The sequence below is a fragment of the Apaloderma vittatum genome, unplaced genomic scaffold (genome assembly GCF_000703405.1).
Source record: "Apaloderma vittatum isolate BGI_N311 unplaced genomic scaffold, ASM70340v1 scaffold8774, whole genome shotgun sequence".
In the NCBI taxonomy this organism is placed as follows: Eukaryota; Metazoa; Chordata; class Aves; order Trogoniformes; family Trogonidae; genus Apaloderma; species Apaloderma vittatum.
In genome coordinates this window covers 1-58,563 of record NW_009712131.1, presented here as the reverse complement: position 1 = coordinate 58,563, position 58,563 = coordinate 1, and the positions used below count along the sequence as shown (strand labels likewise).

Below are 58,563 nucleotides of genomic sequence, written 5' to 3'. Positions count from 1 at the left end.
CCTTGGTCCTTGCGGAAGGAGAGGTCCCAGGCGAGGGGCAGGAGCAGCTCCTTTCCTGCAGGTGTCACGCACACTGGTGTAAGATGTGGACGGTTACACAGGCCCTGTCTGTCCGTGCCACTCCCTAAACTGCAGCTAGCCAGGAGATGGCCCTCTAGCTTCTCAGTATCCCTGTGTCAATTCCTGGGGGAGAAAAGGGATGATTTGCTGAAGCTTTTAACCATTTCAGACATTTGGCTGAATTTCCCAAATGTTTTGCCGTGAAAAGAGTTCACAAAGGCTGCACAGCAAGTTTTCAGTGTAGATAGACAAGGCAAATCTTATACTCCAGCCATGGATGGGGTAAAGCCACAACTTCTGCGGCAAGGAAAGCTGGGGATACTGCATCAAACTCGTACCCGCTGTGGCCTGTTCTCAGGCTCAGTCCATCTAACTGTGTAGCTAAACAGTGACCTGCCAGCCAGAAACATTCTGCATTTTGCTCTAAGTGACTGAAGGGGAGAGAGAAACTTCCCTCTTCCACAGCCCAGAAGTCCTACATGTCCCGACTACAACGCAATTTATCATCTCTGTCAGGCATGTTACTTTGTGTCTTCAGTTATTTGAGGGGGGGAAAAAAACCCAACTACTGTTTTGGCTTTCCTGAGTTATTGTTTAATGCATCTATATGTAAACTGTTCCATTTCAGAATATGAATAACAAAATAATCCTCTGGAAGATCACAGTTAGCCTGTTAGCATTATTTGGAGCACATTGTTCAAATTAGTCTCTTTTGTATGACACAGGTTACCAATAATTATGCTAAGCTTTACTTGATACCAAATTCAGAAGAGGCAACTTTATAAAAGGCAATAAAACTGTACATGCACTTCATGAAAACATTCTAAGAGTTCAAGACTCAGAAGAGGCATCTTACTAAAGTTCTGGGACTCAGCCGTTTTCATTTGCAGCAATAATGTATGTAATATTCTCAGATACAGAACATTTTGTAGTTTCTTAGCACACCATACATCTTTAGAAAGGAGGAAAACTTTTCATTAAGCCAGATGTGCCTATATGTTATTACAGCTACAATATTTATGACTTTTTAAGAGCAATCAATGTCCAGCCATGTGAGACTTCAGCATGAAAGAGTGGGTCATACTGACACTTTGCTCCAAATCCCTCTAATAAATATTGCTATATTAGTAACTGATATAAATAATTTCATGGAATGAATGAAGATTGCTTTATTCAGTTCACATGGTGTTTTTGTTCAATCAATTTTCAGCATAATATACGCTTGTTCTAATTGTATCAGAATCTTATTTCTAGGTGCAAAACTAATTTACATTTGCACTTTCTTTACATCAAGTAAAATGATGAAAAGTGATGAAAGATCTAATTTTAAAACAGTATTTGTAAATCAAAGGAAGTGTCAAGACTTCAGTAAAAATCAAACATTATCACACTGTACAAGTAATTAAAAAGCACTGAGTAGAAAATGATTAGAAAAACCTTAGCACTTCAGAGCTTCCAAGCACTCTGTAAGCACCTCCTAACATTCACAGATCCCCCGAAGTATTGGGAGCTGCCCCTGCTTCAGAGAGGTAAGAGAGAAAGGAAAAGAACAAGGTGATTTAATCATGGCCATGGAGGTGAGTCCTCAGGTTAGCGTTAGATTTCAGAAGCTCCCAACTCCCTTTCCAGGCTCAAACCACAGTCATCTTTTGGGGAGTGGGAGTAGGAGGAGGCAAAAGGGAACAGGGTAGATTTCCCATGCTTTCTGTTTTGAGGATCCCAATTTTCATAATGACTGTCCTGATTGAAAGAGTTTGGTTCCAGCTTTTGCCTTCTAGCTTCTCTTCACGCTTGCAGTCAGCCCTTCCTTCTGTTTTCCAGCTGCAGTCTTTGAAGAAGGGCTCCATGTAAAATGCAAAGCTGAAAATAAAAGCTTACTGAATGGAAACTTTTCCCAGGTCTTACAACCGCTTTTAAGCGTGTAAAATTGTTACATCAGCAAAGTGCTATTCACAGCTTGGATCTTTCCACTCTTTTCCCCTCTTTACAAGTAATTAGAAAAAGGGTCAGATAGAAAGTCTCATACAGTTGGGCAGCCTGTAATAGGGAGTGAGGCGGGGTGTGTGATGTCAAGGGAGATTACAGTTTAGGAGGTTAAAACAAAAGCTGGCAAGAAAACCAGAAATTTAAAATGGTTTATATTTAACATTTGTAATAATTATTTCATAGTCTAAAATGAACGCAGTTTTTAAAAAATGGCCTACCCACCTGATAGGATTCATTTTAATACTAGGGAGAAAATTGTTCAAGTTCTTGCATCCAGGATAATTCTAGTAAGTCACTGTGGCCTACACAAATAAAAAGGGGTATTATAATGCTATTCTATACAAATCCTACATTCCAAAGGTATCAGGAAAGTTCATGCTTTCAAAGTCTTCGCACTTCTATCATTAAATATCTGTTTGTACAGTGCATACAAAAACCCCATTCAGATTACTGTTCCTGGGAAAACTGAGTATATCATACTACTAAAAACTTGCATCAAGCAAGTTATTCAATGTACTATATATATAAAAAGGGCAGTTTTAAAAGTAGCGTCCATATGCCACGGCAGTGCGTCAAGTTCCTCTAACTCCAGTTACAAATGTTCGTTTGAGACCTTATAGAGTTCTTTAAGCTTGTCAAACTTTGGCCCCCACTCTTGGAGGTAATCATAACTTAGATCTTCATCAGCACTAGTGGAGTCTAAGGAACTAAGGCTCCCTGCTAGAGAGCATTGCCCTTCTAAGCAGTAAAAATGAATAGTGTCAGCTGGAAGACTCTGTAGATCGTTGTCTGCATCCCAGATGATTTGAGAAACATACTCCTTGAAGTCTGGGACACTGGTAACAGCTGATGTTGATTGGTTTTGATGTGCACGTTTTGGGAGTGAGTCTCTTTTTGGGCCAGTGGGTGTCCTGGAGTGTGGAGCAGGGGCCCGCAAGCATAAGTGGGGAATGGTATGGAGAGGTTTCTTCAGTTCATCTATATTGTAAGCATTCTGGAAAAGATAAGAACGCAAATATCAGAGAGAAACAACACAAAAGAAAACAGGTTCCAAAATAAGTTTTAAAACTCAACGCAACACAAAACTGGATTGAGTGTGTTTTCTACAAACTGAAGAAAAGACGGGGCCTAGTTCAGATCATAGTAAATCCCTTTGCTAATGATAGTCTTCAGCTAAAGCAAGAAAGCAGTGTCCAGAGCAGCCCCCTCAAAGGTGGCCATAGATGGCCAGTACCACGAAAGGCATAGATTGGGTTGAAATAGAAGCCACTTAAGAATATTTCAGGTTAAAAATAACAGTAAAAACCCAGCCAACTGGATAAGGTCAATAAGTTAAATAAAAAGTCCAGGAAAGGAGGTGAGGAGAGGCTGGATTTGCAAACACCGGATTGAAGCTGCATCATACCTGGTCACGTTCTCCACCTCCTTCTTCATTATAATTGAAGACATTTTCTCTAACATCCTCCCAGCTTTCACGCTCTTCAGGAATGTGGTAAATTCCTCCTTTCCGAAACCCTGAACTTCCCCACTGACTCCACACTGTGTAGGAGACCAAGAGTGCTGGAAGAAATAAAGACACATATTTTTTATATAGCATATGACAAAGTATGATGCATGGTAAGTAGCTATATGACTCCTTATCAAAAAATATTAAATTAACTCTTAATTTGACAACCGAATTCCCAGGTAAGAAATGCGTAATTGTTAATAGATAAACAACTTATATTCAGGAATGTAACGAATAATTATGTATATATTACATCATAAACTTCATTAAAAGGGTATTTTACTTACCTAAAGGAATCCATTTAAATAGAAGGCATTTTGGCCAATCTCTGGCCTTTCACCAATCCTGAGTAAATAAGATACCCAATGTAAGTAAAACACTGTTTTAATGAAGGTTACAAGTGTAATATAATCATGGAGTCTTTACTACTGAGATGTGTATGCAGTTTATCAATAAGGAAACAGTTTTATGGTGCTACTAACTCTTCACCCAAAGTGTGCCTGAAACTGGACACACTATAAACATCTCTTTCTGTCCCACACTTTTAATGAGGCTTGCCTGTTAAAAACATAAACTTTCTAGAGGACAATCTCTTCCTTTCTAATATATGAAGAGCAGGTACTGGCTGTAGGTCCTACCAATTACAAATGTACTCAGGGCAGGTGGGAGTTGTGGAGAGATGTGGCTTCACACAGATTTGCACACATAGATGGAAAGCTCTTACTTAAGAAGGACTGAAAATAAATGATTCTGAAAGACAGAAGTCCCACATTTGCTTGAACTGGCTTCAAAGCAAGTACACTGTAACTATGTTCTGCTGCCTGTCTCTTAGCATCCTTAAATGAACTCACAACTGGTGATCTCCAGAAGTGAAACACTGATCACAACATCCAAGGGTAAAACAGACTTGGTTCAATGGAGCAAGACACAAGAGTAAAAAGAAAGAAAACAGGTACATGCTTTCCTACCTAGGAAAACAAGGAGGCACATGCTGATTGCCAGAATAGAGCCAGAGCTGAGTCCAACGGGTCTTCCAGCCTTCACCTGGCTAATTTCACACCACCTGCCCTTGTAACCTTCGGGGCACTGGCAGATGGTCTTGTCTTGAGATTGAGTCACACAGGTACCCCCATTCCTACAGGTCCAGTGTCCACAAGGTGATGAGGTACAGTGTCTGAGCCCCGTAAGGTTGTCAGTCACTTCTACTTTCCCAGATGGACACCTGAACAACAAAAGCAGAAGATTATCTTTTAGGGCAAGCAAAGCACCTGGGGTTATATATTGTTTTGTGGAAAGTTTGTTACTGTTTCTTTAAAGCCAAAATTAAAGTCTTTTCAAGCAAACCACAAATTCACATTGAAAGTACAACATATATGTAAAGTCTAACATAGTGAGCTAGTAGGCTTGTGAAAACAAGAACACATGTTCTGCTTTTTCCCTATCCAGAAGATATGCAGAAGAACTTTATGCCTCTCTTAAAAAAAGGGTTCTTTTTTTTTTACAGGAAATATATGTAAATATATATTTTATATGCAATATATATTTTATACATATATATGCTATACAAGAATATATATATTTACACAGAGAAGCAGAGACCAAAGCTTTTATCAAAGGGCATTTCACTTCCTCGCTGGCCTGTGATCTTCTCACCAGGGAAAAAATGGTGGAGTAAATAGGTTCCATATCAGACTTGCAGGAAAAGGCAAGTTTGGGCCACAATGGGAGATGAGGTGGAGAGAATTTTTCCTTTGCATGCTCTTCTCTGGCCAGCAGCAGCAGGGAGTTTCACTGTTACAAGCAAGTTGCTTGAACTTCAACGGATGAACTCAATGATCTTAAAGTGCTTAAAGTGTTAGAGAACAGCCCCGCAGAGAGGGACTTGGCAGTGCTGGTGGATGAGAAGCTGGACATGAGCCACCAATGCACGCTTGCAGCCTAGAAGGCAAATTGCATCCTGGGCTGCATCAAAAGAAGCGTGGCCAGCAGATCAAGAGAGGCGATTCTGCCCCTCTGCTCTGGTGAGACCTCACCTGGAGTGCTGCATCCAGCTGTGGAGCCCTCAACACAAGAAAGACATGGACTTGTTGCAATGGGTCCAGAGGAGGGCCACAAAAACGATCAAACGGCTGGAGCACCTCTCCTACAAGGACAAGCTAAGAGAGTTGGGTCTGTTCAGCTTGGAGAAGAGAAGGCTCCAGAGAGACTTATAGCAGCCTTCCAGTACCTGAAGGGGAGCCTACAGGGAAGCTGGAGAGGGACTTTTCACAAGGATGTGTAGCAACAGGATGAGGAGCAACAGTTTTAAACTAGAGCTGGGTAGATTTAGATTAGATATTAGAAAAAATTTCTTTACAATGAGGGTAGTGAAACACTAGAACAGGTTGCCCAGAGAGGTGGTGGAGGCTCCATCCCTGGAGGCATTTAGGTCAGGCCTGATGAGGCTTTGAACAACCTGTTCTAGTTAAAGATGTCCCTGCTCACTGCAGGGAGGTTGGACTAGATGGCCTTTAAAGGTCCCTTTCAGCCCAACACATTCTATGATTCTATTCTATTCTAAAGGTCTTTTCCAACCTAAATGATTATATGATTCTAACTAAGGTGGTAAGAAAGAGCTTCCCAACCACTTCTGAATGGAAACTGTTACTGAGAGGGTGACAGAGCACTGGCACAGGCTGCCCGGGGAGGTTGGGGAGTCTCCTTCTCTGGAGACGTTCAAAACGCACCTGGACGCGTTCCTGTGTGACCTACTGTAGGTGATCCTGCTCTGGCAGAGGGGTTGGACTAGATGATCTTTTGAAGTCCCTTCCAACCCCTGATATTCTGTGATTCTGTGTGATTCTGCTAAAAGCTTACATACCGGCATTCATATTTTCTCCACAGATCTACACAAAGGAAAGGGCTGTAACAGGGCTGACTGCTGCAGGCACTGGAGTGGCATCCCATCGTGACGCCTTGCCGTCTCAGGATTAAGCCAAACTCTGTGCTTTTGCCTTCCATGAGGAGCAGCTGACCATTCAGCTGGACATCACGCATACAACCTGCATCAAAGTAGGGGAGTATACAGAGAAGTACGATGAGTTAGCAACTTCCCCACCTCAAGCCTTGCCCCCAGCACATATGCAGGAGACCTTAGAGCATTGTGGAAAACTTAAAACATTAAAATAAAAAGATCCTTATGCTGTTTATCAGTTTTATTTTAGAAGAAGAGGTACGTGATATGTCCCTGATAATGTCCCTATGTGGTCTGGCTGATCTACACATTGACAATACTTCTCCAGGACAGCTTGGATGTACCAATGCAATGATTTAGCAGAACTGTGCTACATATCAAAACAGCTCCACTAGATTAATCTAGGTTTAAAATAGAAGCAATAGAATAGAAAAAGCTGTCTTCTTGTTGAGCCACCATCTCAAAGTCCCAGCACTCCGCCCCAGGAAATGGAGAAACCATGAATTGCCTTGCAAATTCTTCTCCTTCCAGCAAGTGTTGTGTCTGTTCCTTAAACCCTTCTGAGGCAAAATGGAGTGAAGATCCCAGCATGAGCTCTCTGCTTGGGACCTTTGCAAAATAAAAATATTAAGTGCTATTTTTTAATATCTACAGGAAATCTCACATCTTCACTAGAATCAGATACAATGGCAAATAGAGAGTTGAACAGTGGCTCTGTATTACTTAGTAGAGGGATTTCCTGGGCATGGTGGTCTCCATGGGAATTCTTATATGAGTTTTAGACTCTCTGATACACTCATAGATGCCACTTTCAGGCTTTAATACCCTCCTTGTAGGAACCTGTCATATCACTTACCTTGAAAATCACTCTCTGAATGATTGGGAAAACGGTTTCCTAGCACGACGCTTGCCCAATCCATTTCAAACCATTGATCTGTGCCCAAGACAGAGGTCACTTCTTGATCACCTCCACCACTGTTAACACGCAGGGTAAATTCATTGTTGTAGCGCTCCATGGTCAGAAGAACCCACTGGCCATTGTTGATACGTAATGTCCTCAACCTCAGGGAGTGACTTTTGTCTCCCAAGCTGAAGTTAACGCTAAAGAAACCTTCAGCCACCTAGAGGAAGATGATAAAGACCTTTAATAACAGAAATGCACTTCTAAATGTTATTGCCTCAAGAAACGGACCTGAGTTTTAAAAATGAAAATGGAACTCTTGTTTTAAAGTGCTCTATTCCCAGATAAAAATTACTACAAGAAAACTGCAGGTCCAGGAATTATCAGTTCTTTTCTTTACATGTCACTTCTCTTACTCACATGGACCTTTTTCTCAGTCTCCTCCCTACTGATATCTGCCTCTAAGTCTTCCCAGCTGACTCTCCTGTTACAATTGGAATAATCTGCCTCTGGCTAGCTAATATAATCCAGACAACTTTTTTCAACAGCAACCAAAATGTAGAGACAATTTTTGTAGCCAGAGACAGATAGAAGAAAAGGGAAAGGGCAAACAGGACAAAACAATCTTCTCCATTCACATATATCACCTGTACATTTTGCAGGTAGTGAAACAGAATATATGCTACGAAAGTAGAAATGCTGAGAAGGACAATACAAATGCTGAGAAGGACAATATACGTGAAAAGTTCTTTCTCTTTATTATATTACACAATGGATGTCCTTAATCAGAAACTATCTTTTTTCTCTTACTAGGGCACTCCGTGACAAATTAAGAGCACTGAAAAAGAATGGCTTTTGGATAGCTCACCTCCAGTCGGATGTATCCATTCCCATCTGCAGAAGCCAAGCTGAGAAGGGTGCTGTGGGAGATACGGGTGCGCACCATCAGCTGGATCCGAGTGCTGTGAGTGCTGAGGATGCTTCTCGGCTCGTAATGGATCCAACTGTCCCTTCCAAAAGCCCATTCTGGAAGAACTAAGCACAACATACACAAACCCAAAAATCTCAGTAATTACTGCTCCCTCAGATCATTACCAGTTGAGAATTAACCAGTTCTGAATGTCAGAGTTTTACCTCTCAAGAAACTTTGGCAACATAATGAAACATCATGAAAAGCACCTCCCTACACTGCCAAGGGAATTAAGAGAAACAGAACAAATCAAGGATACAGAATTTAGGCAGGAGAAGATCAAGTAGATACTGTCTCTAATATTCTGCCTGTCAGAAGCTATATGCTATACCAAAATCACTCCTACAATTAACTCAACAGCTTTTGGTTTTTTATTTAAGATCTGAAACATAGCTTCCAGTAATATAGCCGGTATTGATCTAAAGAAAAAAAATTTAAAAAAAAAAAAAAAAAAGAGAGAGTCTAATGTTTCTTTCAGTACTTTAGTCCTTCCAGACCAACACCTTCTACGATTCTATGATCTGCTGGAGCCAGCCTGATACTACGTCCCCACATGTACCCACTGCTGTGGTCTAGGGGCATTGCACAACCTTCAGTTCATTCCAGTGACAGACATAATGCAATTATCCCCATTTTATAGATCACACAATCATAGAATCATAGAATGGCCTAGGTTGGAAGGGACCTTAGAGTTCATCTAATCCAACCTCCCTGTCTTGGGCAGGGATGTCTCTCGACTAGGTTGCTCAAGGCCTCATCCAGCCTGGTCTTGAACACTTCCAGGGAGGGAGTATCCACAACTTCTCTGGCCAATCTATTCCAGAGTCTCATCACCCTTGTACTGAAAAACTTCTTCCTAAGATCGAGTCTACACCTATCCTCCTTCAGTTTAAAACCATTTCCCCTTGAGCTATTGCTGGACACTCTTGTAAAAAGACCCTCTCCAGCCTTCCTGTACATTCCCTTCAGGTATTGGAAGGCAGTTAGAAGGTCCCCCCAGGGGCTTCTCTTCTCCAGGCTGAACAACTCTAGCTGCCTCAGCCTATCCTCATAGCAGAGGTGCTCCAGGCCCTGGATCATCTCTGTTGCCCTCCTCTGGACCCGTTGCAATACATCTATGTCCCTCTTATGGTGGGGACACCAGAATTGGACACAGTATTCCAGGTGGGGTCTCACAAGAGCAGAGTAAAGGAGGAGAATCACCTCTCTCAATCTGCTGGCCACACTCCTCTCAATGCTTCCCAGGATACAGTTGGCCTTCTGGGCTGCATGAGTGCACTGCCAGCTCACGTTGAGCTTCTCATCAATCAACATAGACAGAGAGAACACATCAGGCTGGCAACCTCATCCCTCTTATTACTACTGCAAGGTGACAAACAGATCACTAAACTACATTTTGTGATCAGTGTGATCAGAGGAAGAAGATACAATGCAGAATGTGTCATCTTTCACCCCTGAGAAATAAGATGCTGTGATAAAAAGGACAAAACAGCCCATCTGACCACTTGCCTTCCTTGCAAAGTAAAGCAGGTCTCAACCAGACCCTCATCTGTGATGTTACCTTTATTCAACAAGAGTTAGCAGGATCTTTACATGGCTGCAAGACTAAACCATTCGCAGAGTACAGCATGGTCTTGTTACGCTGCTCGTTTCAAAGTCATGGCAAATTTAGAGCAGTATGTTTGGTGCGGTTGTCACAGATCCTCACCATGACTTTCTCCCTAGAGCTTGCAGTACCTTTTTCACATGCTGGTCCAGCATATCCTGGGGAACAGTCACAGCGAAAGAAATCCCAACCACCAACACACTTGCCGTGGGCACCGCAGGAGGACATCCCACTGCTCTGACACATTTCATCTGTAAGGACACAGCCAGGAGCGCTGTTCAAGGACTCTGCAGGGTGCTCTAAATCATAGACCTGGAAAAGGGCAAAGAGAAGCTTCACATTGGGTGCTATGGTTAACAGCAGTAAACTCAAGGCTAGTCTTAGTAGCCTTACCTTGCTATCGACAATGACATTGCGTATGCAGCCGACAAACCCTCTGAAGTGCTTTTGTGAATCATGATAAGACAAAGTTTTCTTAACTCCACCCAGCTGCAGGGGCTGATGGCTGCTGAAGAGCCTACCCAAGCTGAAGGGAAGGGAGGGAAAGAAAGAATTAGTGACATGCAAAATGCAGCAGCTTGGCTGATATTTTACCCTCTTTTTCCTTAGCTCTTTTGAGTAATTATGTTTTCAGTTCTTGTTTTTGTGGGATTTTTTTTGTTTATTGTTGTTGTTGTTTGGGGGTTTTTTGTTTGGTTGATTTGTTTTTTGGTTTTTTACCTTTGAGATCCCACAGTCTCTCCAGAGGCTTCACAGGCAGATGGATCCTTTTGGGAGATCTTCTTAATGACACTGTCATTGTCTCTAATTGAGGCATTTACGCAGTGGTCAAGGATCAGCTTCACTTTCTAGAAAAAGGCATTATTTAAAAAAAATGCACCCAGAGACATGCATACATTTTAATTACACATTTTCTTTCACTTAGTAGAAGGAGGAATAGTAACTAGCAATTACAGTACAGGAAGCTTCATTAAAATAATAAAACACTTCCACATACTAATCTGTAAGGTTATTGCACATGATGTATAGCTAAGGAGCCACACAAAGAAAGATCTGACTCTACCATGACCACACCAAGTCACTGAAATGGTAAAGTGAAGATGGGATTTTCTTGGAGTTCTCTGACAAATCAAACCCAGAGAGATAATCTAGCAGAATAGGTTGTCTGCCAGGCTCCCCATCTCAGATCCTGACATAACTCACAGCTTGTCTTATGCGGGAGAGGAAGGAGAAGCCTAGCAGATGCCTTCACCACTGTTATATCAGCAAGATCTTCCCCTTACACAATAGCATATCTATCTCCTTTGTTCTGCATGTCTCAATTTACTCAGTGGGGCAGGGTTTCCCACTCAGAGAAACTAAGAATATTTAACTTCATCAGTCCAGGAAGCATTCAGCCTCTGTATTATCACAGCTCTGTAGTCTAAGTGATAGATAGGATCATTAAGCAAAGAAAATAGCAGGACCAGTTTCAAAACTGGATCAGACTTCTCCCATGTTCTGCTTCACTGCTTTAAGATTAAGGGGAACACCTGAGCTGACAAACTTCAATCCCTGCTATTGCAGAGATAGTGAAAGACTGATTGATAAAAGAGCTCTACAGAAGGGAGGAAGGATTTGGAAAGAGTAACTAGGTACATGAATTAGTGCTGCCAGAGGATTGTCCAAATTCACACTTGCCTTTCCATCATTTATAATTTTAATATTGTGCCAGCGGCGATCTGCAACATTAACTTTTTGTGACAGCTGCAGGAAAAGCTCACCAGAGCTGTGCCTCATGGTCAGCGATGGGATACCACCAGAGAGCTCTGCAAAGGAAAGACTCTTATTGGACACACGCTAACCATGCTCTCACACAAACTCAGTGAAAATAATCATTGCAGTTAGATTTTAGTTGGAAAAGTTGTTTAGACAGCTTTAAAATAATTCAACTTCTAACACAGTAACACAGGAAACAAACTGGGTGTACTTGCAAATTGTTCTGCATTCTCCTTATTCTCCAAAACTAACTTTATGAACCCTTTTTGAAAGAAAAAACCCTACCAACTGAAAGTAGAATCTCATCATCACGCACACGCACAGAACAAACACCCTTCAAGGTGCTAACCTAAAGCAAGGAAATCTTCTTGTTCTCCGGGCTGCCCTCGCGCCACTGGTCCATGGTACAACAGAAGGCCATCGGTGACTTCAGTGATAAACTCTAAGGAGATGCGGCTCTCAAAGCAAGGCTTAAGAGGAGGGAACCAGGCATAACCGTGGCCTCTGAAGCTGTGTTTTGTCTGCTGGCAGTCTGGTCCGTGGAAATTTGCAGAGCATTTGCATCTATTTAAAAAAAGAAAAGTGAAGCTCCACCATCCAAGCAGAAGTCACAAAGGGCTCTTCCCCCAGTAAGAGTCTCCACTTGAAATACAGGAGCCCATGTTTCCTAGGGCATAGCATGGGTTAAGCACTAGCAAAACTTGTTCCCTATCAAACACAATCTAGCTTTAGTTTTTAACAATAATACCTCCGTGTAAAAATACTCTCTGAATAAATGAGAAAACTGTTGTAATATACAAAGCACATGAAAACCTCTATTATCTTCAGCAAAAAAAAGAAACCTGCTTTTCACTAGGTTTAGTTATCAGTTTGTTTAAAGATTTTACAATGTTGACAGGGAAAGCAAAGGAATCATAAAATCATAGAATAACAGGTTGGAAGGGACCTCAGGGATCATCTGGTCCAACCTTTCCTGGCAAAAGCACGGTACAGACAAGATGGCCCAACACCTTTTTCAGTTGAATCTTAAAATTATCCAATGCTGGGGACTCCACCACTTTCCTGGGGAGATTATTCCAATGGCTGAATGTTCTCATTGTGAAAAATTTTCCTCTTGTGTCCAATCAGAATCTCCCCAGGAGGGGTGTGGGAAGGTAATACCGCTCTGAAAAAGTGAGAAGAGGTGTGACGTTGTAGATCTTGACATCTTCATTCTTATTGCAAACTACTGGCTGGTTTACTTCCTTTACACTATCAAAAATTAATGCTTGGGGTTCTTTCCTTAATACTCTGGGGATTCTGCAGAAAAGACTAATCACAACATGACAATAACAAAACTGGTAAGGGAGAAACCAGTGGAGCAACAGAAATGGCCAGGAGGATAGACCAGCAGGGCTTCTGTTTCTTAGTTTCTGCTTCCCATAGACTGCTAGTACCTACTGAGAGCAGAACAACAGGGATAGGATGCAGAAAAAGATCACTCACAAAACTACTGAAAATGGAGCCAAAGTGAAGGAACCTCAGAGCTGAGCAAACAATAGGTGGCAGATTCTACCACGGGTTTCTGGACATTAAAACTTCCCCATTTCATTACATCTGAACAGCAACATCATACTTGGATCTTTACCATGACCAGGGCTTCTGCAGCTTCAGTCTGAGACCTGTCACTCCTATCAAGGATGCTTAGAAGACGCTGGACAGTTGTTTCTACTTTCCTATGCTGGGATGACCATTTTTAAGCAAACATGCCTAAGGCTTGCCTTCGGAAAGGGGACCAGGCTTATTCTGAGATAGTATAGATCCATCTCTTTTTTTCATCTTTATAGTATTTTATCTATAAAATGTCATTTTGGGTGAACAAAATGAGGCAAGTAATGTGAGGAAGAAGTTACTAAGTGACATAAGTGATGCAATTAAAATGTTTAACAGTATTAAGGTAGGCTGCACAAAACAAGCACATTTTGCAGGGCAGCATTAACGCAACTGGTGCAGCCTGCAACTTCCCAAGGTTTTCCCAGAGACTATGACAAACCTACCTAAAGTACTCATCTGAAAATAGGTTTGTTTGCAAGAACTACAGGTGAAGTTTAACAAAACTCAGATCTGTTGCAGCGAGAAGACATGCAATGATGCCTCCTCAAGCTTCCAGTCATCCACCTTAGACTGAACTCGAGCATTTTGCATACACACCAGACTACACTTTACCAACCTGTAGCCCAAATCAGTATCCATGCATGTGCCACCATTGAGACAAGGGTTGGTCTGGTATGAAGAGCAAGAGAGATGAGGACTCTCCCGAGCTGTGCAGCCACACAGGGCACGACTCAGGACTGTCACAGACACCAGTGAAAAGCTTCCAGCTCTGGTTATTGTTGGCACATGACTCTGTTCGTGCTTGCTGATGCATCCACTGCTATGAGTGCAGTTTGCAGTCATGCATTCGTCAATGCCAATCTGGGTGATATTTATATCCAAGATGTTTTCCAGCTGTGGAGAACAAGCACTTGCATTTATCTGACTTTTCCACAGAAAGGAATCTCACAAATGACATCAATAAAAAAAATGAAAAGCCCAAGTTTTACTTATTTTTAAAACTGCTTGCTGTGCCACTTCCTTCCAACATCTACCTCACCCCATTCAGCCAAAGGCAGTTCAGCCTGGCAGCTGTTAAGGTCAAAGCCTTGGTATATGTCAAAGATAGCATGAGTAAGCACTTGGAGGACAAAAATATAATCGCATTCATCATAAGCTGAGTAGATAAATTTTAATCACTGATGGTTCTGATGGATTATTTACATAGCATCTGAGCTATATTTTTAATTCATAGAATGGTTAAGGTTGGAAGAGACCTTGAAGATCATCTGGTTCCAGCCCCCCTGCTGTGGGCAGGGACACCTCTCTCCCACTAGACCAGGTTGCTCAAAGCCCCATCCAACCTGGCCTTGAACACTTCTAGGGTTGGGGCATCTACAACCTCCTTGGGCAACCTGTTTCAGTGCTTCACCACTCTCATGGTGAGGAATTTCTTTCTTATATCTAATCTAAATCTACTCTCTTGCAGTTTCAGGCCATTGCCCCTTGCCCTGTCACTACAGGCCCTTGTAAAAAGCCCTTCTCCAGCTTTCCTGTAGGCCCCTTTCATGTATTGGAAGGTTGCTATTAGGTCACCCTGGAGCCTTCCCTAAGCTGCATAACTCCAGCTCCCTCAGCCTGTCCTCATAGCAGACATTCTCCAGCCCTCCAATCATCTTTGTGGCCCTCCTCTGGACCCACTCCAGCAGATCCATGTCCTTTTGGTACTGTGGGCTCCAGAACTGGACCCAGTACTCCAGGTGAGGCCTCACCAGAGCAGAGGAAGAGAATCGACCTGCTGATCACACTCCTTTTGATGCAGCCCAGGACACGGTTCACATGTTGACATGGGTTGCCAGCTCATATTGAGCTACTTATCAACTAACATTCAGACTTCTCAAAAATACTAGGAAGAGTGGAGAAACACTGGGCAATGAACTTTTCTGGCAAGAGTGAGTTCGTACTGCGGCAGTGATTCTAAATATAACTTATTTTAATCTCTGTGTACCAACAGACACATTGAGTCATTTAACTTATATCAATACTTATTTTTGCAAGAGGGGCAGGAACTTTACAAAATTGTCAATGCACATTTCCAACCTGGTTTTCCACTGGAGACTGGTTATTTTACTGCTTTGCACTCTTAACTGAGAAAATTGGAAATTTTGACTGGTTTGTGAGTTTCAGCTACGGAACACTTCTGTGTAGAGGACTAAAAATTGAAACATTAAGACACCATGTAGAAAGGCAACAGCCAAACACATCCTTTATACAGAGTTTTAGAGTCTTTTCCAATAGGAAAAAACGTGTTCACATTCCTAAAAGCTTATTGTATTTGGGTGACTTCATAAGTATTTATAGGCTGTCTTTTGAAACATTCATATTTCAAATTTTTAATATAAGTGCTAGAAGACTGTTTGACTTTACTGATTAAAACTATTCAAAACTCAAACCAGGACCTTCTCACGCATTACTCCCTCAGTCATTCTAAGTATGCACATTCACTAGGCAACGGATATTGTCTTAATAGACACAATGAGAAGATTCTGTGGTTTCATACGTAGTATGGATACTTACCCATGCTCTAGAGGCTGCTACATTGCCATTAAGTTTTTCGGCTTTGTAATAAGGTGGGCCATAAACTGCAAACCAAACATCAACCCCTTGGGTTTGACTTGGGCTATTTAATACACTGAATATATGAACGTTTTCCAGTTGGACTGATATAATTTCTGAAAGCAGCTTCTTCATCTGGTAGTATTTACTCTGTTTTTCAGGGGATTGGGATACGAACTCCTCTGGAGTGGTATCTGTAATAGAAGGTAAAAACCTGACAAACACATATCTTGTAACTGCTGTAGCCATAAAAGAGAGGGGCACCAAAGAATAACTATTAAGGTTGCAGAAAAGGGACTCAATTGCAAGGTCAGAAGGATTTTCATTTTTAGGCTCTGAAATTTTCCATGCTGGCTTCTGCTCAAGGTGTGTGTTCTGAACCTTTTTGACTTTTATTAATTTCTTTTTTTATTATTACTTTAATAATTTTTAAGAAGATTTTACTTTTCCACAAAGATTGAAACAATTTGCCGAATTTCAGACAGACACTTGCTCAAGTGAAGTTCTTTTTCTGTTATACAACTTGCTGTTTTGTTAAAAAGTTGGTGTAGAAAGCATTCATCTTTGTCTTCTGCATCAGACAAGCATTTCCTGCTGTCTTTTCTCTCCATAGCTGTTCCTTCACATGCAGCGTCAGAGGACTACGCAAAGACGCATTTTCAAAACCTTACCTAGAAAACTACTGATTCTCCTGGCATGTGTAAGTAGCACAACATACTTCATCACATTGCTTACCTTTTATTCGCAGAGAACCAGCATTACGGAGGGCATCATCTTTCATTTCCTTCACTGTAACCTTTACAGTTGAGATAACATCGGGCCACACTCCGTCAATGACTCTAACTCTTATGTTGTATGTTCCTGGCGGGGTTCCTTCTTTAATAGTCAGCAAACCTGAGTTATCATTAAGGATAAAGTACCTGTAATAAGAGTTAAGCCAAGGAACAAGCTATGAGAAGTTTAAAAGCTAAGCAGTAATTATCATCATTGATGGCTTTTCTGATCCACTTTATTTTGGGAAAGCTATCAAAAAAGCAGATGTGTTCCCCCATGAAGGGACAACGCAGAACTGAACTTTTTTACATTGCCTTCTGTTGGCTCCTAATGACTCTTCACCAGTATATTAAGAAGGCTTCTTTTTGCTTCTATGCCATATGAACTGGGTAGGAAGCCTCAGGCTACTATAGCCATAACGTATAATCAGTGCAAACTCCTAATATAGATACATTCATTGAGAGTGACACCTCTGTCAAAACTTCTGAATGGCACATGTACATCTCAACTCCAGTCACAACCCAGACAATTTGCTGTGAATACATCCAAAACAAAGAAGGTCTTCAAACCAGTGGTGACACGGAAACACCAGCTCTCCAGGAGCTTGAATGAAGGAGGATGGAAGTTAGTGGATATTTTTTCTGTAGCGGCTCACTGATACAGATTATGGGTACAACTGGGAACAGGAATTTAGAACGGTGTTCTAGCCCATCAGGCAATAGGAAGTGGACTGGTTTGGCATGCAGCATTATTTACTGCAATTTCACACCTGGAATGGATTTTGAAGAGTTACACCCAAGCGTCCAATCAGCAAAATACTTTTGCACACTTGTTTTGAGCAAAAGGCAGTTCAAATGCTTTTTATGGTTTTTGGGGGAGGGAAGTTTACCATACGTTTCTCTCAACTCTCATTTTTCTTTCCAAATACCTTGATGTTTTCCCTTCAAATTGGTAGATTTTGTGATCCCAATCATCATCATCAGGGGCTTGGACTTGGCCAAGTACAGTAGTAGGGAGAATACCTAAAACAACATAACATATAAGTGGCGATGTCGGACCTCTCACACAAACGCACACAGGTGAACCATTCAAGCCTTACTGGTTTATCTTAAGCCTAAAACCTCTATGAAAATAGTTGTGATAGCTCCTGAGAGAAGATGTGCATCAGTTTGCAAATACCACTTGATGTCCTGCTTAAGGGGTGTTTGCTGTACGGCTACATAAATTTAATTTAACAGGTGGGTGGAAAGAAAAGCAACATGAAGGAAAAAAGAAAAGCCAACTCTGAGAAAAGTTCTAAGAGGTATTCAGAATGATCCAACCAACTTAGAGTGGTTTAGACAGGAATTGGGGTTTGGCAGGATAAACCACCGAAATGCTGACTGGGTTATAAAGGGTAAAAAAACAAAAGCAATTTGGAGAAAATTACAGCAAGATAGAGAGGATGTCCAAAATAACCAGGCTTATTTTGAGTAGATGGTGAGATGTCAGGGCGCGATGGAAAGCAGCAGGCATTCTGCTGGTTTTGCATTCTCTCAGCAAGGCTCACAAACTAGTATTTTTTTGTTTCACAAAAGCTATTTCTGAAGGAAAGGTCCACAGATATTTGAGTTCTTAGATCTACTGAGTAAAGAATCAAGAATACCCAAAGAGGGGAAAAATGTGGGACTTCACCTTGTGAAAGGGAACAGCACAAACCCTGACAACTGAGAGGCTGCACACAAGAAGGAGAGGAAGCTGTACCTCTCCTGCAACTGTGGCAACATTCACTGGATTCATTTTCCAGGAGACAGTATATATCATGTCCTGGTGTTTGACTCCCACATTATATGACTGTAACACACAACATGACAGTAGCCTTCTGATTCACTCTCTCCTTAGTATTTTAAATAACCAAAGATCTGAAGACTTGAAATTAAGCGCACAGATTAGCACAACCTTTAAAGAGGCAATTAAAAGGAATTCAGGCTTAATGGAAAGATCAGTAGTTGGGCTACAAGCAGAGTTTCTCAGCAAATAGCAACCAGACTTGGTTTCAACTTTGCAGTAAGCTGAACTTGGAGAGTGAGCATACAACAGACAGAACAGCATTTCAGTCAAATAAATGCCAACAGCATCTACAAAGAAGTAGTTTCTAGTGTGCCCACAGTAGACAATCTAATTACTGTACTGCCAGACCACAGGACACGTGGGCAAGTTTTCGATACATTTCACTCAACTCAGAGCAGAGTGGAAGAGGAGGGAATGACCTGACCCTACACAGATGCAAGCACCCCAAAATCTCTTTACCTGTGTGGTTTATTTTGCTGTTGAGTTTATTATGTGGGGACATTTGCCCCTGCCCACAGCAGGGTGGTTGGAACTAGATGATCTTTGAGGTCCCTTCCAACCTTAACTGTTCTATGATTCTATGACATGGGACGCAAAGAAATACTAGCTAATTGCCAAAGCGAGAAGTGAAAGGTGGCTTCTCTTGTACTGCCTGCAGCCAACAATCACAGAAAATTCCTCCCTAACAGTATTTGTCAGCTGAAGTCTTATACTTATGTCTCGGGCAGTTTACCCAGGAGTTCAGTTTAAGTGTATTCACTAAAACTGAATTCAGCCTGTGGGAGGAAAAAGATTTAAGGAGGGAGAAGAAGGTTCTCAGCATTAACACTCATAACTTCTCAGCAATATTATGAATTTTTTTAATGTTTCTCCCCCTGAAATGTTAATGCTGCTGAAAAAGTGCACCTGAAAACAAGAGGCTATTACTCAAGTTTGACAGAAGTATGCATAGAATAGAAAGCTGCTATGCTTCTCCTTCAAGGTTAGCTCAGTTTCCTCCACAAACCATGTGGCCCACACATCTATTGCTCTTTGATGGGGCTTAAACAAACTTTGGCAGCACCTCTACACTAAGGTTTTAGCTTATGTGGAATAGGACAAGTCCTTCTGAGAATCTCACAGCTGCTCTTTTGACCTTACTGTCACACTTGGAAGCAAGCATCAGGGAGTGATTTACCATCATAGCTGTAAAAGAGACATTCCATGTAGCCAGCAGAATGCGGGTGGTCATTTTGGTCCCCAATATTCACGGTCAGCGTGTTGGTGGAGCTCATTGGTGGGATCCCACTGTCTGTGATCAGGATGGGCAGGTAGAACACCTTGTGTACTTCCCTGTCAAAGGTACGCAGCGCAGTGAGCAGGGCACTTCCATTGTGGAAGTCCTGCAAGTTGAAGTTAGTCAGACTGTTGAAATCACCGAGAAGGTGAAAGGAGAAAGGTGCTCCATTAGCAGCAGTGTCTCGGTCCTTAGCGTACAGCAAAGTAGAGGTCTCATTCATTTGGACAACCTGTGGAGAAGCTGTGTTCTCCCAGACCACTGGGTTGTAATGAGCCTCAAACTCTGGCCCGTTGTCATTTACATCCTGCAGAGTCACTAAAACAGTGGCACTGCCAGTCAGAGGGGGCTGCCCCAGATCAGTGGCAATGACAATGAGCTGGTACTGTGCCACTGTCTCATGATCCAACAGTCCTGCAACCGTCACCCACCCATCACTAGCCACAGAGAACTGGCCAGCTGGGTCAGACTTGTTTAGCAGGTGGTAAGAAAACCTTCCATTCAGGCCAGAATCCAAGTCAACAGCAGAAACCTGAACGACCTTGGTGCCAACAGTTGCATCTTCACCCAATGCAGTCACTTCATAGAACTGGGGGTAGAAGACAGGAGCATGGTCGTTGGAGTCCTCCACATAGATCACACAGTGAGCAATGCTGAAGAAATCCATGTCCTCTGCTTTCACAGTCAAGTTGAACACCCTCTCGTGAGGCTTCTCAAAGTCAATCTGCTTTCGTAGCCGGATAAACCCACAGTTCCTGATTTCATCTGTCTCTATGGAGAACTTGTGGTCATTGTCCCCATCGAGGATGCTGAATGTCACCATGGCATTTTCTCCCTTATCTCTGTCCACAGCTGACACCACTGCAACCTCAGTGTTAATACTCGCATTCTCAGAGACAAATGCAGTGTAGATCCTTTGCAGGAAGACTGGAGCATGATCATTTACATCAGTCACCAAAATAGTGGCGGTACCTGTCCCAGTGAGCCCTCCTCCATCTCTGGCTTCAATCACTATTAGGTACTTGTCCTCCTTCTCCCGATCCAGGGACCCAAGCACTGTATAGATGGTGCCACTAACTGAGTCAATTGAGAACAAGTTTAAATTAATTTCATTTTGGACATTCTGAATGATGCTGTATGTTAGCACAGCATTCGTACCCGCCTTTGGATCATCAAGGTCCACTGCTGTCATGTCCATGACAGGAGTATCTGCCGGAGAATCCTCAGGGATGTGGCCCATAAAACAGCCATCCAACACACAGAGGAAAAGGGGCGCGTTGTCATTCACATCCCTCACTTCTATGATCACATCTGCAAAGCCAGTCAGTCCCTCTCCACTCTCATCTGTTGCAAGAACAAGAAAGCGCCACATTGATCGCTTCTCACGGTCTAACCTTTTATTTGCGGTGATCTCGCCCGTGTTCTCATTGATGCTGAATTCACTACTGGCCCCCTGTCCATGCAGGGAATAGTTAATGGCATTTTGATCGGCTGCTTGGTCAGGGTCTGTTGCAGAAACCTGGAACAAGCCACAGCAGGTAAGTGTTTATGTAAAGGAAAAGGGGAAATCACTGCTCTTTTATTGAAGGCAGTTGGTATTGGGCAGGCTAAATAAACAGCATGCATTTTAACAGTAAACATCAATCGGTTTGAGTCATTCAGGTCAAGTACTTTTTCAATAAACATCATACATAGCCTAGAGAAACAAAAAGATCACATTCAGACAGACTGATATATTCTACTTCCCAGTATATTTTGGAAAGAGGAAATTACTGCAGGAAGAGCCAAGTGGAAGTCATAACAGATCTGCTGAGCAAATGTTTCTTGTGAAACTCTTTACAGCTGCAATACAAAGGCAAACAAGGATTGTTTCTCTCTGAGTGAAAAGAAACTGCAAAAACAGGGTGGCCACACATCCAAATGATTATCAGCACAGGCCAGAGGGAACTCCCAGCTCCTGATTTGCATCCAGAGATTGTTTGGGAGAGTGCTGGTTGGGCCAGCCAAGCAGTCCTTGTGCCATGGACCGCTCTAACAACAAAGCAATAAAGATGATTGAGTTCCAGAGTCGAAGAACAATCCCTGGTAATGTTTATTTGGTAGTATAAATGTTGCCAAAGAGTTTGTGATTTAAATGCATGAGGTACACATGCCAACCACGCTATGCTTATACAGTTACTCAAAATATGCTAACTCTGCTTCATAAAGGAAAGCCATCACAGTTTTCAGCATGTAGAATCATAGACTCATTCAGGTTGGAAGAGACCCTTAACATCATTGAGTCCGACCATTATTTTTGCTAGTCAAGGGAGCAGCTCTACCACACAAATTCAACCAGGCTTTCTTTATTCTCTTCTTTACAGAAATTTGCTACCTAACTCCTAATACCAGGGCCTCACCCACCATAAATAAACTGTCTTTTGGAATTTGTGTAAATGGAGGAGATTGGGCTGAACAAAAGTTCAGGTTTTGTCCTGCTTTGTGCAAACTGCTTTACCTTTAGGACGAGTACAGGCAGATCTGTGAGCTCCTCCAAGACACTGCCCTGGTATTCATTCTGAGTGAAGACTGGTGCTTCGTCATTCTTATTGACAACATTGATGATGAGAACAGTGTGATTCTCCCATTTTCCATCAGAAGCTACAAGCCGAAGCTCATAACGTTGCTCTTGTTCATAATCCAGAGGCTGAGCAATGAAGACAGTTCCAACCTCAGGTTCCACATCAAAAATTCCTTTTGCATTTCCTGATGTGATCTGATACCTCAGCTTGGCATTTGCACCTACAAGGGAAAGGAAATGACCACTGCCTCTCCACTCTCTGAAAGCTCAATCCAGCCACACATAGTGGAATTGTATCCAAGAGAAACCTTATTTGCCCAGACTGTTGGGGTAGGGGGGGCAGGGAAGGAGGAATAAAGCATAGACACAGTCACAAACAGAATGACGTAATCTGAAGGGTTTGTATGTGGTAGATGGGGGTTAAGGTTTGCAATTATGTTTACAAATATAATTTGCAGTCACAGACAAGCACCTCATTACTGATAATGAAGGAATTGTGTGCCTCTAATTTATTGTGTATTCATTTGCCAATAAAGTAACCTACTATTGAAATACTAACAGCTGGTTTTGCTCAATTTTTCCTAAGCCTCCCATTTCAAATGCCAATATTCCGTAACTTTTTTTTTTAACCACTGGATGGTGCTAAAATATAACAGAAGTCCTTTATTTTGAACAAGGCTTCATCACAGGAGCACTTTCCACCTGTACAACAGTAGTTGATTGCTGCAAAATATTTAGGAGCAGCAAATAAATAAATAGGTTGGTGCTTCATGTTTACTTATTTGAAAAGGATGGATGGAAAGTAATTTCCCCAATTAAATATGTGGATTGCTAGGAGCAGAAAGAACATGCAGCATTTTAAGTTGCCATTCAACTGTGGATGAGAAGACTAGAGCAACACGGATGGCAAGAAAGCAAAAAGGCTGTGCTCAACATTACCGCTTGGAAGAGCTTGGCTGCCTTTGCAGTGTGTGTTTGAGCATCACTTGTTCATTGCTTTTGCCAAATTCTCTTGAGTGCAGCAGCTGTCTTTAAATGGCCTCTTTACTTCTCCCTCCTGGGCAGTAAGAGGCACAGGCATTACAGCACTGCCATCAAAAGAAATGGTCAACTCCCACCTGCTCCCAGAAACATGTTCCTCTGGTGCTCATTTGGGCTCTGTCACCAACACGTCAGCTTGACTTCTGGGGTTTTTTTGGTTTTTTTTCAATGGGTTTGTTTTTCTCCAGCAAGTTGAGCTGGACCAATTCATGAAAGCAGCCAAAAAGCTGCAGCAGAAATAAAGCTAGAAACTGACTGGTGGTGTGTGCTGTTGGATGGGCTCAGCCCATCTGGTCTCACAACACTCTCGGGGCAGTTTCACATCATCAGAGCTGAGGCAAGTGTGAGCCCAAAAAAAAGGTCCGGGTTTTCCTTTTTTCCCTGCCTTATTCCTGTCTTTTCTCTGCCTTCATTTCTGGCCATGTCAGCCCACATTTTCCACTGTCAGATACTGCCACAAGCATGTGCAACCCACTAACTCAACAAAAAGCAAACAGGTTTGGTTTTTGTGCAACAGTAATAAGTTAAACTGACTCCCAGGGAGATCCGGAAAGCACAGTACTCAGCCCAAAGCAAGCACATACTCAGGAGTGAGTGAATTTCTATGTTATCTCTTGTGAAGTTACAGCAGGCTTGTCACTCCAGGCAATTTCATTCTGCCCCCAAAAGATTGCCAGCTAACTTAAACTTTGCACTGCAAACCTGAGCACCTCATAATAAAAAAAAATTGCTCCTGTGTGCCCAGAACTTCCCTCCATGCTTTTAGAAATGCTTGAAGAATTTAATCATCTCCTAAATGCAGCGATTTGTCTGTGAAGGAAGCAGTCCTACACACAACATACAGTAATATCAAGAGGACTTAGACATGCAGAGTCCACTCACCCTCATCTTCATCATCTGCTGTTGCTGTCACAACAGGACTCCCAACATCCCTGTCCTCATCTATGCTGACCTCATACACTGACCGAGGAAATGCTGGAGCGTTGTCATTCACATCACTGACAAAAATCCTTACGTAGGCTATGTCTAAGAAGGAGATGCAAATAGGACATACAGACTAGAAATGGCAGAGGTGGAACACCTTGCTATGTTCCAGACAGTTCACACACACCCCCAAGTCTAGAAAAGTTAGGAGCCCAGTTTCTCATCTCTTTTACCCAATATAGAATTCCTTGCTAGTTTCACCTGTGTTGGGCTGTCCGTGAACACCAGGTCTAGCAGATTCTGATGAATCCTGAGACTGAACTTCAATCAAGTAAGAGGTTCTTTTCTCTCTGTCAAAAGATGCGTGGGTGGAAATAATCCCTATCTCAGGTTCAATGGTGAAGAACTGGTAATCCTCACTAGCATCTTTCAGTATGAAGTAGTGAACCTAAAAAGGAAATAGTTAAGAAAAGAAAAGGAAATATTTAGGAGAGTTTGCATTTTCCACTTTCATTTGTATGTCCGAGTGCTGTGATCTTCCCCTTCCCCAGAAGCCTCCTGGGTCTGTCTGCAAAGCTGCCACACTCTGAGGAAAGACAGTTCACCTGGACATAATTTTTCTAACTCTTTTTCCCATTTTGATATAAAAATCCCAGAATTCTCAAACAGAAGAACATTTGTACCAGTGATAACAAGGCCCATCAAGTCCAGATCTAACTTCCAACAGTGGCAAGCAGGCAGTTAAGAAAGGTCATGAATAACAGGACAGAGAATACATGGAATGACATCTTTCCTGGTGTCTCTCCATCCTGGGGACCTGAGGACTGCTGGTGTAAGAAGTCACAGAGAAAATTGCTGCCAGCTGAAACACAAGCCTATTCTGCAAGAGGTACTCCTGACAAACACTAGTGGGGTACACACCTGTGCAGGCTGATAAGGAAACAGCTTAAAAAAATAAGGGGGGGGCTAACTAGGAGTTTGGTTCCTGTTCAACAGGATTGAACACATGAAAACCTCCACTGACAAAAGATACCTACATTTATCCCTTTAACAAAGGCTTGACTTCCTTCTCAAAAAAAAAAAAAAACACAACAAAAAAACCTACATTTTGATCCCCACCTTCAAGTTATGCCCAGAGCACCACCAGGCAGTTCTACCACACAAGCTGCTTTTCAGAAGCTGCAAAAACGACAGTCATAGAACAGCAGATCTCTACTAGCCAGAGTTCCTTTACAGAAAAACTAGCAGGATTTTTGGAAAAGACTTAGGAAAATGCACAGAAAATGAGCAGTTTCCTTCATAACACTTCTTTTTGCTATGGCTGGGTCATTATGGCAATGATGGTTAAATGTTAGTTTGACCAATCTTTTGACCAATGACGGTGAAATGAAATGTTACTTAATTGACCATATATAAATGGCCGTGTTTAACCAACCATACTTACTGACAGTCAATTAAATAATGAGCTGAAAAGGCAAGAGTCTGGAAACATCTTCTGCAGCCACCTCCACTTGCCTTGTCATGGCAGCAACCCTGAGAATCCTGCAGCAGTGCTTTGTTGTGGTTGCGGGATCATGATGAGCTGCTATAATGCGGGATCCCAAGATCTGCCTGCATCCCATACTATGCACATCAAGCGTATGTTAGACAAGTGCTTGATAAGTGCTGCAAGAAGTGTGTGTGGCTCATTACCCTGTCACATGCTGTCTGCATACTCTTCGTAATTATAGTATTAGAACTTGCCTATTGGGAGGAAAAGAATTGAAGAAAAAAAAAAAAAGTCAAACCTCTCCATGTAGGCCAGAATCCAAGTCTGTAGCTAACACCTGAACCACAGACGTGCCAATATCAGCTCCTTCTGGCACAGACACCTCGTAGTTAGAAGACACGAAGAATGGAACATTATCATTGACATCTGCAAAAGGAAGTGATGAGGACCACAGTAAGAAAATGTTTGAAGACTTTTTTTTTTACTGTATTATTTTTAACAGTAGTAATTTCACTTGGAGAAAGAACTCACACTGTTCATAGTAAGAAGCAACCCTGTTTTGGGTCTTCCCATTTTCAGGGCAGCTGTCAGGAGGCATTTTATAGATGTTGACCAGTGTATGGGAGACAGTGGCCTAATCTCAGCTAAGGTATTAGTAATGATTTGACCAGTGATCTTATAGAAAGGCCATGAATGCCAGGACCAGGAAGCCTTTCATCTACAGTCCCTGTAGAGCTGGTTATCACAGAATCACAGAATGCTAAGAATTGGAAGTGACCTCAAAAGACCATCTAGTCCAGTGATCCTGCCAGAGCAGGATCACCCACAGTAGGTCACACAGGAACGTGTCCAGGCGGGTTTTGAAAGTCTCCAGAAAAGGAGACTCCACAACCTCCCTGGGCAGCCTGTGCCAGTGCTCTGTCACCCCCGGGGGCAGCCTGTGCCAGTGCTCTGTCACCCTCACAGTGAAAAAGCTTTTCCTCATGTTTTTGTGGAACCTCCTATGTTCCAGCTTGTACCCATTGCCCCTTGTCCTGTCATTGGACATCACTGAGAAGAGCCTGGCTCCATCCTCCTGACACTCTCCCTTGACATATTTATAAACATTAATGAGGTCACCCCTCAGCCTCCTCTTCTCCAAGCTAAAGAGACCCAGCTCCTTCAGCCTTTCCTCATAAGGGAGATGTTCATCATCTTTGTGGCTCTGCGCTGGACTCTCTCAAGCAGTTCCCTGTCTCTTGAGCTGAGGGGCCCAGAACTGGACACAATATTCCAGAAGTAGTTAATTGCAGCATTTTATTAAAGGCTGATTAACATAAAATGGAAATTAAAATCATGGGGTCTACAGAGTTGACAAAGAACGTGTGTGAAACAGTCTTTCCTGGCCTTTGCAGGGCAGTATAGCCAGAGTTACGTTACGCTGTAGGACTTAAGGATTACTTAGGTTGCAGTTGCACATGAGTCTCCCTCCATCTAACTACTGCCCAACATCCAAAGGAAGCATGCTAATCTTCCCATTCTTGTCATCCCGCTCTAAGCCATGGCATCCCCCCTCCCACGAGCTGGATCACACAGCCCCGTGTTGACAGTGCTCATTTTGTTGCTCTGTGAGGGACTGTCTTCTGGAGCGAGAAGCGCTAGCTGTGATCTGACATGCTCTGCAGCTGTGTAACAGCCAGATACAACACAAGGGACAGTGGGTGGAGGATAGAAGAGGCTGTCCCAGTAGTGGCCATCTGCAGTCGGGTCAGATTAGGCACAAGGCAAAGCCATGTTAAACTTACATCAGGTCTTCCTTGCCTTCCTGGCCCAACCCCTGTAGAGACCTAAACTGGAAAAGGTACGTCTAGTGTTCTGAAGGGCCGGTTTCTGACACGTTGTCTCCCTCAAACTGTTGTGTAGGACTGGGCGAGCACATGGGATAGGCAGGAGGACTGTGGCAGCGCTGACTCAGGCCCGTTTAAACTGCTCTGGTATCACACTCTCCTGCTCAACACATGACAAATCAGTCTGGGCTCTTTTTTGTCTGTAAGATGACTAAACTCAGAAGCGCTGCACAGTATCCTACATCTTTTTTGCACTTTTCACAGTTTAAGAGCCACATTTTAAGGAAGTCATTTTCCTGTGTCATGGCACGGTGCCAGAACAGAGGAGCTGTAACGACAGTTCCTCAGATCCATCTGTCTTTATGTAGAGCAGACAAAATTCTTAATATCTCATTCTGCAAACCCTTAAGCACACATTTACTTTTACTACTGCCACGTGACTCCATTCTGACACACAACTATTTGCAGTATTAATGTCTTAAATTACTTTTTTTTTCTTTGTCAGTATGCACTCCTGTAAATCTGAATTTTCTTTCTCTCTTACATGCATAATCATCCGTGAAAACTTATTTTCTAACAGGCTTTTGCTCATGTTTTATACACGGAAATATATCTTGTCAGAGATAAGTTTCAGCAAAATCACTGAGCTAGGTAAGAAAAGTAAGGCTCTATAAAACATTTTCTTCTCTGTGTGATTGTGCATAAATAAATGACAATTCTGCATATGAAACTTTCTGGTGGCTATTTCTCTCTTGAAGGTGTTCAACTTGCTTTTTTTTCTCTTCCCAGTAATGCATACATGTGTGTGTAAATCTCCTTTTCATGTGAAATCCTAACTTATTGAAGACAGGATTTTTGCTTGTGAGCAAAATGAAGTTTCTCCCAAATTCTGATACCAGTTACTGCACTATAGGAAAAATGTTCTGGGAGAGGGTTCGTAAGCCATAATAACGAGGCTCAGACCCTGACTTGAAGCACGCCTGTTCTACAAACTTGAAGGGTTTTTGCATTGATGGACTGTGGAAGATAGAACAAAGCTGTGATAAGGTGAAACAGGGAAGCTGGATTCCCATTCAAATTACCATTTATATAATTTCCATGGTGGTGAGGAAGACAAAAGTTTTTTTGCTGGAGGCTTCTCTTATTCATATTTTCATTTAAACATCTACCTATCAAAAGTAACTTCACTAATGCTTCAAAATGTAGGGATTAAAATCATATTTATAGTTTTACGCATATCTACAGGAGTAGAGCCTTGCAACAAGATCCTGCCATAAGCAGGGTCAGGTCAAATTTTTGACAATTGCACCTATTTTAAGTACCCTTGCTTCTTCATTTCTAGAGTTCTCATCTCGGTGTTCAGTAGAAAATTCTGGATATGACAAAAAAACCCTTAACAGATACCAAATATAAATCCAGCATTTCTGGGCTGTTTCTTTTTACAGCATAGAATACTTCCAGCAATACCTCCTTTCAATAACTTGGGGACATTTACTAGATTTTTTACTTCCTATCAGATGAAAGTCTTTCCAACTACTTTTATGAAAGCCTTTCCAAATACTTTTATGAAAGCAGGCACTAGTGTTGCATAAACATTCAGGCAGCTCATTTTTGCACTATTACATTTCCACCTTTGGTAGTTGCACTTCAAAACCATCTCAAATAGACCTTTTTAATGACTGCAGAACTCCCTTTAACAGTATAGAAACGTACAAAGCATTCTTAGGTGTCTTCGCATTTTACGGATGTTACCTTAATTTTTGGTGTTATACTAAAAATACCAAAAATATTGTTCTAAATGAGCTGTTGTAACAGCAGCAAAGCTTACCTGTTACATTCACACAAACAGTGGTAAAGGAAGCTAAAGGAGTCATTGCTACATTTTGTGCCCGGACTGTCAGGGTGAAAAACTTAGTTGTCTCAAAGTCAAGTGGTTCAGCGACTAGAAGAGAAGCAGATCCATCAGCTCTGTTGGGCTTCAGATAGAAACGAACTGGCATGTTAGTCTCTGGAACTTGACCCTCCTCCAGATTATACGTAACCCTGGGATCACCAAGAGGGGATGTGGCTTTGATCGTCTGAAGAAAAAAAGAGCCACCACATATGTTCATGAAGCACGGGGTTGCAAGTGTTAAATGTTCAATTTGATGGCAAGAATATACATGCATGCATGTTCTCCAAGAACATACATGCCTGTATGACTTGGATAAGAGATAAAAAAGAAACAGTTTACAGAGTTGAGTTTCATTTTACAACATTTAAGTTTGATGCAGGTGTTTAATCAACAGTAAATTTACCTGGCTGTAAATGTGCTAAGCAAGAACTGCATCACAGGCTAAAGGAAATCCCTCCTCTCTCCTCCTTCCAACACAAAAGCAATTCAAAAGGACACTGTTTCTCCACCATGTTGTACATTTACCAGACAAGATACAGACAAACCCTAAATTGTTTGCAAGTGCTTGTATATTATTATAAGTAGGAGGAAGAAGGCAGGAATTATCTGTCAATTTACAGAAGGGACCACCCTTAAAGAATAAGTCTGTAGAGCTAAAAAAGGAATTGGTTTGGGTTAGAAGAGACCAAAGCAAACTACAGCTGTTCCATGCTACAGTGCTAAACAGAGAAAAACTGTAGGAAAGATGCAGGCAGGCAGCAAGGTCTGCTGAGGATGGAGGAGTGAGGAGCTGCCCCTTGGTGGGGAGACTCAAGGATTTCCCACAGAGGCAGGGCACAGGTCTGGCTTCTCAATCAAAGCTGCTGCCTGTAGGAGCCCACCCTAAGGGCTGCTGTTGCAAGACGTCACGGAGAAAACTGCTGCCAGCTGAAATGCCAGCCTATTCTGCAACAGGTACTCCTGACAAACACTAGCAGGGCACACAGCTGTGAAGGCTGATAAGGAAATAGCACAAGACAGGAAGGTTGCAGAGAGGGCATCTGTGCATTCTTAACATGGAGACAGAGCACAACAGAGGAAGAAGTTGAAATGAAAGAGGATGGAGGGAAGTAACTGCACTTCTAACATACCACTATCTTGGCGTCACGAATGGTGTTTTCGGGGATGGTTACCCAGTATCTGCTCTGCTCCCACCGGGGCGGCTGGCTGAGTGCATTAGTGACAGTCACTGTCAGCTCCACAGTGCTGCTTCTGTTCCCTCCATCTGTCGCTACGATATAGCGACTAATGCGTGTCGCCTGTGAAATGAAGAAGACTGGGGATATTTGAAAACCGTTTTGTACAAATCAAGGGGCTGCAGTTAACCCTCAGCAATGGATCTGAGGGGTCGGAGGTTGCTCTGTTTCAAGCAGAGAGTGCCATTACCTGAGATAGCAGGTGGTTTACGTAGACCCAGCCTGTACTGGGGTTGATCTGGAAGTATTCCAGTTGGTGGTCTAACATTGAGTACGTGACAGCAGCATTCACACCTTGGTCACTGTCATGAGCCACAACACGGAGGAAACTTGTCCCCACTGGAGTGTCTTCGCGGAGGAAGTCTTTGAAAAGACAAAAGTATTGTCAGCAGGTCATGCTCTGATTTAGCAGGCTGCATGTAATAGAAATACTCCTGTAAAAAAAAAAAATAAAAAAATCTCTCCATGTGAGATTAAATGTTTCTGTCACAAGGCAGGTCATAAAGTATTGTCACTATCAGAGTGTCTGCAGTTCTCTTTTAGCTTCCCCTTCCCTTTCCCCTGGAACACTGGGTTGGTAAGTGAGCTGCTGGCAAAGCAGGCTGACTGACTACGCTGCTGCCAGCCCTTCGAGCCTCTCCACATTGCTCCTGGCATCTACTCACCCACGGCTGCAGATCACAGCCCCGGCTGGTGGGCTCAGCTGCTGATAAAAGCGGGTTGGCATCAAAAGGAACTTCATTTGAAACGAATTCATCCCCAATGCGAGAGGGAGCAGCAGTAGGACTGCCGACAGGAGGCAATGAGCAATCGTAAAGTAGACTTAAGTCATAGTGAATTTTTCCCCCCAAACACACCCCAGTGTTTTGGAGAAGCTGCCCAGGGCAAGGGTGCAATGAACATTTTACATGTGCCCCTTTCCCTAGGTGTCAATCCCTCTTCCCTGCAATCCACCCAAGACAGAGGTTGTGTCTTTGTGCCTGCAGTCCTAGACAGACCAGTCGTTTGAACCTGCTTTTATAATCAGCATGTAAAAAGCTTGTGGCAGAGTCACACAGTTGAAGTACCCATTGCACAGAAGACTAATTCACTTTTGTCCTCCTAAAGCCTGATTCCCGGCAGGGACACCAACAAAATGACGGGAAATCATGAGTAAGTCATGTCCTACTCTCCTCTTCTCTCCAAAGCAAAATTTTATACAAAGCTATTACCTGTCGGCTGCTTCTCCTCCACACCCCAGTCTAGATTGTTCTGATCTGACTTTGATCCTGTTCCCCTCCCCATCCTTAGCCATCCAGCACCAGTTCCTCCTCCAAGTAGCTATGGGTGCTCACCTGAAGGGGTTTTTGAGCCATTCCCACACACTAAGGCTCCATCAGCTCAGTGTATTGAAAAGGCCTTGGCAGCAGGAAGGCTGGCACAGTTAGATTTAGACAACCCAGTTAGTCTAGTCAACGGCTTCTTGTTCAGAAACCTTTTCATATCTTTGATCTCTCTTGGATGTGTCTCCTTAAACATTTTTTGAGGTGGGACAATCAGATTTGCACGCTATTTGTGGAGTGGTAATGCTTTCTGTTTTGGTTTTCTTCCTTAATACCTACAGTCTGTGACAGCAGGGCAGTAAAACCTTAATCCACCACCACTGCTTGCTCCATGAATGCAAATTTGAGCTTTAATTAGTTTTCCTTGTCCCCCAGGACATTTAGTTGGCCTAGGATTCATGTCCCTGGCATGTCAGTAACAGCCAAATCTGCTCTCAGAAGAGATTTACTGGCACTAGAATAGATTAATGAAATGGGAATTTATTGCTAAGAAATACTGTAAAATATCCTTTTCTGTGTTTAAATTTATGCCTTTATAGTCAAATCCTGTTAAATTGCATTGTAAGAAAAAAATACAAATATTACTTCGAAGGGCCATACTCTCTCATTTCATGTACTTTTGCTTGCTGCTGGCGGAACTCTAACACTTACTATACCATCCCTACTGCATAGAGTAAAGCATTTCTTTAATGTCTATTTTGCAGGCAGATGATAAGACGCATGGCTTAAATCAGAGATTTGACCAACGTCCTAGTGTGGAGGAATAAAGAACCAGCAGTTTCCAGGAAGAATAGAAACCTATGACTAATGGGATTTGATCTCGTTAGAGAAGAAGCTATTTTTAATTCTGTGACGTGGAAACATTGATTACTTATGTATAGATGCTGGAAAAGTGCTATTTATAAAGTGACCTCGTTATTTGCCATTTCCCCATCCCAAAGAACTGCCTTTGTTTTGGGACCTTTGCTGGTTCTCTGTGTTCATGAAAAAAGAAGAAAATCCACCCAATTCCTCAGAAGTGCTGAAGTCACCATAATTACCAAATGCAACCTCTCAGCCTCACTACTTTTGAAATAAATAATCCCAAGCATTTTCACCTGAAGGACATATTTGAAGGTAGAGTGGAAAGTTTTGTCTTTGCCTTTTGTCCTTTACCTCAAGGTCTTCTCTGCTCTGTCCAAAAATATTTCGCTTCAGTGAGATCACTCCCACCTGGCTTCTCAGTGCTACTTTGGCCAGGTTTGCAGAAGCCACTAGTAGGAAAGCAGAAATTAGTCGAGGGAGGTGATTCTCCCCCTCTACTCCACTCTCATGGGACCCCACCTGGAGCACTGCATCCAGTTCTGGAGCCCACAGCACAAGAAAGATATGGACGTGCTGGAGCGTGTCCAGAGAAGGGCCACGAGGATGATCAGAGGGCTGGAGCACCTCTCCTGTGAAGACAGACTGAGAGAGTTGGGGCTGTTCAGGCTGGAGAACAGCAGGCTCCAAGGAGACCTTATTGTGGCCTTCCAGTATTTCAAGGGGGCCTCCAAGAAAGCTGGTGAGGGGCTTTTTAGGATATTGAGTAGTGATAGGACTGGAGGGAATGGACTCAAGCTTGAGATGGATCGGTTCAGATTGGACGTTAGGAAGAAGTTCTTCCCCATGAGGGTAGTGAGACACTGGCACAGGTTGTCCAGAGAGGTGGTGGCAGCCCCATCCCTGGAAATTTTTAAGGTCAGGCTGGATGGGGCTCTGGGCAGCCTGATCTACTGGGAGATGTCCCTGCCCATGGCAGGGGGGTTGGAACTAGATGATCTTTAAGGTCCCTTCCAACCCTGACAATTCTACGATTCTATGATTCTACTCCCAATCTGCATATTTTAACTGATTTGCCACTTGGAGTTAGTCACTATAAAATAGTCTAAAAGGTGCAACACAATTTTGCTTCTGCCCTTGTGCATAACTGAAGTATATTTAGATTATTTCCTAGCAGGTCACTTCTTGTTAAAATCTCATCATGCAAGCATCCAACCTCTCCTTGAATCCTCCTAGAGTGCTGTCCTCTGCGATACTAAAGACAACTTACTTACGAGCTATCTTCAGTTTAATAAGGCAGTGGAAGACTAATGATAAGGCAATGGAAGACTGATGAACAGCATGTCATGTGGGGATGAAAAAGGAAATGGCACCAGGGCAAATGGCAAAAGTTAGCTCAGCAGCACAGTTACAGGAGGCATCAGGGCCCACAGCCAATCCCAGTCTAGAAGCCAAGGATCTTGATTGGGCTGTTTGACAAGAGACAAACAACACTCTAGCCTATTCAAACAGAGGTGCTATGTCAAAGAGACACAGGTGACACTTGTTCTTCTGGTCAGGGATGAATGCTTCTCAGCTAGAAAGTTAATGTTGTGTTTGGGGATATTGAATAAAAATGCATTGTACAGAAAAACTAGGCAGGGAAGAACTGCAAAAGGAAGGGACGAGATCTGCTTCACCTGTAGGACTGAAGACTGTCAATGTTTTAAGAGTATTGCAGTGAATAAAGATGATGGTGATCAATTCTGCATATTTCCACTGCTGATGGACTGAGCAGTACCTGGCTTAGCTGGCAGCAAAGGAAGACTGGTCACCTGAAGAACTGACCACTGCTTTAAGGAACTGGCCACTGGGTTCATGCTGTAGTACTAAGACAGGTAGTTAAGAAACACTCACACTGGTAGCGACTGTTCTCAAACTTGGGATCGTTGTCGTTGACGTCAGCAATGAGGACGGTGATCTGACACACGCCGATCAGCGGCTCCTGCGCCTGGTCGGTAGCAGTAACAGACAGCGTGTACTCCTTCTGCTTCTCCCGGTCAAAACTCTGCATGGTTGTGATGACACCTGGGAACACAGACACCTCCTGTTCTGCATGTCACAGCCTCAGGACTGAATTTGCAGGAAGGGATCAGCACTAGGAAGCTCTGATCACACAAAGCACAACTGTCAAGCTTAATCCACACCAATCCTCACATATGTGTCTTGGACAAAACCAACTCCAATTCCCCTCTCTCTCCTCTCCTCACATGCCACATAATGCCAGGGGCCAGCAGCTTTCTCTCCTGTTGCCCTGATAAAGAACTTCAGTCTGAGGACATCCTTATCTCAATCCTCATGGAGCACTTTCTCCTCCTTATCGAGAAGCATCTCCTAGGTTTACTCCAGTGACAGTTCAAGTACCTGAATATTTCAAGGACAGCTCATTATTACTCTGGGGAAGTCACAGCACAGAAGGCACAAGTGATGTGACTAAAGTCATCTCTCCTATGGGAGCTGGAGGCTGCTTCATCAAACCAACTAAGGTTAGAATCACATCGTTCAGTTAATAAATTGAACGATTTTCTTCTAGCATACAGCTTTTCCCCACAACTGTCCAGGTCTCTCCCTGTCTCAACATCTTTTATTCTGTTTGGGAGACTTTAAACTGGCCTTCTGGAGGCCACTTCCAGACCTATGTCTCTTTTACGCTAGGGACCAGGATTCTGCTGCTCTGCTGTCAGTCCTTCCACTCTCCTGCACAGTCCTGGACATGAAAATATCACATCTTTTACTGTTTTGACCGCAGAAACAGCAACAACTTTTATAACTCCTTCACCTGAAATGCATTAGGACTTTGTCACTGCCCTGTCCTGGTACAAGTGGTTTGTTTCTATATGTACTACACTGGACCTCCTCTTTGCACATAAGATGAGAAATAAACCATGGCCACACTGAAGGGAAGAACAAGCTCAAGAGCTGTTAGAGTCACACTTTCTGCTCTGCATTTTTATAGCTACACTGGATCCGACAGGATGATAAATGATACAGAATAGCTTTTTATCTTTCTATTTAATTTGGGTTTGTTTCCTACTTAATTTACCATTTAAATCATTATCTTAATTTAATATACATGCATGGCTATCCATATACTCAGAACATTTTTCAGTGTTTATTCCACAAGCTGTTGTAGCTAACCCTGCAGTTACACCAGTAAAGCATGAGCCCAGCTGGATACACTCATACAGTGGCATTCTCATCACAATACAACCTCACTTTCCTTTTATCTCTATAAAGCTGAAGATACTGAAAGCCACTGACCTGTGTCTGGGTCGATGCTGAAGCCCAGGGAAGCTCCATCTCGGTGCATGAGCCCATACTTCACCTCTCCATTAACGCCAAGGTCTGCATCATAGGCTTCTACCTGTAGCACATACGTGCCTGGAGGCTGATTCTCCAGAACCCAGGCGCTGTCGCTGTAGTAAGCACACTAAAAATACATCCAAACATCCAATGCTATATATTACAAAGAGCCACATGAATTTGATGCACAGTGTCAATGTTTTTTTCCAGCACAACTGAGAAGAACCCAGAAGAAAATCACTTCCATTACTTATACTCACGAAGAAATCAAGCTCTAAGAGAGAGGAAGGAAAGAAGGGGAGTGAAGACTTTACACCTTAAGTATGAAGAAAGGTGGCTGCCTGTTCATTCTGCTCTGCACACACAGTCCCTTCAGCCCACTGGCAATCACCATTAGCCAGAGAGCCTATAAACTCAGTTACTGATGAGAAAAGAATTATCTGCAGAAAGACATCTTACCTCTCTGAAGACAGGCTTGTTGTTATTAATGTCATTAACTCCTACAATAACCTCAGCAAAACTGCTCAGAGGCATGGGTCCCCCTGATGCATTGTCATCTATGGCAGTGATGTTCAATGTGTATTGTGGCCCTTTCAGGTTGGGTGGTGGGTTTCTGCGGAGTTTAATGATACCTGAATTTGGAAGCATAAAGTGTCATTTTATTTTACAATCAAAATCAGGTGAGCATCACATTTCTCTGTCAGCGTACTGTTGGCTCAGTTTGCATTTTGGTCGCAAAGCACAGGATTCAGTCATCTTAAGCCACGCAGCCCGTTGACCAGTACCTCAGATACCTTGGCTGAAATTTGGAGAACAAGCATCATATCAAAGAGGTAAATCTCATTGATACAAAGCATGCCCATTTGCAGATTTTTGACACACGGGTGAAGCAGCGTCAATACAGTTTAGACAGTAAGTAATAGTGTTCTGAAAGCTCTTTCCTCACCTTTCTGACTGTCCAGTTCAAAGTTGCCCTCCTCGTTGCCTCCTGTAATCAGATACAGCAGCCCATCTCCATCAGGGTCCGTTGCCCGAACTGTAGCCACTAAGGTGCTGGGACCAGCATCTTCTGAAAGGAACGTTCTGTATCTGATGGACATAAGGGAGCAGTGGCAGCACATTCAGTATCAGAATAACCATCACCACATTAACCATCAGCCAAGGATTATAGATTTGCTAAAAACGTAATTCTTTTAAGTTTTGGGCATGCAATCACACAATCTTTAATCAGTTTAAGATGAGAGTTCAAGCATCTTTCTTTGGCATAGGTTTTGTATTTTAGGATTGCAATTCTGTTGTTTTGGTATATGTAATTTCCAAGGATCTTTTTGGAAGGCATCAGTATGCACCATAGTACGTTGCACTGCAAACCAAAATCACTTATCTCCTAAAGATGGGAAACGGGACCAATATCTGTCATGCAGTGCTTTCTATGTCGCTGTCTACTAACAGAAAGCACCAGATACTACAGAGATGATGTAAACCAGTATAACATTTTGTAAATTAATGTATTTATATTTTGCATTTAAAATATGCCCATACTTCAAACTTACACACAAAAATTAAAAAATTCATTCATTCATTCAGGAAAGAAGGCATTTTAAACTAACAGGCCTTCATGAAGTTAGCTTATAACACAATCTGCTGCTGATAAAATTACATTTGAAAGTTTTCTAACTACCATCTTTATCTGTCACATATTTACACATGGACTATCACTCTGAGACTCAAAAGTCAACACAGTCAAAATCATTCTCTATAGAGAGAGTTAGGTCTTTTATTCATTCTGCTCTCTCAGTGTAAATATAAAGTCAATATGCTGGTATCATAGCTGATGCATTTATTTGACACAATCTAGAAAGGAAGGGCCATCTTCTAAAGCCTTTCTTCACACAAATTACCCCTCGATTTCACTGTTACTTACAGCTGCACAAAACAGCATGTGACCATTTAGCCAACTACTATTAAGGTTACACATATGAACGGCATCTCTAAAAACCAAATCAGGCATTCCAGCTGGCTTACACGGACTGGGAGAAGACAGGAGCCTCGTCATTCACGTTGGCCATTCGAATGCGCACAGATGCTGTCCCTGTCCGAGGGGGATGTCCTTTATCGACAGCTATCACCACAAACTCATACATATGGTTTGCTCGCTCAAAGTTCAGCCTCTGGTTAGAATTGATGACCCCGTGACGTGTGATGGAAAAATCAGTGCTCTGGATGAAGTAAGTGATCTCAGAGTTGGAGCCAGAGTCACGGTCTGTTGCAAGCACTATTAGAAAACACATTTAACAGAAAAGTCACGCTGCAGAAGAGGTTTGGTTATGCTATTTCCTACCAAGACAACTTCAGACACTTTTGGTTTTTTTGAGAACAGACGTCACCTAAATCTGTTTTATCCATAAAAGCCTTATTTTTGTGGTAAGAGTCTGGGAACTCAGCAGGAGGCTGGATTAAAAAAGCAAAACAACTCTTCCCCTCCTCCAACTCAGCCTCAGTGATTGCAGCAAGAGGAGCTTGCAAGAGAGCCATGATCCCAATACTACAGAACACGCTTTGCACAAAGAGCAGTCAGCACTGGTAATTACCACACAATCAATATGCATGTTGGTAGAACATTATCAGGCATAAACTGTGTCCTCACTCTCTCTGGGGATGCCTTTCAAATTTAATTAGCTCCCAGCTATGTTATAGATGAAGTACTTTTTAATTACCTGGTGCTTCAAGGTACAAAGACTGATTATACATTCCTCCCCAGCAAGTGTTTATTCAGTATCTTGGGTGTCCCATCTGCTCAGAGGCAGCAAATCAGCAGAACAAAGAGCTGGAGCTCACAACATAGTATCAAAAGTAATTTTAAAGAGCAGGAGATCACCTCTTCAATTACCCTGTCATTTTTCTAGCCAAGCAACAAGGCTTCAACTCATACCCACGCTGGTATTAAACAAAATCTGTGCTCTGCCAGGAAGATACAGCTGCAATCAATGCAGTAGCACACAGCCTTTTGGAAGTGAAACAGGGACCGTGTCATCCAAAAATGAGATGAAGTTACAATGACCCATCACTGTCATAACATTAACTCAAAATCAGAAAGGGGAAGAGAAAGATGGAAAAAAGCACATTGAAATATTGTGCTACTCAGTCGTGAAAAACCTCAACTACCTCTGCTTGTGGAAAGTTACTCATACTCATCTTGGTTTAAAAGGACATTTAGGGTGGTTGCAATACTTTAACATCTCTCAAAATCCTGCTGTGAATAAATGTTTGGGTGTCTCACAGACTACAAAAAGCAAAGGCTTTAGAGTGGATCACTCTCTTGTACTAAAAGAAGAAATACATTAAAAACTCAAGATTGAAAACAAAATGACTTAAACCTGAAATTTAGTGATTAAGTACTGCTTTTAGAAAGACATGCAGTAAATGTAAATTTGATTTGAAAAGTTGTGATTTAATCTACAGAGTCATTACTTCAACATCATAACTATTCATAGAAATATATCCTATGTGCTTAATGGTTAGACTTTTTTCCCCCAGAGTTTTTCTGGCAAACAGGGAACGTGATGCTTACTTGCACATGACAAAAAAAATTCTTTACTTCTCAATAGCAACTGGGAATTCCATTCCCCTTCCATTTCATTTCATTCTGCAAACTGCTCTACACTGCAAAGATATTTTGAGGATCATATGGCAATCGCAAGTGGGTCTGTGCTGGCTCTGCCCATGCTCTGAGCTTGCTCAGTGCAAGCTAACTCCAGCTCAAAGGCCAGGTTTTTAGCAACAGGCTGCCAGCTACAACTCCAAGCGTTGCCCTGCTGGCACAGTGGTGCCGGTGAAGGAGCATGCCAACCCCCGCTGAGAGCGTCCCTCTATGCTTTCAGATCATAGCTTGTTTGCATCCAGGCATCTTAAAGCACATGCAGAGAGCCTAAATCCTCCCGTAAGGACTACACAAACAGACTGACTCAACCAGCGCAACAAGTTTGATAAAAGCCAGACTTCGAGTGTATTGAAACGAAAATGACTGATGACTAAAATCTCTGCTTACATCATCCACAGTTTTAACAAAATGGCATAGGTCATGGTATCTTTTTTATTCATTAGTAGCAACGCAGTCAGCCACAGAATGGCAAAGGCTGTCTTGAACTTGCATTACTTTTTTGTTTGTGGGACATCCTGAGCTTGCAACAACCCACCTCTCAAGAAACTATAATCAGGGTAAGAGCTGCTTTTTCCGAGATGATACTTGCTTTGGCAATCAAAGTTAGTGCCACAGTACTCGTCTGGCATAGGGTACAGGTGATTTCACATATATGCAGCCACTACCAACACTGATCTGCCCTTAAACACCAAGCGAGCATTCATCCATTCATTTTGACTGACCACCACTAGACTTCCACCTCATGTTTTCTTTTTTAAGAAGCCTCTTTCTCTTGAATTGTACCTTGTGGCATAAGAAAACCAATTGGACTGCAATTGCAAACCATGCACAGCTTTGCCATTCCACTTGCTCTGAATATGAGGCATACTCTTCTTCCCCATAAGTGGGTACATTTTGATCAGCTTTACAAGTCTCCTGGAACATTCATCTTTATGACAAAAATAAGCCACAACAAGGTCTGAACCCTTTCTCAGTGTTTAGAGAAAGCAGTCTCTGCTGCTTTGTTATCAGCATGTGGCCACACAAGGGAAGCTAAGCTTCTTATCACCACTGTGACCTGTATGTGTACAGCTTCACATTCAGAAAACTTACACTATTGTTTTCAAAAGACACATCTTAGACATGTAAATTTTTGCTAAGTCTTGTCTTGGCATCTGCCCATTTCACCCTCATAACCCTTGAGGTGTAAGCCCATGTTCCCAGTACCTGCCTCTCCTTTCACAGCTTGAATGCTGACAGGAAGCCTGTAAGTGTTCTCCCAGTTTTAGGCAGGACACACCTGTGGCATGTGTCACATCACGACAGACTCCATCAGATCTCGAGACAATTTTGAAGGCATTTAACTGACACCAGTAAAACACGTTGGATAACAGACTTCTGTTCCTTGTCTGTTGGACTCCGAGGACTGAGACAAGAGGTGCAGCATCATCCAAGTTCACTCCTTATTTGTGCAACCACAGTATTTCAAGAAGTTTTTGTTGGAACTCGGGGCTTAACATTATTTCCAACAGCTCTAATCTTTCAACGGGATACTATTCTAGCCTCTGAAAATGTTGTCTGTACACTCAGGGTTTATGTGCAAGCGATATGCGACCATGTTAAACACAACAAACTTGGAATGATGACTGGTAAGCCACAGCCATAAATACAAAAGTTCACAAGCTTTCCAAAGGTTTCTTCTTTAACACTTGTAAGTCAATCTTACAGCATTACTATCTATTCGATAAAACTAGTGGCCCATTGAAAAAACTTTGCTAATTTTTCTTGACACATTAAGAAAATGTACCTTGGGATACCACAAGATCCCTCCTTGGGCACAGCACTGTGTGTCCTCACCTGAAGACACAACTCTACCTTCAGAGTATGTAAAAACCATGTACAGACTTGAAGAAAAGCTACCAGCCACAGCTTACACAGGCAGTTTCCACTGTGGAAGAGACAGCGCTTCCTCACGGTATGAACACAAATATATAACACAAACTAGCAGGTCTGTGGTAGGACTGAAACGAAAGGTACCAGGACAGTCCTCACCTTGCAGCAGAGATGTGCCAACAGGAATTGTTTCAGGAATGTTCTCTCTGTTGTAAATAGAGTGCTGGAATTCAGGAGAGCAGTCATTTTCATCGGTGATATGGACCACGACCTGAGATAAAAAGACACGCTGAGAGAGGATTTTGATTTCCGCACTTAGGGAAATGGGAACCTCATCTGGACGCTGCCTGAGCAGTCGTTGCTTTCACTGTTGTCTCGACCTTATACCTCCAATGCTAAACTTTTTCTCACACTATCCCTGTAATACAGAGAAGTATTATCTCCTCCACTTCCAAGCAGATAGGTTATTTCACAGACCCTAAATGTGAATCCAGCCTTCTGTCTGGACCATAAGGCCTCCTCCCTCCTGAGCGTCTTCATGGGATTTCTAGGCTATCCCACTAACGAGGTAACAAAGACTGCAGAGACAGCGGGTGGGAAATGAAGGGATCCCTGTACCTCAGTCACGCTGCTAAGAGTGCTCTCGACTTCCATGGCTTTCAGTAAGAGGTGATAGAGGTGGTGCTCGCTCTCGTAGTCCACAGGGTGGGTGAGGCTCAGCTCTCCGCTCTCTGGCCTCACCCTGAAGAGCCCGCTGGGGTTTGTCAGCAGGGTGTACGAAAGAGGCTGGCTCTGGAAAGAAACAGCCTCAACAATCGCTACTCTGTAAAGAATGAGAGAACAGCCCTTTGCTTAGAAACCACAAGAAAAGCCATCTCCCAAGCATCTAGGAGAGGAAGAGGAAGATGAGGAAAGGTGAACAGCTCACTCTCTGTCAATGCCAGGCTCAGCTTTATATTCAGACTGGAAATCCCCGTACTACAAGGAGCCCATCTATCCTCTCTCATCAAACTGATCCTCTGACATAGTAGGGCTGGGATAATAATCCATTTCAACCCTCACTAACATGAAAATATCTTTTTCCTTCCTAGTGTGCCCTTCCAAATATTTGACAGCAGTCATTGGTTTAGCTTCGGTTACAGAGATAACTGAGATACTACACTTTTGACTTTCCGTGAAGCTGTATATTCAGAAAAAGAACAGGTTCAGAGACGGATGGGAACCCCATGAAGCACAGGGCCTTTCCAGATCCTGCTGTTTGCCTTGGCAGAACATGAAATGAATGTTTGCTTCCCTACCGTGATTTATGTTTCCAAGTTCCATCTCTCACACAAGTTTCTGTCCAGTGTGACAATACATTTTAAGCCCATCTTGTTGAAAGCTCCAAGGAAGGAGACAGATTTCCCTCCCCCTTCTCAGTCTTTTTTAAGGAGTAAGTGGCATATCTCCAGCAATTTTTCCTACTTCATCAGCTTATTTTCAGGTTTCCTGTGCCTTAAAGGTCCTATGGCAGTGCTCCACCTGCTACTTGGTGCCTTAAAAGCCCATGCTGCTCTCAGGCAGATGAACAGGGACAATAAAACCAGAGTCAGCTTGGCAGCATCTCCCCACTGTGGCTTGGCTTAGGTACTCTTTACGCAGAGCCCCATGGAGACTTAGCTGTATCTATTTGCACTTCAGCTGGGTATTGTTATCTCAAGAGTATGGCAACGGTTTGCCTTTCTGAAAATTTGAATACTAGTCAAGCAGGATACAAACAACTCCAAATCCTGTTAATTCAAAGATAGTATTTTACAAGCACTCGTTTGTATCTGAAGCAGTCGAGGAGACGCATAGGCAAGAGTTTGGCTGTTTCATTTCATGACACAATCCAATAAGATACCAAGAGCATTAAAATAATAATTTCAGCAGATTTCTAGCATCCTAGACTACACCATGTGCCACACTGGAGACTCTCAAACAGCAGAAAAGTCATAATTTCTTTTAAAAAACACAAGTGTAATAGGCAAACACATAAACATATCCCTGAGAAGCACCGACACAAAATTTTCACTTCACTGTGCTCTGGAAAGGTCCTCTCGGACTTCAGGGTGGGAGCTCACCTAACAAAGTCCAACTTACTTTTCTCCTGCTGGAGTATTTTCAGGGACAAACACGCTGTAGGACATGTTAGTGAACTGCGGAGGTCGGGAGCCCACCAGGATGGAAACAGAGGCGTAGGGGCTTTTGTTGCCGTACTCATCGGTGGCCTCCACAGTAACCACGTACTCCTTATTCCACGTCAAAGGCAAACCAGTCGTCATGATAATGCCAGTATCCTTATCTACTCGGAATCGCTCTTCACCACCTAACAATATACGCACAAAACTGGTCTGAAAAACGCCCCACAGCAAGAACTTTTGCATGCACTTCTTTTTTCCTCTCCACTTGTGCACCTTATCTGTCACTCACACTGTCCTCTGTTGACCGGTACGATGTAAAAATGACAAGAACAGGTGAGAAATGTAGCCTTAAGCTAATGGTTAGGCTGCAATCGATTTCAAATAGAAGTAAAGCTAAGAAAGAGGCAGCAAGAACAATTCTCATCCACTTAACTGTTTTACTTAAAACAGCTTTTATAGCTTCTACTCTTTGTACCTGCTGTATCTTTAATGATTCCCCAGGGGAAATTGTTAAGAAAAATCTGCAGCTTAACAGAATTTTACCTTTTTATCAGCATAGACCTACCTGCAATTAGCGTGTAAGTTATCCCAGCACTGGTGTTTTCATTGTTAGTGTAATGTGCGACAAGTTGGTAGATGAGAGTGCCTTTTCGGGCATCTGGATCAACGCGTGCCAGGTAGGGGTATGGGTACATGCCCCAAGACAGAAGTTCCTCTTCTGGGGCAAGGAGTGTCACGTGGCAGAGGTACCAGTCATTATCTGCAAAAGATGCACAGATTTCTAGACACCTTGTTCACAAACTTTAGTTGGGATTGTTTAAGAACTTATCCATTAGGATGTTTAAGAACTTACCCATTTCACTTGAGTGAAATTTGGCCTATTTATTTTCAACAAATTCAACTTAAGTGTTGCCAGTTTTAGCAAATCAAGTTTAGGGCTTACTAAAATAGTCCTCTTAAAAAAATCTGTAGAAATAGTAAGCAATCAAAACTCCCTAAAATTCTTCCCACTCCAACACCAATTTATTCAGTTTTCTCAAACCATTGAATAGAATCATATAATTACAGAATCACAGAATTGTTTAGGTCTGAAAAGACCTTTAAGATCATCAAGTCCAATCATTACTCTAGTGACGTGAGGTCCACCAGTAAACTCTAAGCACCTCAGCTACACGTATTATAATACTTCCAGGGATGGCAACTCAACCACTTCCCTAGGCAGCCTGTTCCAGTGCTTGACAAACCTTTCTGTGAAGAAATTTTTCCTAATATCCAACCCAAACTTCCCCTGGTAGAACTTTGGGCCATTTCCTCTTGTCCTATGACTTGTTATTTGGCAGAAGAGACCAACCCCCACCTCGCTACAACCTCGTTTCAGTTAGCTGTAAAGAGATAAGGTGTCCCCTCAGCCTCCTTTTCTCCAGGCTAAGCAACCCCAATGCCCTCACCTGCTCCTCATAAAACTTGTTCTCAAGACACTTCAGCAGCTTTGTTGCCCTTCTACGGACACGCTCCTGCACCTCAATGTCTTTCTTGGAGTAAGCGATCCAAAACAGAACACAGGGTTCGAGGTGCAGCCTCACCAGTGCCAAGTACAGGGAGACAAACACTTCCATAATCCTGCTGGCCACATTGTTTCTGATAAAGACCACAATGCTCTTGGCCTTCTTGGCCACACTGCTGGCTCATATTCAGCCCTCACTGAACCTTGGTAAAATTGTGCCATCAGCAAAGCCTCAGATCACAGACTCATAGGATGGTTGAGGTTGGCAGGGACCTCTCGAGGTCACCTGGTCCAACTGCCCTGCTTGAGCAGGGTTACTTAGAGCTGGTTGCTCAGGACCATGCCCACATGGCTTTTGATGTCTCCAAGGAGACATCAACCTTGCTGGGCAACCTGTTTCCAGTGAACTAAATTTCTGGGGAGAGTAAAGAACACAACCAGAAAACATCTCGTCTCAAGAAAGAAGGAAAGACCTGGGGATTCTCAGGAGACTGCAAGGGACATGCTAACGGGACTATAAGATGCCAAAGGACTCGTGTATGAATTCAGTCTACTGTTCCCTACCCTATGAAAAAAGAAAGTAATAAACTCTCATTCCCAAAGAAAATAAATTTATGTTGGAGGGGGAGGGGGGCAGGGAGAAATCACCCAGCAATTTTTTAATTATAAGGATAATGGACCTCTTGATAGTGGCTGGAGAGGTCATAGATTATCCATCAATGAGATCTTTAAGACCTGACTAGACAAATATCTGCCAGCGATCACTTTGTTATAGCCAAGCCTGCCTCTAGGCAGGGACATGGTACCAGCAAGACTGTTAAATCCTTTCCATCGTGCTCTAATCCCCCTGCCCTCGAGCTTTTGCATCTCATTGATTTCTGAAGATCAAATGTTCGCATTTCACTCATTCCCCAGCAGCCAGAGTGAATTTCTAGCATAAACATTCTTTAGACCTTGTGTTTTTCTTTGCTGTTTGCTTAAAGGTAAGAAGCAAGGGAAGGAGTGAATATCATTCTAGAAACAGGCAGCACCATACATGAAAGGAAAAAGAAAAGGTGAGGCCAAACCTGGACGGCCAGGGTACAGCAGCAGGTGGTAATAAATATCAGATAAAAAATATCAAGTGGAACGTCTTTTTGCAGCTGGGACCTAATTCACTCCTTCAGCCCCCCAACATTTATTTCTGCTTTTAAAGCTTGAAGGAGCAGAACTGTTCTCTCTGTTCAAGTAAACAAAAATTAAGCAACCTGCAAGATTGTTGGCAAAACACCCCAGATCATCTGCATACAGACATCAGAACTCTAATTCTGGCAGGGAATGAAGGAAATTGGGTATTAGTCTCTTCTTCCATGTCACAAATGATAGGGCAAGAGAAAACAGCTTTAAATTGTGCCAGGGGAGGTTTAGATTGGATATTAGGAAAAAAATTCTTCACTGAAAGTGTTGTTAAGCACTGGAACAGGCTGCCCAGAGAAGTAGTGGAGTTACCATCCTTGGAGGTATTTAATATACGTGTAGGTGTGGTGCTTAGTGACATAGTTTAGTGGTGGACTTGGCAATGCTGAGTTAACACTTGGGCTCAACGATCTTAAAGGTCTTTTCCAACCTAAATGATTCTATGGTTCTATGATTCTATGAGGAACAGATTGTTACAAAGGTCAGGTCTACACTGGACTAAGTCCCAAGCTCTAAAAAAAAACCCACAAGCCCAGTGTTGAACACGCACTGGAGGCTAATCAGAGGCCAGTGAACACACTGTTCTGCCCCTGTCATTCAGAAAGAGCCATTCAGAAGAGGCACTTTGAGCTGTCACTACTACTCAGCAGTACAGACACTTCTGTTCTGGTCACTGTTTCCTCTTTTCACACACACGAGTGTGTGAGAAACTCAAAGTTTTAAAGGTATTGTAGATGTATGGCAATCAAATAGTATGAAAAACTATTACATTGACTTTAAACAAGTCAGTGAAACTAAACCAGTCTTGATAAAGTAGGGCTTTTTTTCCCAGCAATGCATTGTTTTTTCAACTGTCATAACTGCAAAGGCATTAACAGATCAAGCCTCTGAAATCGATAGTGGTTTATTTTGTTCCACTGACACAACCACAGCATCCTGTTAAATCAAAAAGCAACATCACCCAGTGATGTTACAGTTCACCCATTTTGTCAATATGAATCGTCCACTGAAAGGAAGGAAATTATCAGGAAAGCAGGCTCTGTAGCCTGTGAAACAAGACTGTCAACAGAATAAAACACCTGGCCTCTACATCACACATTTGAAAAAGAATCTCTGTATGATCAGTGTAGAATATTAAGCGGGGCTGATTTTCCTGGAGATACTGGCATATCTCCAAGGTTTCAGCTTTATGTCTTACATATAAGAAAGGCATGTCAGGGATGGCATAAAAGGGAGGTTAATCAAGCATCAGCTAAGAGGAATCTAAGTCAAAGTGTTTGAATGTAGCAAGTGTAAGGATGAGGGAACTCGCCACATGGCGATGAAGAGCTGCTTACTTACTTTGAAGGCTAAACACACTTCAGCAAATCAGAGTAGACACACCTGTGCCATCCTTGACAAGAGCATGAAAGCAAAGAAAGAACTAGAAAAGGTTTCTAAACTGCAAGTGGCCATTCTTCCAAGCTTATACCAACTCTCTGTTCCTTTAACAATTTCTTTTCATCCCTAGAGGGAAGAAGGAAATGTGGTAGAAGTATTTTTCTTTTCCTGAGATGAGGATTAGAGCTGCACTGACTGATGTTGGTTTGATGGGACTGATGTTGAGAGGATGAGAAGCAAAAAATGTGCATAAAAAATGGCAGGTTTTATTTAGCTTATATCCCTTCTGGCAAAATGAATTATTTGCATGTAAAAGAGACAGTCTGGTATGCAAGGACATTTCTGAAGTACCCAGCTTGAAACATGACATTTCACTACATTGAGGAAGGGTGCCCACACAGCCCCTCATCCTGCTCTCAGGGCACACTGCTACGCCCCAGTGGCAGGGCAAGACAACAGGAGCTGCAGCTCACTACTAAAGCCTCACCAGGAAATCCACACTTGTGGAATGGTTACTATCACAGCTAAGAACCCCTTGTCATCTTCAGGACAGGAACACAAAATTAACTTCAAATTATCTGTATTAAAAAGAATTGCCAGAGGACACCTGATGCACTAAATTAACTCATTTCTATCTCAGACTTCATACAAAATTATATTCAAGATAAAAAACATCTTGTGCATATATATACATGTACATTTAGCATGCCCTAGAAGACCTACAAATGCTTGTCCTAGAAATCTGCAATTTTCCTTTAAAAATACAATTTTGAGGAGTATTTTTTATTAAATGTAATTGGATATACTGAAGACTATGAAAAGGTAAGCATGTTTTGGTAGAAACAAAAAGAAAGAAAAAAAAGAAAACAAACAAGGACTCACTTACTCAGGCTCAAGTCTTCAGGTTCCAGAGTCCCTGCAGAGAGGGCAGCTATGGAGGCAGTGGGGTAAAACGCTTTGCCAACAGTGGCTTGCACACAACATGACAGTGGGCAGAAGCTACCCCAATGAACATCGCTCCCACATTATCACGGTACTTCAGCATGCAGATGGGTGGACCATCACCTATTTCTGAAATCTACAGCCAAGACCAGACTCTCTGCTTGCCACAAGAAACGTGTTTTGTGTTTGGTTGTTTGTTTGGGTTCTTTTAATGTTTAACATTACAGCTCATGATCCTGTCTCCCAAATGCACCTCAGATCTGAGGAGCCTCACAAAAGATCAAGAAAAGGAAAACCAAAAGGAATTTGTGCAGGAAAACAAGAGAAAACAAGCTACTGGGGAACTGTAATCCTTAGAGTTTAAGGATACTACACTTCATATCTCTCCCCAACATACAGTGACACAGAGATAGGCCACTGACAATGGTGAACCCTTCCCTTGGCTAGCAGCCTGTACTGGTTCCCCTGGGAGGGAACCCCAGGCCAGCCATGGTGTGAAGGATCTCAGCAGTTTCCAGTCAGCCAGGAGCTTAAGCTGGGAGGGACAAAAGCCAAGGTAGCTGACCTGAGCTGGCTAACCGGGGTATCCCACCCTTTAGATGTCATGCTCATTGTAAAGGGGGAATTTTGCTGGGAATGGGAGCTCCTTATTCTCTCCTCCACCTGGGTGGTGGCAAGGCCCTTTAATCTCAGAGTGCCTGTTGCTGACATACGGGTCCGAATGTATCATGAGGACTAGACTTCCATAGCCATTAACCATGTCTGATACATAAGGATCTGAAGCCCATCTACGCCATCTGGGAGGCTGTCCACTGCAAACTGGAGCAGCACTTTTCCTGTAAGAGCCCACTTTTCATGATCATTTTACTTTGCAACTCACACACACGTGCCTGTGACACCGAGGCAGGTTTTCCACCCTATTTTTTCATGTCTTCTCCATGGTCACACAGGAAAAAACACAAGGTGCCACACAGTGTGTACTGTCTCTCTCAAGCTGTTCTTACAGGGAATGTTTTCTCCTGATGCTGACATGCTTGTCAGTACAGGTGGGAAGCACAACTTATCCTCCACCTTAGATAATTCTTCCAACACCTTACTGAGCAGTTCTGTGAATTTGTCAGATGAATTTTCCATGGTGGAGATACCAGCCCACAGGGAGGAAGAGGGATTGCCTGTATATTGCTGCATTCGACCATTCATGCATCCCTCCATTGGTGCCTCATCCTCTTTCCAGCTAAATCATGCTAATGTGTTGGCATACAATGCTGGTATGCTTTGTACCCACGTTTGCCAGATGGGTCCAGCAACTCTGAGTGTACCTAGATCTAATGGTGTCTGCAGGCCATCCGTGTCAGTAAACATCAGCTCACATACAGCTATTTCCTTCAGATTCTTAACATTTCTCTCAATAGCTGTCCACTAATCTGAGTGGTCTACAACAATGTCCTTAGTGGGATATCTGTTCCTTGTGCTCAACAGGAGCCACCTCCACAGAAAGACGGGATGCAAAACTCCTGTCAATACCCACTTTTCTTGCCATTGGTACCAAATGCTTGGCTTCTCTACCGTCTAAATCCAAACCATCAGCTCCATCATTTCAGCACTGCAGCAGCCAAGCAATGTTTCTTGCATTCATGACAGCTGTAATCTTGACGTGTATCTTGCAACTCACTTAGGGATAAAGACCAAGTGGTCACCTCTGATTCTTCGCCCTGCGCTGCCCCTGCAGGACCTGTAATTTCTGTGTATTTCTTCTTCTCTGCAGGGGCAACTGACGCTGGCACTAGCTAAGTCCCTAGGTCAGCTACAGCACCCATCCCCAAGGGTTGTAGCAGCTACACAGTACCCCCCTCTATAGCAGTGTTTTACTCCAAGCAAGACCAGGAATTGAAAGTCATTCAAAAGGCCTGACATTACGAGCAAGGTGGTGGAAGCATTTCTGTGGTATCCCAAATTCTCTTTGTCTGCTACCAGTCCACAGAAATCAGCATACATTAGAGCAGAATTTATAATACCATAACCTAATGGAAAAGCACAGAGCAAAGCAGCACCTCTAACCCCACATCCAGAAGCAATAAGCTGCACAAACCCAATAACAAACAGTGGTAAAACTTTCCACAGCTCCAGCAGCAACTTTAAAAACAAGCATCAGAAAATTCTGCCCACTGACTATCCTGCCCACACCAACATAATGAATGCTAGTCACAACTTGGTCAAATCTGTTCAAACTTCAACCCCCTCAAGACTAGCAAAGATCTGTGATTCTCCTGGGTGAAGTATTTAAGTTGGGCCTCAAATAAATATTGGATACCAAATAAACTGCTATAGTTCAGCCTCAGATACGGGCTAAATGTAGACATCGCCCCATCCCTTTGGTGAGGCTCCAAAGAGGACAGGGAGACAAATTCTCCTGAATTTCTGTGGGAGCAGAGAAAAAGACCCAGCTGTCATCACTGATATCTGTGTAAGTCAACAGGGCTAGAAATGGGGTGAATCCCCCCAGCAGAGTTATTTAAACCATAGGCATGATGGTTGCAGCACTGAGAAACAGTTTTTGTCCCTCAAAAGCTATACACAATCAATTGCCCCTACCATCACTTAATATTGGTGTGATATTAGATGAAAATATTTCCTTGTTTTGGCTGGGTTTGGGGGGAGGAGTTTGTGTAGTTTGTTGTTTTTTTTTTCTTTCAAACACTGTCCACTTCTCTCCCTCAGATTTTGTAAGACAGCTTTGCATAAATCCTAAATCCTCACAAATCCTAAATGTAATTTCATCAGCCTTTTTCATAACTAGATTCTCTATGGTTGCAAGACACACTGATCACCCCTGCAGAACTAAAGCCTTGATTTTCTGAATTTCTTTTCTCCAGCTCCCATAAGAAAAGTTGTACAGGGTAGTTTTAGTACAGATTGTCTGCTGTCATAAAAATGGCAGGTCAGCTTCACACCAAACATTGACGAGAGATTCCTGAGGGTGAAATTTCTGTTAATTAACAGATCCATTTTCTCAAAAATGCTTCTACGCTTTGGATATAATGCTCAGCAGTGTCACATCCCCTTGGAACACGCTAGCGTACCAAGTGGACTCTGTTGGACTAAGCAGAGAGGGCCATGTCTTGAAGGCAGGGCAATATCTTCATTTTTCCCAGCTGCAGAAATAAGTCTTGAAAGCCCACAAACCATGACATGAGCTTATGAATGAACAACCCACAGCCACAGACCAGCTGAGCAATGTAACTGTACTGAGCATCTCATTTAAAACCGTGTCAGTGGGTTTCAGTTTTCCCTTCTTGGTTAACCACAGCCAGCAAGCTCGACAAATCAGCCTGCAGAGATCCCTTTGCATTATTTTCATGACACATTTCTTAATACACACTAGCACTTGGACATGTTTTCTGCTCATACATCACTTCTCCAATTTTAGGAGGCAAGGTCTTGCTTAGCTCAATACTATCTGTAGACTTATCCAGTGGGGCCGTCAGAGCTAAAAGGCAATTGCAGACACTACTGCAGACACAGGCAGCAAAGACAAATCTTCAACCAATTTTTCCACTTCTTGTGGGAATGTAAAGCTACAGCAGGTACCTCCATTGCACCAGGTATCTGAGACGCTTCAGCATTTTCAGGCAGCAAAAACATCTCCAGAGGCACATGTCCATACATCACAGAAAAAGCTCCAGGCAGATGCAGGAACAAGACTACAAAATCCATCATATCTTTTTGGCAACCACATCATCCTGCCTTAGCCTTTAAAGTTTGACTGTCGTGTCACCCTCTAGGTTTTTTTAAATGTTTCCAGAGGAAAGCTCTGAAGCACTCTCAGACCTGTGATTACAGAAGCAGCATCTTTGCCTCAACCCTTAAATCTGTTTATCTGCCAACAGCTGCCCATTACCACCCAACCACGAGGGTTAGGAAACCTTCACAGCACCACAGAGAAGGTGGGAAGTACAATTATTTACAAGATCTCAAATGCTTCCAGATGATGGGATTCTTCATAAAACAAGGGGTTTTTACTACAGCTTTCCATGTTAACAGCCTACTAATCACCATTAGAAGATACTATTAAATACTATAAAATCCATAATGATTTGCATGCACAACAGTTGGTGAGGAAGTGAAACCATGTTGACATAGTAAGAACGGCTGAGGAGTCAGCAGCACAAAGGACGTTTGGGGGATTAATAAAAAAAAAAAAGGTTTAAAAAAGAAGGAAAGTGCTGTAAGACATAGCTGCAGTCCCTGCATTTAGAAGTTGCTTCTCTTTGCAGATCATTCAGCATTTACTGTTGATAAGGAGGAGACACTTCTTTAGTTTTCTTTCCACCCTCACAACTTCAACTTTCATTTTCTGGTCAATATTTCACAACACAGGTGAAACAATACAGACAAGAGACATTTGTGTGGTACAGCACACTCCAAGATCCTACACATGTCACTGAAGTGAAATCAGCTGCAAGGTCTCATCTGCCAACAAAAAAGAGGCTCAAAATGTATTGTCACAAATTCTAGGAAGATTCCTAAACATTTTTATGAGGGCAGCATCATTGAAAAAACCCAACATCCTTTTAGGATACTACAACTGGAGAACCTTCTAATTGCTGCCTCTGTCTTCCCGTCATACAATGCAACATAGCATCTACTCTTCCTCATTTAAGTAGCATTTACTAGGTTTAAAGGAGTGTGGGAGGGGGGCATAAAAAAATCCTCTTTCTATGGCAGAATCCAATTGCTCCAGTGGTTAAGAATCACCTTGCTTCCAGCCCTACTTTTTCTGTGGAGAAACTACACACATTTATCAACATTGTCCTGTCACATGAATAAGTCTCTTCTTCCTGAAGCCTGTTCAGATGTTTTTTAAAAAAGTTCTTTGCTGAGGCTTTATACAGTCAGGGCTGTTCCTGTGACTGTACTTTGGGTGTATTACCTCCTTTTCAGATACTTTAAAAGTTACTGACACAGGTAAAATAAAATCATTTTTGAAGTGCAGAACCCTGGTTTATATATACAAAAAGACGCCAAAAAAAGTTGTAGCAACACTTCTTGTTGACACCCCTGGATGCAGCTGTGAGAGACACACCTCAGACCCAGCTAACACAGTCACATCCTATCGGTGAACAGCAGCACTGAGAGATGGATTTGGAGCAGCAGCCCCCAAAGGAACAGTGTACTGGCTACCGTGTTGCAAGAAACTAAAAGGTAGAGTCTACAGCGTACTTTCCAGCTCTCCTTATATACTAAATTTTTTCCCTTCTGCAAACATAGCCCTCACTGCTTTGCGACTTTTCTCTCATGAAGCAGACGCCTGTTCCATATGTACAGTGTTTTGGTTACTCATTCAAAAGCTCAGCCAACCCATCTGACCTAAGCAAGTGCATCAGTAGCCAAATGTACAAATTGCTCCTTACTCTCCTCTCACCAGGTGCTGCTTTTAGGTCCTTCCATCAGCAACATGTAAGATAGGGAGAAGCCTACAGTTACAGGAGCAGAACCTCAAGTCCTTTCCATCAGCCTGCTTCCTTAAGAAAAGCCTTTAAAAGCTTGACCTTAACCTTCTGTTTAACTTTCTTTTAAATTTTGGACAGTTTCCACTAGCATGCTGACCTCTCTGCACAGGCTAAAACCTCAGAAATGTTGCGTTACTCAGGATCTGACTGCCTTAGCAAGGGAACACTAATGTCCACCCCAAAACACCTGCTCAGAAGCCACCAGCAAGGACAGCTTTCAAAGCTCATTACAGACACATGAACAGGGAGCAAGTTCAATTCCACTTCAGTGTTGTCTTCTCAAACAAGAAGACTATGTGCACATCTGCCTAGGGATACTTGCATGAACGACCTGCTCATGCAAATGTGGTATGTGTGAATTTGGGGCCTCCCATGTGCAAAGCAGGTGTGAAAAGGCAGCCGCAGGTCAGCCAGCTCCTGCCTGCACAGAAAAATCAAACCCTGCTGTGCTCGTGGAATTGAAACAATGCTGAGAGCATGTAGGAATATTTCTTGCACAGTGCAGCTTTGATCTGGGTCTAAACTAGAGTTTTGAATGCCTTCCTGCTGTTGTAATGTGATGAAAACTCAAATATTAAATCATAGGCTGTATCTAAGCATTTAGGATGTTAACATTAAAAATAAAGGGCTAAATAATCTATTTTTAAGGTCTCATTGCTTTCCTCATTAACTTGTTACAAATGTTTTCTCATCGTTTAAATAGCTTCTAAGTACCTTACTAAGAATACTTGCAACATAAACTTTACACCTTCCTCTTTTTTTGTTTGTTTGTTTCTCAGCACTAGACTTTATCGGACATTCTTACCACTTATTTATTGTCTCTGGATCCTTCTATATTTTTACAACAAGCTTTTTTTGGCAGTGAGATTCTTCCAAAGATACATACAGACAGGGTAACACAATAACCTTCATCCTAGAGCTTGCTGTTTTGTTTAATGATCCCTGGCCATTAAAATGGTTTCATGGTTTAAGTGAAGCAAGCTTTTTCTCTGTCAGCACCTGAATTTGAAGGCATAGCAATGGTATCCACAGCCGGTTTTAATTAGTGTGATACCAGGAGGGAGGGAGGAAGGGGGGAGTGGGGAAAAAAAGGCAACATATAGTATGACCTCCAAACCTGATTGCCAGGTCAGATTTCTGTTTCTGGAGTCAGATTTGTTTTGTCAGGGGGTGTCAGGAAGCAGTGGTCAATTTCTGGCTTCACCAAAACCCAAGCAAACGCCAAAAAAGCCACAACCAACCTCAGCTATATCTCGATTTGAAATCATAGCCAGCAACACACACAGATTACTCATTAGTTTTTACAGAAGCTGTATTATGTGGATTAAAAGGTTTTCCCATTCCAATAGGCATTCTGGTGAAAGTTTTTTAAGAAAGTGCAAGGGACTCAAACCATGTAATCTCTCCCTATGCAGTCTAGACTGTATTTTCAGGAATTTCAAGACTTGACTTATGCCTTTTTAAAATGCAGTTTGCTTCAGGTGAGTCACAAGGATTCGATACTGACCATATTCTACTACGAGACTCTGCACTTGAGGAACAGCAATATGCTACAGCCTCCTCAGTCAAATTAAAGATCCATCTCCTTGGAATTCAGCTGCAGTAGTTCACAGTTGTTATCTCACCAGAACAAGAACAGGGGATGAGAAATCCATGTCACTTCCAAACCACAAAAATACTGAACAACCTTGCAATGACTTTATTAATTTCAGTCATAAACTAACCGCTAGGGTTTAGCTCACTCTCATGTGGCTCCTATCTTCGTGGAAGAGCCTTGTCTGAATGCTAGGTCCCAATCCCACAACTACACACACGCAGAGCCCAGAACAGCAAGGCTTTGAGAGATGGAGGCAACTTGCCAGATTCCAGAAGAAGATGCTAACTGCTCTGTGTAGGTAAATAAGACACAGAAGTTGTGCAAACCTCTTCAAGATGCACAGTCCATGTGCCAAGTACATATTCAATAGAAGAAAAACTGTACTTTCACAGTGCTGGCTACAGCATCCCCACAGAACAGACAGCACATCCCTGCTACAAGTACTATTGAGCAACAAGTGGGATTCAGAAGGTTAGCATACTCTATGCTCAGTTCGTTTCAGTATTTCAACCATGGACATGAATACCTTGTTCTCCTAGGGCTACAGTTGAAAGAAACAGTGTTTTAAGTTACTATCTGATCTGCTTTTTAACTATTTTTTTCCACAAGTGCCACAAAAGCTTTGCTTTTCTTGCGAAAAACAAAACCTCAAGAAACATGCTTCACTGGAGAAGCAGCACCTAGGAAATACCTACCTTCCATTCACAACTTTCACATAAGAGATGGCAATTAATAAGGGTCCAATAGCTTTGGTTTTCAATTAATGAGAGGATTAAAAGTTTGGCACATATTCCATAATATTGATTACTATGTGACCTACTGTTAATTGTATTTAGTAAGAGGCATGAGGAGAAATGAGGAGTAACTAAAGTTAATTCTGTTCAGCTTTAGATAGTTCACTAAGTTTCTTCAAATTAAAAAGGATGCTCAAAACCTCCCACCATTTTACCATCTTCCTGTAAAATAAACAACCAGAAAAAGATCCCAAGTTCACTGCTGTATAAAGTTATGAGATAGTTTTGATTTTCAAAGTAGCTTAAAGGAGGGTCTAAATGACCTTGTCCCACTTGATCATTGAATTCCTTTCTCCCTGAGGCTCATCTCTTGTCAATACATTATCAGTGCATAGACAGTGGTAAAAACACGCTGCACAGCACCAGACTGCAGAGGACAACACGATTAATCATTTGTAGAGCACTGCTCACAAGGTTATTTGCTTTCATTATAAATAAGCAAGATGGTCAAGCAATACATCACCTTTCCAACTTCATCTTTAGCTTGAGTAAGTTCTACTCTCAGCATGAGGTGATTTGCTTAAAGTCAGTACCTAGAAATACTTTGCACCATTTTTATTGTGTTAAATGTTTCTTACTTGCATAACACAGCCCATCCTGAAAAGAATAAGCTTCTCATGCAGGCAGCTCTGGGATTCCCAGACTGCACACACTGCACAGTGGTAATGATCACAGCCCCCAGCATGCTTCATCACATTTTGTTTTCCTCCCAGTTCTATGTTTTACATTTCCTGAGCATTAGGCTGTGAAAAATGTTCACAGGAAACTGTAAATATTCCCTCCATAGCAAAGCTGTAAACATCTAGGGAAAAAAAACCCCAACCAACAAAGCCCAAACAAATAATAACTGGTAATGTTATCAGAGACCTGAGCTGCAGTTATAAACACGCTGTAAAACTTACTCTTGAGTAAGATGAGAGTAATACACAGAAAGGAAGGCTCTTGTAGCTGTAAGGTACCTCAAGCTTAACAGGTTTTTTAAAGTTTAACTATTCCCTTTGCTGTGTTAAGAGAACTATACACACTACACGAGCTGTTGATGTATAGAGGATTTACACAGTGGTATAACAATATCTCCATTTAGTTCTCAACACCAACTCCTCACATTCCGGATTCAGGACACCTTTTATTTTTCCCTTGTCCTAAGCCCATTGATTGACATTTTGCAATGGCTTCTCTCCCTCCCTCAGCCGCAGCCGCCTTCCAGCACCAGCTCAGCGCGGCTCCGGAACACTCGCACAAGGGTCTCCAAGCGCAGCGGGTGTAGTGAGCGCGCTCTGCCAGGGCATCGTCCCCTCTCCCTTCCCAGGTCACACAGGGAACAGAAGAGTCTCTGGTAACATCCCCCGCTATCTGCCTGTTGTGATGGGCTCCCGCCTTTAACCACTTGTTAACCCGTAAGCAAACCCCTCCGATCCTACAGAAGCGAACTTGCTGTGATGGGAATTTCTTATGACAAAACATCAACCGAAAAAAGACCCCAAACCCACCACGACTCACACGTTTCATCTGCAAGAGCTTCTCCCGGTACCGGAGAAGAGCCCGGTACATTCCCACGCCACCAAACCCAGCCGGGGGGGCGGGTCCCGCAGCCGCCCGCGGCATCACCTCGAGTGACGGGAGCCCGGCGCCTCCATACTCGCTTTCACTGTTCCCCCTCCCTCGGGCCGACCCCCGTCCCCACCCGGTGGTTCCGCGGCCGCCCTCAATCCCCGCCGTCCG

At 42.7% G+C, this 58,563-nt stretch overlaps 1 protein-coding gene across 1 annotated transcript; it reads right to left on the bottom strand.

Moving 5' to 3' along the window:
• Positions 1-2,559: 2,559 nt before the first annotated feature.
• LOC104267806 (neural-cadherin-like) lies at positions 2,560-45,554 on the bottom strand. Its single transcript, XM_009867875.1, has 34 exons — positions 45,387-45,554; positions 44,792-44,816; positions 44,504-44,698; positions 43,898-44,123; positions 42,395-42,599; positions 41,936-42,047; positions 38,269-38,518; positions 37,190-37,332; positions 36,703-36,875; positions 36,202-36,370; positions 34,798-34,968; positions 30,969-31,141; positions 30,674-30,841; positions 29,478-29,727; positions 26,122-26,249; positions 24,596-24,782; positions 24,293-24,436; positions 22,307-22,590; positions 19,711-21,328; positions 17,632-17,725; positions 16,665-16,849; positions 15,891-16,123; positions 13,951-14,228; positions 12,091-12,305; positions 11,664-11,791; positions 10,704-10,831; positions 10,377-10,509; positions 10,115-10,295; positions 8,276-8,442; positions 7,363-7,627; positions 6,414-6,594; positions 4,522-4,775; positions 3,452-3,606; positions 2,560-3,040 (listed from the first exon to the last, which is right to left on the bottom strand). The coding sequence occupies exons 1-34, from the start codon at positions 45,552-45,554 to the stop codon at positions 2,639-2,641; spliced, it is 7,788 nt and encodes a 2,595-aa protein (XP_009866177.1). The 3' UTR covers positions 2,560-2,638.
• Positions 45,555-58,563: the final 13,009 nt, after the last annotated feature.

Bases quoted from the DNA above. Each gene is read 5' to 3' on its own strand.
- LOC104267806 (XM_009867875.1), bottom strand. From the start codon at position 45,554: ATGGAAGTGTTTGTCTCCCTGTACTTGGCACTGGTGAGGCTGCACCTC. The intron at 36,876-37,189 runs GTGAGGAAAGAG...TTCCAAATTCAG, and splicing joins TGAACTGGACAGTCAGAAAG to GTATCATTAAACTCCGCAGA. The intron at 4,776-6,413 runs GTATGTAAGCTT...TTTGTTGTTCAG, and splicing joins TGGAGAAAATATGAATGCCG to GTGTCCATCTGGGAAAGTAG.